The sequence below is a fragment of the Aquila chrysaetos genome, chromosome 13, assembly GCF_900496995.4.
Source record: "Aquila chrysaetos chrysaetos chromosome 13, bAquChr1.4, whole genome shotgun sequence".
NCBI classification, from domain to species: domain Eukaryota; kingdom Metazoa; phylum Chordata; class Aves; order Accipitriformes; family Accipitridae; genus Aquila; species Aquila chrysaetos.
In genome coordinates, this window is record NC_044016.1 from 37450101 (window position 1) to 37503472 (window position 53372).

Consider the following 53372-nt stretch of genomic DNA (forward strand, 5'->3'; position numbering starts at 1 on the left):
CAGGGCTGGTTTTGCTTCAGCTCCCTGCATGACTTTGCAGCAGTCACTGTGCAGAAGTATGTACTTTAATTTTCTCTCCTGTTTCTAAGCATATTTTCTATTATTTTCTGTCTTGTCTATGCAAGACAGAACTCAGGATAGATTTAGATACCTGCATTCTGTGACTGTACATTTCCTAGTGCCATGGGACACTGATTTCATTTGGATTTCTAATTTATTTCACAATACTGTGGAATAATTAGAATTATTAAAGCCAAAATGTTCTTTGCTGCCTGTTTCTATTAGGCAAAGCAGCTCAGACTGTCAGGTCTTTGGGGAGGGAGGAGAAGGTTTGTTTTTTACCACCTTCCAATCTTTTGTCCTTCATGACCTTTACTTCTTTTGCTAAAATTAACATTCATGCAAAAAAACAGAGGTGGAAAATTGGTCCCTCTTCCCATTGCACCAAACATTCCTGCAGAGGAAAGGTTACTCTTTTCATAGCTGTGCTATAGGGCATATCGGATGATGTGATCTGCCCTTTCTCAGGCTAAATCATGAGCTCTAATATGTTTTCCTTCCTTCATTATTACTGTCCTCTCCTTGGAACATGAGTGCTTTCCATGTTGACTGTAACATTACTGTCTCTGGTGGTAGCAGATGGAAAGCCAAGCTGGAGGTACGAGTCATGTTACCCTTAAGAGCCAGCAGTGAAATGTAGTGGTTTCTAATGTAACCCTTCAAGTCATTGACAGAGCTGTTTCTCAAAAAAAAAAGAAAAAAAAGAAAAAACCCCAACAACCCTGAGGCACAGCTAAGTGTACCGGTAAAATCCTGTCTTTAAGATGTTGAGAGTTTTACAACTGGCTTTGATGGAATGGGAATTTTTAGCTTTTTATTGGAATAAATCAATCAATCAAGTGAGAGCTTTCCTGGGGATAAGCAAGAAAGAATTCCCGTACTATGAAATCAAGCAGCCGTATTTTCAAAAGGAGGACTATTCCTGAGAATCTAATTTGAAACATCAGTTTGGGGTCTAATCAGCTGAAGCAAATCAGGCCCACATAATCTTGAGTGCATGCAATGAAAATCAGAATTTCTATCTACTGGGAAGAGCCAATGTGCCTGCATTTGTTCTAAGAAAATGAACAATTTAGAAATGGCAAAACATTTTGTTGCAGTTTGTTAACTTAAATTGTTCATTTTGGGTTGACCCAGTGCAATTTCCCCCCCCGCCCCGCCGATGACATTTTTCATTTCATAATGAGCTAAAGGTTCCTATGCAGATATGAAGCTCACACGTGGAGTCCAGAGGAGGGCCACGAAGATGATCAGAGGGCTGGAGCACCTCTCCTATGAAGACGGGCTGAGGGAGTTGGGGTTGTTCAGCCTGGAGAAGAGAAGGCTCTGGGGAGACCTGAGAGCAGCCCCCCAGTACCTAAAGGGGCCTACAAGAAAGCCGGAGGGGGACTTTTTACAGGGGCATGTAGTGATAGGACAAGGGGTAATGGCTTTAAACTGAAAGAGGGGAGATTTAGATTAGAAGAAGGAAGAAGTTCTTCACAGTGAGGGTGGTGAGGCCCTGGAACAGGTTGTCCAGGGAGGTTGTGGCTGCCCCATCCCTGGCAGTGTCCAAGGCCAGGTTGGATGGGGCTTTGAGCAACCTGGTCTGGTGGAAGGTGTCCCATGGCAGGGGGTTGGAACTAGATGATCTTTAAGGTCCCTTCCAACCCCAACCATTCTATGATTCTGGTCTCAGTTGGGCTGGTTTCATGCTGGTGCTGAGATATTGACTTCAGGGGCGTCCTGCTTGTTACCTTGCATAAGCAATGCAAAGATCGTAGCTGGATCATTCTTATTTAGGGAGGGTGGTTAAAGTATCCTGCTAGAGATCCGGACTGCTTTGTTCAAAATGGGCACTAGAGGCACGTCTCCCCCGACACAGCTGTAAAAGGCAGCTGGCCGTCTGGGTTAGGGAGTGCTGGAAAGGCTGAATGTGAACGGGAGCCATGCCACTCTCCTGGATCTTTTGATATTAAAGTTAATATCCCTTAACTGTTGACTTGCCAAGGCCTCTACAAGCTTTCTAGAGCATCACTGCTGGGGTCATTCTCGCTCAGTTGGGAGATACTTTCCTCCCTCACTTTCTGACCTTGTACAGCCAGCTGCTGTTAGAGAGCAAACCCTGAACTCAGAAGGAAAGAGAGGAGCTGGTTTTGATTCATTTCACTTGCAAATTTAGTGCCTTGCCATTGTAACATCTTCAGGAGCCCTATAGCCAGTATGGGATTTAAAAAGCTCTCTGTATTAGCCGTCTCTCCCTTGTCCCATTCCCTGCTCCCCCCCGCCTCCTCATTCCCTATTCAAGGAGCTGTGGTGAGCCTTTGTGCTCCAACCGCCCAGCAGTCACCGTTATGTCTCCATTCATCAACAAAGAGAAACCTTATCTTCTGATGGACACATACAGCACATTCTCTGTGACATTTAAATCTCCCTTTGTAGCCAACTCAGATATTTTTGCTGTTAAAAGAAGACCGTACAGCCGGGTGATTTCATTACTGCAAATGTTATTACAGTGAAAGCCTGTTTAAGACATAATGTCACTGAAGGGAAAATAGGATCTAGCAGCAAGTGTGGCCTGATGGACGATGCTGGGATTCATCACAGGCTGAAAGAAACCTCTCAAACATCAGACCTGCTAATGGAGCAGCTTTTTTCTTCATCAAATCAAACCAGCCACTTCCTCAAAGCCCTAAGGCTAGGAATTAGAAAGAAGATTGAAAGGAATTAGGCACCCAACTCTCACTGACTTTATATTTGAGCTCCTAAGCTGTTCTTGCTGCTTTAGAAATTATAGCTGGGCTGCTGGGATTCTTAGTACCGTAGACACAGTGAATAGAAATGCATTGTGTTAACAGCAGCCACAGGCCTCAAAAAGACACTGCTGCTGTGTGTCCATGTTCATAATGATTAGTTCTTGGTCCAAGAACACTCAAGAAGAGAAATAATCACAGACAGGTCCCAGCCTCCCTGAAGTCAGTGTGAATTTGCTAGGGACCTGGCCCCAATTTCCACCCTGACGCAGATATAATTCCTTTTTTCTCCAAAGCAGATTTCCCTAAGGATTTTGGATTTGCAGGAGTAAAATTTGAGCTTCTAGAGTCAGAGGTGTCACGCAGACTGATCAGCACTCAGCTCTGGGAGCGTGTGGCTTTGCACGCGTGGGTTTGAGCTGCGTTGTGCAGATGTGGTGGTTAGTTACAGAGCAGAGCCATCCAAACGGACCTACACCAGCTCCCAACCCTCTGCCTTTGAGGTGCTAGTTTCTAGTGTTGATTGGCTCTGTTTTGAAGATCGCTTTGCTATGCAAGATAGATGTGACCTTCATCTTAGCCTTTAAAAAGTGCGAGTGGCTCACGCTCCTTGCTAATGGGGATCATGAATGTCTCAGCTATACTCCCTTCCAGGGGGTGTGGGTCGTTCTCTTCCATTTGACATCTTTCCGAGCGTTGAAACACAATGAGTATCAGGTCAACAGCAAACCTCTCACCAGCTTCAAGAAGGTTTGGACTGTGCCCCAGCCTACTCTGCTAACAAGATGTGACAAGCTGAAGTGAACAGTTAGACAGAAAGCATCAGGATTTCACAGCATATTTTGCCAGCAAGTTACTGTTTTTTTCAGCTGTTTTTTTCTTTGATTTTTTTTCCTCCTTGCACTGTAGCAACTCAAATCTGTCCCAGGCTGCTTCTGACATTAACAAGACAGTGGATGACAGGCAAAATGCGTCCACGAGCAATTCAGAGTGTCCCTGCTAAGTAATCATAAACACTGCAAGTTTGCAACAAAGCAAGCAGCTGTCTTCCTCCCTCTGGACAAGGACTGCTTCCTCACAAATTCAGGCTCGGCAGGTTTTACAGCTGTCGGACAATGACTCTGGTGCCTGTTATTTCCTCTTCCTTTTTTTCCTTTTTCTTTCTTTTCATGGAAAATATCTCAGCATTGCCAGAACTCAAGTAGCCCCCTCCAGCAGTGAATCAATACAGCCAAGTGACAAGGCTTTAACTTTCTGGCTGACTCTACTGGAATGGGCACAGAGGGGTTGTGTTACTTGCACATCCTTTCTTCCAAGGGTTTATTACCTTCGATCACATTTCTTACAGGGAAGCAGATATTTATCTGGAGGCTGGGAGAGGATTCAACAGCACACAACTTCTGTTGCAGAGATGCTGAGGGTGAATAGGCTAGGAAGGGTGGCGTGGATTTGGGGAGAGCCCCGGGGAAGGTGGTCGCCTTGAGCTTTGCAATTTCTTTCCAGACTGCTAGAGCACATATGGAGCCCCAAAAGAAATCTTTATCCCTGATCTAAATGTAGGCAAGTAGAGAGTGAAGATTACTCTTTATTACTTCATTACTTTGACAGAGAGTTGACCCTACCCTGGATTGCCTGGCCACATGACCTTAGCCTTTTCAGATAAATTTTCTATGCTATATTCTGAGGCAGCCTGCAGAGGACTCCACCTCTACAGTGCTTCGTCCATGGTGCAGTTAGAGAAGAGCCTGTGCCACCGTGCGAGTGGTGGATTTACCTCCCACAGCTGGTAGTTATTGCCCCCTCAGCTGAGCGCACAATTCCTCCTGGGCAGTTTCAGTGCCAAGTAAATCACAGTTGTTGAAACCCCTTTCAGTATGTGGCTGTAATGCTGCTCTGCCATCCTGCACTACCCTTTTCAACAATGCCACCTTCCTACCCTGACTGTTAACTTAGAGTAGGCTAAATTTTACCTTGTTATGCTACAGCTGTCTGTGCCCTCTGCACTCCCTCCGTTTGCCACCCTCCTCTGCAGTGGGTCTATCAAGTAGCACATGTTGGATGAAATACATATATTCTTTCTGTTTATGATTGAGTATAATAAAGTCTGGCTCTTGTGCCTTCCAGGTGGCTTTTGGACATCCAGCATTTAGTGCGTGAAGTGGCTGATCTCTGATCTTTAAAATAGAGCTGTGAAGACCATGGTGAATTTGCATGCATGGGGAGTACAAAGCCAGGAAACAGCAGCTCTGAAACTCTAACCGCTACCCTTTATTTCCTTGTGATGAGTTTTCCATGTCTGACAATGCACACGGTGGTGATTTATGTATAACCAGAGCAGCCTCCAGTGGTTGGATCTGTGAATTTTCCCAAGCAGCCTTTCATCTTAGCTCACTTGTGGGTTTTGCAGACCCCAGCCCTGATTCTTCCCTGCTCCAAGCTCAGCCTGGGGGAAGGGGGAAGAGCTGGGTGCAGCGGGTGCTCTGCTTATTCTACTGGCAGCCGATTTCATCCCTAATTGAGCTGAAAACAGCTGCTCCATCCTCACTGCCGCAGGCCTGCTCTGCACAGCAGTTTTTGACAATAGCTGAGATATAGGGATATCACAGCTGCCTGTGCCAGCATCCCACCCCTGGTGTAACAGCAGCACCCCCACAGCAGGCAAGTCTGCCAGTCAGAGGATTTAGGAAATCTCTGCCAGTGCTATCCTTAAACTATCCAGCCCTTTAGGTACTCTCTGCGGTGGTACCCGTGTCTGGGGGAAGCCAGACCCTACCTCTCTGTGTGTCTGTAGCTGTGCTCCCACATTTTCTTTATCTGCCAAGGACCAGATGATCCTTCTCAGTTAGTGGGCTCAGGCATCAGGGAGTGATAAAACTTGCAGTGAAGTGAGGTTGCAGGACACCTTTGTGTGCTGTCCTGCAGCTGGATGCTTCCCAGAGGGAACAGCTTTGAGAGAATCGCTGCCAGGAGGAGAGGGAGTTTTGGGGTTTGTCTTTTAAATTCTCTCCATGTGCCTTGGTGATTAGTTCTCAGAGTGGCTTTTGCTTCTTGGGGCCCTTCAGGGCAAAACTGGTGAGAGACAGGACTCTGACATGGGGTAATTAGAAGGAGGTGGGGAAACTGAGGAAGATGTATGTGAAAGTCACAACAAAGCCCAAAACGGTGTTTGTGCCCCTGCTGAGCCTGCAGACCAGTTCCAGTGCCCTGAGTGGCTTCTTGTCTTCAAGGACAGGAGCTTCAGAAGCAACGTACTGAGCTGATAAATCCTTCCAGGGAGCAAGGAGCAGCTCAGTCTCTGCTACAGCACTGATGTTTATGGAAAACAAGGAGAGGAGGTGAGACAAAGAGGTCTGGTTTGTGTCTAAAGAACTTCTCTTATAAAAAGATAGATTGCTGACACTTTTCCTTGATGCAGCTGCCCAGGCATTTCAAAGCATCTGAAATTTCATTATCTAAGAAGCAGTCACTGGCTTTGTTGGGGACTTCTGGCTGCTTTACAAAGCAATTCCAGTATTATTATTGGAATAAAAGCATAACAACTACTAATCCTCTGTTTAAATGACCAGTAAGTTCCCTGCAGGCGATGCTCTGCCAAAACATTTATCCACCTAATTTTATTCCATGTAGTTTTTTTTAAATTCGGATTTAACCTTTTGTGATGGGGGTTGTAGGCACTTCTGTTTAGAAGCACATTTTACAGACTACTGGGTATGTAATTCCTTGGTGCAGGGGAGGGAGAGGGGCTCTGCTTGTCCACGTTAAAGGCATCTCGGAGAGCTGTGAAAGTGCAAATTTCCTTGTAGATCACTCAGCCCCTGCTTTTTGGAGGAGCGCTGCCAGGCAGAAGTGAAACGCTCAACCTTTCTGCAGGGAAGTGGAATCAAACCCCTTGTTCAGGGTACAGGACAGGCTTTTCCCAAGCTGGCAGCATCACACTGCAGGGAAATACTGCTAGCTCAGTGAGGACAGCGAAGCCAGCCCTCACCCAGCACCTCCGGGGGTCTGTCCCTCGCTGTCACCCGTGCGCCCCTGGGAGTCTGGGCATCGAGGAGCTGGAGCAAACCACGGAGGAAGGCGATCAGTCAGGTCTCTGGGTGCTGCTTCTCATGTGTTGCACAGCAGCCAAAGGGTGGGACCAGCAACTGCTCCTCGCTGCCTGTTGCCTTGGAGCAGAGGCAGCTGGCGGCAGGGCAGCATTTCTTGAGGGCAGGAGCTTTTGGAGGCCATGCCAAGAGAGGGGGAGGCTGCTCCTGGCCAGCCCGCGGGGCTGTACCTAGTAGCTTCGCCTCTCTGTGCCTGCAGCTGGTGGCAACGTAGCTACCTGACATGTCACATCTGCTGCCCCAGGGTGGCTGGTGGACATGGAGCCAGCCAGGGCTGGGCACGGTCACCCCGGGGGTGTTCGCACAGCAGAGCTGTTTGATAAGGAGCGTTTGGGATGGATGGAGCTGGAGCCTCTGTTCCCTGAGGATCAGGTGAGTGTAGGTGGCAGGAGGGCTTATGGGGACCCCCTGGATCTGCAGCTCTGAGGGCTTTGTTAGTCTGGCATGTGGGTCTCTGCTGGGACTTGTTAACACAGGGTAAATATTTCTGCAGGTGAAAAGGAACTGGAACAAAGTCCATCATCCCTGGGACCCAGCTCCTACAGTGGCCAGCAGTTCCTGCTTGGGGAAAGCAGTTAAGAGCAGGGCATATCCCAAATGCCTTCCTGAGCATATCCTCCAGCTTCTGGGGCGTTACCAACTTCCTAGGCTGAAGCTGTATCTGGAACTTCATGGGGAAGGCTGACGTCTGAAATCCAGGTGTGTATTCCGAAGTCTTTTTGAACCCACGTATGCTGTTAACCTCCAGTAGAGCTCCTGGCAACGTTGTCATTCAGCTATGCATGATGGGGGGAAAAAACAGGCCTGTGATATACTGAAAGGTGTGTGCTGCTTTGAGGCTGCACTCCTGGCACCTGTGCTGTGCGCAGTGGATGTTGAAAAAGCCCAGCTAAACCTCATTGTGTGTACATACCGCGGTGCAGGTGGGACAGGATGGGTATCTGGTGATGCTGAGCTCAGCCCTGAAGCTTCTGACACTATCCTGGGATAAACACAAGTTCAGCTGAAAACAAAACAGGAAATTTTCCTGGTTTTTAATCAAATAGGAGTGGGGGAGGGAATGCCATAAATCTTCTTAGGACGTGTCGTTTGGCCTGGAACAGCATGTTTCGATTCTTCCTCAGGTTGTTTTTCCCACCACACTCCTACTTTCTGATTTGAGTCAAACTTTTAAATTGAAAGCCAGCACTTCAAAGGGAAAGGGAGAATATTCTGCTTGGAAAATGTTTAACTGAAATATTGCAGCACTTCTGAAATGAATGGTGTCATTTAGAAAATGTCAAAACAAAAAGCTTCAATCTTTTGAGTTTCCTCTTTTTTTCTTTTTTTTTTCCCACGAAAAAAGTATTCCCTGATTTTGACATGAATTTGTAAATAGTTTGCCATCTCACCACATACATCCCGCACCCCCCCCCCGCCCCAGTTTATTTTCTTAGCAAATGAAGAAAATGCCACCAAGCTCTGGCTCCGCCAAAGAGACCCTAGCAAGGGGGGAGGACAAGGTCAACTGTAAAAAAAAATACGAAGAAGCATCCTCTAGAGACGGCTACAGATTTATGATATGGGTAATCATGTCATCAGCACCACTTTATCGGCTTTTTATTCTCTCCTTCTCTGTGCGCCTGTGGCTTTTGGTTTGCTGGAGGAGGAGTGAGAGAAAAGCTGGCAGGAGAATTTTGATATGTTATTGTTGCTTTTGTTTTTGTCTGCGTAGTAGTGGGCACTTATGTGTAGTCTGTGCATGCTTGCATGCAATCTCTGCATTTGTGTCCGTCTCCCTCATTCCTCCCTTATCCATCCATGCACAGCATGATATAAACAAACCTGCCTCTGGACATGTCATGGCTTAAAATAGATGTTCATACATCAGCCTTTCTACAGCAGCGGCGGCAGCAGCAGGAAGACATGGCCGACTGGATCTGACTACAACACTCACTTTGAGCTGAGAAATCACAGCCCTCACAAAGGTAGAGTAACGGGGTGGGCGTCTCCTTCCTCCTGCGTGTCTGTCTGTCTGTCTCTGCGGCGTGTGCGGGGCTGAGCAGCCCGTGCTGGTTCAGCGATGCCTCTTCAGAGCTCGCTCTGTGCATCTAGGCAGGCTCTGGCTGTTTCTCCCCTCCCTCCGAGCGTGGCACGACTGGCAGAGGGGCTCCGGAGGCAGCCGTGAGCGTGCTCGGGGGAGTGGGGAGCAAGCCCCCAAGCTTGGCTGCCAAAAGGGGGGGGGCCACAGCCGATACCTGTGAGGGTTTTGGGTGCCAAGAGTGCTTCGGGGTCTGTTCTGAGGTCTTGGATGCGGGGCAGTTTCTCTTCCCCTGCAGCACTTTGGGGGGCTGGCACGGCGGGGGGTGTGTTGGGGGTGAGATGCTGGAACCCAGCTTTGGGCCTGAGGTTTCCAGAGCTACGTCCCAGGATAGGTATGGATTGCTATTTTCCCAGCCAGCTGTAGCAATAAGAGGGTCTGCTATTTGGCTAGTTACAGCCTTAGACTGATGATTCAGTTGCTTTTTTCGGACTCTTCTGCTGTTTGTTTCTTAACGCTGCCTGGGGCTGGTGGCATGTGGCTGTGCCGCAGCCAAGGTCACACAAGGTTTAAGGGCCCCGGCACACGGCCGTGCCGATTGCCTTTTCCAGGTGGGGTTTGCCAAGTCTGAATTCCCAGCGTGAAGGAGTCCAGAATTCATCAGGGCAGGGGAGATGTGTCAGGGTGAGATCTGGCCGGTACCCCGTGCTGGGGGAGCGTGGTGTGCCCGGTGCCAGGGATGAGCAGGGCAGGCAGGGCTGACCTCTTCTGTGCAGCACCCCAGGATGCCAGGCAGGGTCGGAACTGGTACAAGGAGCGGGGAGGGAGACATCCGTGAGTGTCTCTGGACTCCCTCTGAGCTTCCCCATGCCCTTGCGATGTTTTCCTCCTCTGCACATTGCCAAGAAATGGCTGGAGGCTTCTTCCTTCTGCACCGTTGGCTGCTGGCCGGCGCCTTAGGCAAAATGTCAAAGCAGACAGACATGCTCCGATCCAGCCTGGCCAGCCCAAGGTCGCTGCGTTTCCTTCCCCGAGTCCCAGAGACAACTCGCCAGTGCTGAGCTGCTGCTGGGGGGGGGCTGTGATGGGATGCTCTTTGGACACCTTCCAGGGCAGCTCAGGGGAGCGGCAGTGATGGTGGGAAAGAGAATTGTATTCTCACGTTTGGGGGGTTCTGTCAGTGGGGCAGCAGCAAACGAGCAAAAAAAGGCAGCTCTGACGAACATCTGGCTGCAGGGACTGTTAACTGCTCCGTGTGGGTAAGGCTGTCCAGGGAGGTTTCTTGCAGATGTGTGACAAGTATCGGCATGATCTAAAGGTTTGAGAGCAGAGCTTCGTCCTAGAGGATCCGCTCTGTAAAATGAGCTTTCTCATTCCCTGAAATTAACTCTTCCCACCCCAACCCAGTCCTCGATGTTCAAATGCAGCGGCAGGACTGGTGTACTTGGAGGGGTTAATCCTGCCACTCCCTCTCCACAGGCTTTTGTGCCTGGTCCGTAGGAGTCTGGGTCCTGGCCAGACTCTGCGTGGTACCATATGGAATCCTCCACCTGTTTGGGGGTTTTTCCTCCCCAGTCCTGGTGGCTTGCCCAGACCTGGCCGCCTTTCATTGCTGCTGATCACAGGTTGGCAGCATCAGTTCTCGAGCTGGCATTGTCCCGCTGGCAGGCAAAGCCCCAGAGCCAGCTCAGAAGGAAGGTGGTCCTGTGTAGAACATCTCTTGCCAATGTGGCCTCAACCCAAAGTCGTGGGGCTGGAGCAAAACCTCAGCCTGTGGAGACTCAGCAATCTGGCTGCTTCTCTGGCTTCCCTCACCAGCCCTGGCATCACAAACTTCTCCCCAGCAGTATTGCCTCTTGGAAGGGAGTGTAGGTGATACTGTCTCACACTGGGAACCACTGCGTAGCTGACTCAACACAGCCCTCTCATCGGCAAGGTGAGAATTGGCTGCTTTGGGCCAGTATTTCTACAAAAGGGGTGGAGTGAGACCTCCCCAGTTCTTCTAATGGCACCTCCGCTGCTTCCTCGACAGGACCGTGGGTGGCAGCAGCAGCAGAAGCAACCTCCGGGCCACTCTCCGGCCTTCACGAACCCATAGGTATGCCTTGTGGGTCTCGGCAGCTCCAATGGCTTTCCTGTCCAGATTCTCAAGGAATGGCACCAGGTCACCGAGCCGGGGCTCACGGGAAGAGCGCAACAACCACCCCATCCTCAGCGTCTTCGAGCTTGAAAGGTTGCTGTACACGGGAAAGACAGCCTGTAATCACGCTGATGAGGTCTGGCCAGGACTCTACCTGGGCGATCAGTATGTATCGGAAGGGGGCAAGAACTGGGGGGGTTCAGGGCTATTTTTGTGAAATGGGGAAATCTGGGAGGGGGAGGTTGGGAAATGTGAGGGAGAGGAGGACATGATGGGTATGGTACATTGGGACAAAGGAGGAGGAAGGACATAAGCACAGTTGTGCAGAGAGTTCAGAGCACTGCTGTGGTGGGGTAGGTGAAGGTGGAGTGGCTGTGGAGCCAGGGACTGTGAGATTGACTTAAAATTCAAGAATCTTAAGAGTCTGGCAATTTTCCTTTGCATCCAGCTTTCTCAGATGCAAATGTTTGTCCAGGACAGCCCTTACGCTGTCCTTGGAAACTTTTCTTTTAACTAGTCTAAACTTACGTATCTCTGCACGGTTTCTCATTCTTTGCAGAGATATAGCGGCCAACCGGCGTGAGCTGGCTCACCTGCGCATCACCCACATCCTCAACGCCTCGCACAGCAAGTGGAGGGGGGGTGCCGAGTACTACGAGGGCACGGGCATCCGCTACCTGGGCATCGAGGCCCATGACTCGCCTTCCTTCGACATGAGCCCCTACTTTTATCCTGCAGCTGACTTCATCCACCAAGCGCTGAACGAAGGTCAGTGGTAAAGATTTCTGGGAGAGAAGTGGGGAGCAGGAATGGGAAGAAACCGCCCCGGGTAGGTGGGAAGCTAGACTAATATCCTATCGCTAAGCGTCCTAGAAAACAAAGGTATTTCTAACCTGGGATGGTGTCTCCTGCACTGGATCATCTCCTCCAAGGAGAGGACAGGCTAGATGAGGGCACTGGCCCCCCAGGTCACAGCCCCAGCCTGTGTCCTGAGCTGTGGCTGGTCCTATTCAGTCTGTTTTGGGAGATCGCAATACACCGATATCCTTTGCCGAGAGGGGGACCTCAGTGCATCACAGTCATACTATAACCGGGGCCCTACTTCAGGCTGCACACCTGAGCCACTGCTCCAGGACACACCATGGCAAACAGTTAGGTCCTCAGTATTTTTTTAATTGGGATATTTGGTCTGCTGTGACACAGCCCCTGTTTTTTACCCCCAGGAAGGATCCTTGTGCACTGTGCTGTCGGGGTGAGCAGGTCGGCCACCTTGGTCCTCGCCTACCTCATGATCCGCCACCACATGCCCCTTGTAGAAGCCATAAAGACAGTCAAGGACCACCGCGGCATCATCCCCAACCGGGGTTTCTTGCGCCAGCTGGTCGCCCTGGACAATGCCCTGAGGCTGAAGAGGAGCGCGTGAAGGAGGACGAGAGGGGTTGTGCGGTGGGAGCGTTGTGTGTGCGGTGCTCACCTGATCCCGATGCCCGCTGAGTGCCAGAGATAGGGCTTTCCTCACGGTGCAGACGCTTGGCAGCTAATGGGTTACATGCAACTGCTCCCTGGGCCTCCCCCTCAGCTAAGGGGGTCCCCAGGCACGTGAGCTATTCCTAGTGGTAAAGCATAGACCCTCAACCTGCAATCTTGCCACCCAGGTAGGCCTAACGTATAGCCTCCTTCCCAGCCTGCTCGCTCCAAGATGCCTCCGGAGGGACTCAGCCCCACGTTTCAGGTTACTCTATCCCTGTTGGCTCCAGAAACCTTCAAGGCTTCGTTCTCCCACGTGGCAGATGCATTTGCCAAGCCAGTCCTGTCCCTCCCTCCCAAGGTGACTGAAGCTCTGTGTGTTCCTTGTCTTGTTTCCCATTCGTTTTCGGTCTGTTGTAGCAATGTGAATTAGGTCTGGTGCGTGGGCTCAGGCAAACAGGCCTTTTGTCGTAGTGTTTGGATGTCCTCCATGCCTAGTGTTAACCTGTGAAAATAAAGACAGTGCTAAGGAAAAAGTTTGGCCGTCCCTTGCGTGCTTTGGGACAGACTTTATGTGCTCAGGCTGGGATCCGTCCCAGGAGTCGGTGGGAGAGCATCACCCTGAGTGCTGTGGGTTGAGATGGACCCGAGTCCTTCCAGATCCTTGGTCCAGGGGCTGAACCTGTCAGACCCCACCGGTGCCCAGTGCCTGTGCTGGGCCTCCCCACTCTTTTTTTTCCAGCAGTGGGGACAGAAAGGGGCGGTTCCTGGTGGAAAACAGAGCCCGGCTGGCAGTCACCAGGGTCACCATCGCATCACGAGGTGGCGATGTCGGTCTCCCAAAGGCTGGCACCAAGCTCTCCACCCAGCCTTGCAGAGGGGCCAGCTGTCCACCGGGACTTGCGAAAAACACCTTCGCCGCTCGCAGAGAGGATGGGCGAGCCGAGCCCCAGGATGGTGGCCAAGGCCAGGAGCGAGTGCCCTGGTGGTGGCACCGGCCACATGGGTGCTGGGTGGCCCCATGGGTGCTGGGCTGCCCCTGCACGCTGCCAGCGCTCATTGTCCGCCAGCTCTTATTATAGCCCCATTCTTCCTCCGCTTCCTGAGAGCGCATGAAGCACCGCTCGGCTCCCGGCTATACGTTGTTCTGAGATCACGTAAATACATAGCGAGAGGAGCCCGACGGCCATGCAGAGTGAGCCGCCTGGCGTGGGGCACACCGAGGGGTGCCGTAGCACCCCATCCCTGCTAACTGGTGGCCCTAAGCGATCCTGCTCCGGGGAACGCCTGCCTTTAGCTCAAGTGCAATAGGGAGAAAAAACTTTAGTTTGCAGAAGCTGTGGTGTCCTCTGTGTGTGTTGTACAGCTCTTGGGCTGGGGACTCTGCTTTTACAGGCCCCTGAGGTGCCCCGGGGTGCTCGGGGCATGGCACCATCCCAGAAAGGCACTGGCAGAGAGGAGAGATCGACTGCTGGCAGCGGGGCCAAGGTTACCCCGAGCAAGGGCTGCAGACGCTGCGGCAAGGAGGAACTGGTGTTGGGCAATGCGCAGGGGCTGGTCATGCTCTGCAGCGACGCTGGGTGCTGCTGGGACCGTTGGACATGCCAGAAGCTTCAGTGGGGGGGAGATTGCAGCTCGGCAAGGTCCTGGGGGGTATAAAACGCCTCCTGTCTGATTGTGCAATTCTGCTTTGTGTTCCTTGCTGCTGCGAAGCTCCCTTTGTGCAGCCTGCTGCTAATCGTCCCCCGAATGCAGAGCGTGGCTGTTGTTGGACAAAGCTGGGATCAGGGAGGCTCCGAGCACGAGGGGAGATTGTGTTTGGAGGATCAGCAAACTAATCCAGAGAGCGAAATCACTGGCAGAGCCTGCGGTGTGCTGTACCTTACTGTGTACTTGCAGCGGCCAGGCACCCGCGTTGGGAGATCAAAACGTAGCGTGGGAAAGTGCCCTGATTTCAGGAGGGCTGTCAGCCACCGGCGGCAGAAAACTGCCTGATCCTTGGAGCTATCGGCGGCGGATACGGCCATCCCTGACAACGGGGCACGTTGGGGCACGCGGAGCCATTTCACAGCCCCACGCTGCCAGTCCTGCTGCCCTCGTGGTCACCAGTCACCCGCAGGGTCCACAGTTTGGATGGAGATGCCGATCGTGTCCAAAACCATCCCCTGCCCAAGACTTGAGTGCCACCGGGAGCTCAGCGCGTTCCGGCAAGTTCCCCCAAGGGGAACTTGTGGCACAGACACAAGGTCGGGCTGGGTGAGGCAGGTTTTCCAAACTCGCCTCGCGTGCAGAGCATCTCTGCCGGACGATGGAGCCGTATTTGAGCAAAGCCCCTCGCCCGCCCGCGTTTTGTGGAAACACGCCTGGCAAAAACCTGCATCCGCGGGGATGTGGGTGCCGGGAGCCAGGATCACCAAAACGCGCGTGGTCCGAACCTACAGCATGGAACAGCCTGGATCCCGGGGAGTTTGGCGGGGGGGGGGGAGTTTCTCATTCCCGGGGTGCTCGGCGCTGCGCCTGCCGAGGGGGCGGCTCCGGGTTGGGGGGGGGGGGGGGTCGGGGCCGGGTTGGGGGGGGGGGCGGGGCGGGGTTTGCAGGCAGGGCCGATCCCAGTCCAGCCCAGCCCAGCCCAGCCCAGCCCAGCTCCGCTCCCGGCCATGGCCCGGCACCGCGTACGGCGGAGCCGGCCCGGCCCCGCGGAGCGACTCCCGGATGCCCCCCCTCCAGTGGTGCAACGGTGAGAGCGGGGTCCTGGGGGGGGGGGAGCTATGGGAAAAGAGGGGGGGGCGGTAGGGATGGGGTGCTGCTCCCCTCCTTCCTTCCTTCCCCGGGTTTGGGGGGGGGGGGGGGGGGCTGCGGGGCGTGAGTTTGGGGGGGCAGCGGGTATCCCTATTTCCCCCCCCCCAGCCCCTCCGGTTGCCTCGGTCCTTCCTTCCCTCGGCTCCCGGCTTCCAGCCCCCGGCTGCGGAGCGGTGCGGGCCGCCGCGGGGTCCCCGGGAACACCCCCCACCCCCCACCCCCCCCCGGTGCTGCTCGGACCGGGGATGAGTCGGGGAAAGGAGTTTTACTTCCAGAGCAGCGAGTCCTGCTCAGTTCTCAGGAATAAAGCCAGTTGCTAAATGAATTTGCCATGCTTTCGCTTCGTGTGGTAGTTGCAATGAAAAAAAAAAAAAAAACCACCAAAAAAACCCCACAACCCACCAAAACAACAAACCCTCTTTCATGTGTCTGCAAAAGTGGAATAAACTTATTTTTAACGGACCCCAGACAAGGCCCTGGCTCCTCACTCTCGTGTTCGCTGTAAGAAATTCTCAGGAACGTGGAACTGAGTTTGCACATGTGAGGAGGTTTTGGTTTAAATGAGAAGTGGTTTATTTTTATGACTAAGTAGTTGAGAAGCTGTGCTGGGAATTCCACCATCAAAGCCCTGCCTGAGCAACAAAGGCTGGGTTATTTTAATTTATGAAGGGGTTACAGCCTTTGAAGCTAAATATAATGCAACCGGTGGCTTCCTCTCCTGTAATGCATACCTTGTGTGTTCTTGGGCAATTCGGGGATAAGAAGCCACCGGTCCTGCAGGCAGTTAGCCCGGGACATGTGGTGAGTGCATGGGTTTCCATTAAACAGGGTGCAAGTAAATGCTCCACAGCAGAAAATGCAAACTTGGCAGAGTTAAAGAAACATCATAAGTAGGAGAGACTCTGCTTTTAGAGGCTCCGAGCAGCCACAGCTCTCACCAGCTTCCCAAGGCACGGGCTTTGGGAAACACTGAGAACAGAGCCCACCCTTGTTCAAGGGCCAGGACGTGGGTTTAGGAGACCAGCCGTGGGCATCTGACTCGTACATTTTGGCTTTAAGCCCCGAGCTCGCAAATATTTAAATCAGCGGAGGCCAGCAAAATTGCTTACCTGTGTGCTGTTAAGGACCTTTGCAGAATTGGGGCCATTGGTGTAAATAAGTCTGAGACCCAGTAAAGAAATCACATTTTCAACCTAAATGGGTGTATTCGAAACATCTTAACAGACAGCGTATACTGTGCTGCCTTGGCATTTCAGCTCTTCTTTTGCATCACAATTTTTCCTCCTGTTGCTCAGGTGTAGTCCAGGGGACTTTGCAGTCAGCGGGCACGAGCCAGGTAACTTTATTTGGAGGGGAGCTGGTTATCCCCCATGGAGAACTGCTTGGCTTAGGGGCAACTTTTGCAGGAAGCCTGTTCCAGCATCACAGCAAAAATTATATGGAAGCTGCATTCAATTTTCTGATGCAAAGCTCACAGCTTTTGTGTGGGAGTAGAAAGAATGGTTTTATTTAATGACCTGCTGAGTTTTCCGTTTGTTTTATTGAACAAGAATTGGGGTGAGGGAGAAGCTCTGCTCAGCAAAAACCCCGTGCCTGCGCAGTACAGGCAGAAACTTGTGTCTGTCCTGCCTTGAAATACTGCAAAATACTGCAAACTGTTGTGTCCAGAGGGCCAAACCACACGGGTCGCTGGAGCACGAGGGTCTGCTTTTGCAGAGGTGTCGGCCAGGCTGTTTAGTGGGGTTGTGACGGTCAAAGTCGTGCTGTAGGGTTTGGGGTGGAGGCGGGGAGCAGGGCTGGGGTCACCCCGTTAGCCAGCTGAACCGGAGGCACTGGGTGTCCTCACCACAGCTTGCAGCAGGGGTATTTAGGCCAGCTCAGCACTTAAATCTGCCAGAGAGCCGTGTGGGTCGGAGGAGGAGGAGTTGCAAACCACAGCCCTGGCAGGTCAAACTGCATCTTTGCTGCTTCTGCTTACAAAGGGGAGGTTTTGCAGTTTGCATGAAAAACACTTTGCTGGTGAAACGAACCACCTTTCTGAGCATCCTTCTTGTAGTGAGGAGGGTCCAGAAAGTCAGCGCATGTCTGTAGGTACTTTCACAGATGTCTAGTGATCCCTCATCTCTCATTTTTCAACTAAATGATTGTTCCAGCGTGCTGGCTTCAGGGATTCTGGTTTCAGATACAAAACTGGTAGGCCTAAGCTGGTGAAATGGGTTGTTTCGGGTTGGGTTTGGTGCCCATCGGTTCTTCATTTCATGTTGGTTAAAACCAGATTTGATCCGTTCCCCTTGAACTAAAAATATGAACGCCTTTGTCAGGCAAAGGGGTTTGCGCTAATCAAAACCATTGCTCAGCCAACGCGCCCACCATGTCGATGAGCTCTCGTGGGGAGGAGCGGGAGGGGAAGGGGCTGGCCGGGTTTGGGAGGACCTCACTTTTCGGGAAAGCTGGGCTCAGCGGCTGCGTTGCCTCGCTGAGACCCGCTGCTCAAGGGCTTGTCCCGGCAGGACCTTCTCATCTCAGCCGAGCCGATGGCTGCTCCCCAACCAGGAAAGGGCACTTCCCCGGAACCATGCTCGCTTTTCGGCACCGCAGCCTGGAGCTCCTGAATTCTTGAAAGCCTATTTAACAGGAATGAGCCTTGCTAAGCTGGTGAGTCTAAAATTAGCCTTGCCAGCTGTGTTGCGGCTGGCAGGGACATGTTAGACCGGCTCGTCTCTGCTTCCTTCGGTACGGGGTTGCAAGTTACAGCATCTCTCGTTCCACCTCCGTTTTTCCCTCCTGCGGCTGGTTTGACTGCCCCTTTCTCATCACCCATGTGGCTTTTACAGAAAGCTGTTGTCACCTGTGGGGAATTTGGGCATCTAACATGGAGCAGTCCTCAGTCAGCAGCTTGCGGGGTCAGGGAATACAATTTCTGCTCCACGGGATGGGGCGCAGCTGGGCAGAGTGCGGGGACCGTAGGGACAACCCTGTGCAGAGGAGCGATGTCTGGGTGTGATGTTCAGGAGTTTGTACGCTGGGTTTTGAGCCCCTTAAGACGAGCGCAGAGGGATGCGCTGGGGAGGTTAGTGTGGGATTGGCAGGGTTTGTCTCCCTCGGGGTTCTCCTTCCCAGCCCACCCCGTGCTTCTCCTGGAAAACCTCTGGGACGCACATCCCAGCCTTTCCCTGCTCTCTGCAGAGCTGATTCTCCTCCCGCTGTCCCCAGACAAGGGATTTTCCATCTCATCACGGGTGGCCACACAGCTGCCCACGGAGCAGGTCCAGGTCATCCCTCGCCGGCCGGCAGGGAGCTGCGGCTCGAGCAGAGCAAGCGCTCGCTGTGGGCAGCGGCAGCCCTGCGGACCCCTCTCCCCTCGCCTCTCACGAGGCTGTAACTCGGGTTTGGGCTGTTTCTGTCGCCACGGCTCTCGTGGCATGGAGGGGAACGGCTGGTGCCTTTCAGCAGATTTTTGGAATAGCTCTCAGTTTGAAATACATGTAGCAAGCGTTATTGTTTCACTTGTGACCCATTATTGTTACCACAACCCGCTGCTTTCTGTTTGGCCAGCTTCGAATGAGGTTTCCTCCGTCCATCAACAGCTGCTCTGCAGCCTGTGTCTCACCACCAGTGAGCACGTGTGCGCCACCATTACCTCATTTAGTTGCTCAGTGTTTTCTTTCAGAGCTGATATACTTTTTTTTTTCTTTTTTTTTTAGCATTTCTCAATCATTTCCAGCAGGGAAATGGAAAAAAACCCCACCTTTCCTATTGTCTTTTCCTGCACCTGGTGGTCTCAAGAGCAGAAGGCTGGGAGAGGAGGACCCGACAAACAAATCCTCCCTTTCTCGTTCTGTAGATGAGGTGGCTGATGAATTGTCTCTGGCAATTGCAAGAGGCAAAGATTGGCAAGAGGCTCTGCCCTCTGCAGCAGGAAAACCCCATTTCTTATGGTCCAGGCTCTCGTCTGGTGCCTGCTTGGGCTGCGCAGCGACAAACTGTGGTCCCCAGAGCCGAATGCCCCCCTGGCCACGGCGGCTTTGGCCATTGCATCAACGGGGCACGTGCATTCAAAGCGCACCGCAAAAGCAGATACCGGGGAACAGCTGGAAATCGAGCGTCCCAGGGCAGGATTTCACCCCTGGGGTGCCACCTGCCCGTCCTGCTCGGGCTCCCCTTGCTATTCAGACATCCCAGGCCTCTCTCGAGCGGCTCTAACGGAGCCCACGCCGCTGCCTTCTCTCCCCATCGCAGCGGGGAGGAAACCAGAGAGACCGAACTTGGGACCTCGCCGCTTGTGCAGAGGTTTCTGCCGCCCGCTCTCTTCCTGTCTCTGCCTTCCGTGGCGGAGAGCAAATTTCATCCTCTCATGAGAAACAGGCGGAGGATTTTAGTGGGCTGTAATTAAACCCAGAAGTGTTTCTGCAGGAGCTTTTTGATGAGATGGCGCAGCGCAGGAGCGGAGGGTGCTGAGCGGAAGGGGCGGGGGGAGATGCTCCGCGGAGCACAGATGGGGCTCGGGGGCTGCTCTCCTTTAAAGTCCCATCTGAGCGAGATCTGATGAGAAATCAAAGCTCCAGCTCTTGTGGGGTCAGCGTGATCTCGAGACATAAAAAGCGGTGCTTATTTAGTGCCGGAGCCTGACTTCGCACCAGCTCCCAGCAGAGGCAGCTGCAGTGGGTTTAATATTTCTGTGCCTTTCCCCTCCGTTAGCTGGGGACCCTCCTGGGGTGGCCGCGCTGTCACCGGCTCTGCGTGACGCCCTCCTCTGCGTTTCCCCCACGGTGCCAGACTTGCAGCGAGACGTGGTGGCCCAGGCAGCGGCATGCGGCTGGTGCGTGCCGGCGCCCACGTTTTCGTTCAGAAAGGGGATTCGGTCAGCGTGGTGCTGAACGTGCTCCCGCACAGCCCCGGCACTTCTCCCAGCACCGAGAATGAACCAGCCACTTGCCGTTTCTGGCTCCTGCGGAGCAATGACAGACGCCAACTGTTCTTGTTTTTCAAGCTATATTTTTGCTCTGTCCTTCCCTAAATCCCCTTCCAGCCTCCATGTATTTCTCTGGAGATGAAAGCACAGGGCCTCCTTGTCTCCCAGACGCCTGGATTCTGCCTGGGGTACGTTTGTGCTGCTGGAGAAGGGTTTCGTGACTGCCGAACGCAGCGGTGTCTGCTGCCTGCGCTGCACCGAGCTGCTCTAAGGGGCTGCTGCTCTTCCTGGGGAGATCTCCAGTTCACAGGCCACGAGACGATGCCTTGGTGTTGGTTTCTGCCCACTTTGCAAACTCCGGAGGGGACAGAGTCAGCCCAGGCTCTCTCCTCCCTCACAGCACATCTTCTTCACCTCTTTTTCCCCTTCTTCCATCCTAAACACTGACTTTTCTCTTCCCCCTGCAAAGGGTGCTCCTGCAGTCTGGGGCTGATTTATACCAGTAAACCCTGCACGATGCCTCCCATCACGTTCCAGGACCTGCCACTGAACATCTACATGGTCATTTTCGGCACGGGCATCTTTGTCTTCGTGCTCAGCCTCATCTTCTGCTGCTACTTCATCAGGTGAGCTGGGGGGGCTGCGGCGGTGGGTCGGCATCCCGGGGGCGTCCCCGGCCCTTCCCAGCGCCCCGTCGTTTTGTCCCAGAACACGGGAACCGCTCGCCGTAAGGATCTGCCCTGCGATCGTGGTCCCCGCGGTCCCCCGCGGCCGGAGCAGGGCAGGAAACGCAGGAAGGGGCTCTTGTTTTTCAGGGGACCGCGCGGAGGGGACGCATTGTGTCGGGGAGGGAAGGAGCAGAGCTGAACGGCAGAGGATGTGTCTTTATGTTACGCTCCCTGTTCAGGGAGGGCTATTTTTAAACCCAAAGCCGAGGCAGCAGCTGGCGTTTCTGCAGGGCCCCGGGTGGCTCAGTCCTTCCCTGTGGATTGCCCTGGCTCCGCCGATGTCCCGTGCATCTCTCAGCCATTTTTGGGACTGCGGAAGCACGTCTTGGTGCCTCGGTTGGAGGAGAAGCTCCGCTGCGAGCGGTCCCTTTCTCCCCACGTCTTGCCGGGTTTCTTTGCCGGGTGGTTTTCCCCAGTGCCCGTGCCCCGGCCAAGGTCACAGCGGGGCTGGGAGCTGCCGGCGGGCCAGCACTGGAAATACAGCGCTTCCTGCACCACGAACGACTTCCTAAGGCAAACAATTGGGGCTGCCGGCTCTTATCGCTCCCCGCTGCCGATTCCTGCCGGCGCTGGAGGCGGCACGGGGCCCTGCGGTGCTGCGGGAGCAGGTCTGCCCAGGGTACGGCTTCGGGCTGGTCCTGCCCACGGCCACGCTGCTCCGACAGACACGAGTGCAGCCTCAGAGCTGCTTATCCCCAAATCCTGCTCGGGGGGGAGGGTGCATTCCCCTGATTTCAGGTGCCTCCTGAATATTTCTGGCCGCACGGTTCAGACGCGACCCTTGAGGATGCTGTAAAACTCACAGTGCCTTTTTCTCCCCCTCTCCAGCAAACTGCGGCACCAGGCTCAGAGCGAGCGGTTCGGGTACAAGGAGGTAAAGTCGATGGTTGTTTTCTGCACGTACCCGCAGCGGTTCGGGGCCGAGCGGGAGGTGGGTGCAGGCGCGCGGGGACCGATGCTGCTTATCTGGGCGCATTCAAAAGCGGCGTGACGGGACACGCTGCCCGCTGCGCCCGGGCTCGACCTGTCCCTGCCTGGCTCAGTTTGGCTCAGCTCCCACTGGGGCTCCTGGTAAAATCCCTCCTGATGTTAATCCTCTGCCTCCTTTTCTCCCTCAGGTGGTTTTGAAAGGCGATGCCCGGAGGCTGAACGTGCACGGGGTGAGCGGTTCCCGTCTCTGGGTCGGGATGGAGTTGGGGCTAACAGGGATGATGCTCTGGAGCACATCCCCTCTGCTCCGTGGGGTCGAAGGTGGCTCGCAGGCAGAGTGAGGCCGGCAACGCGTGGCTGGGGAGCGACTGCGCTGGGCTGGGAATCGGGAGGGAAACCCCCTTACTGGGGGCGGTTTGGGAACTGGGCTGAAATCCCAGCTGGAAATACCTGGGAAGAAGCACCGCAGCAGCGGGATTTCCCCGGCCACAGCATTTCTGGTGGGAGCGAGGCCAGGCGTGGGCATCGCGCTGGGTCGCACGTCTCGGCACTCGCCCTCACCCTCCGTCTCGCCTCCCACAGCAGACCTGTGCCGTCTGTCTGGAAGATTTTAAGGTGAAGGAGGAACTGGGGGTGCTGCCATGCCAGCACGCCTTCCACAGAAAGTGAGTATGGCCACGGCGGCCGGCGGAGGGGCGCGGGGAAGGCAGGGGGGAAGTCTCCCCACTGGGGACGTGCATCCACCCGTGTTTCTGCCCCGCAGGTGCCTGGTGAAGTGGCTGGAGGTTCGCTGCGTTTGTCCCATGTGCAACAAGCCCATGGCGGGTCCGGCACAGCCCCGCGCCGGCATCGGCACCCTCCTGGATGAGTTGGTGTGAGCAGCCCCGCTCCTCGCCGGCCGGATCCCGCCGGGGTCGTCGTGGGACCGCGGCTCCCCCGGGGCTGCCCACGTACGGCATCACCCGGCCCCGCACGTGCCGGGGGATCGAACAGTTCGTCTCGAAGGATTCGGGATTTCTGAGTTGGGATTTTGTAACTCGCAGGTCGTTGCTTTGTTTGGGGGGGTGGGGGGGTGGTTTGGTTTTTTTGGTTTTGTTTTGGGGTTTTTTGGGTTTTTTTTTTTTTTTTTACGTCGCCCCGGTTGTGCTCCACGGGGATCACGTGGAGCCGGGAACCGCCTGGGGTTGCCCGTGGCGAGCAGAGCCCCACGGCGCAGGGCGAGGGGTCTGCGTCCCCCCGCTCCCCTCCACGCCGCACAGAGTATTTTTGTACCTGATTCCCACCGCCCCCCCCACCCCGGACTCTCAGGCTCCCCGCACGCCCGCGGGGTGGGGTGGGGGGGTGTACAGTTTTGTGTAAAACAATGATTAAACGGACAATTTCTCAGCCGGTCTGAGCTGTGAGCGCTCGCGGGGGCCGGCAGCGTTTCGGGATGGGGGGGCTCAGAGAAACCCGCTGCGGTGCAGGGAACCGGGGGGAGGCCGGGACACCCCCCCCCCCCCCCCAGCGCCGGGGTGAACACAGCATCAGCACGCAGCGCCCGCCCTTTTTTGGCGGGGAAAATTTGCCTAAAACGCCCGAAATAGCCTCAAAACGGACGAATTCCACCCCGAACGCACTTTCATGGTCCCCCATGCTCTTTTAAACTAATTTTTTTACGTACGCAAAAGAAAGTGACGCCGTCAGCGGCGGCGCCGCCGACCCCCCCGGCGCTCAGAAGGGACTGTGCTACGTCGTAACGCAGGGCGCACACATCACGCAACCGCGTGCCACTCCCATTCATCATATGCTATGAACCGGAAGGATCAAACAGATGAATGCCCGCGCCCGACCCCACCGCCGCGCCCCTCACCTCGAGATCAGGGCGAGATGGCGGGACTGACACCGTTGTTCCCCGCCTGCCGGTGCAGACTCCTCCGCACTAAGCGGTCGCGCTCTCACGGCCTCCTCCAGCCCTCCTGAGGGCCGCAACCGCCTCGCTTCCCCGCATTCCGGTGATAATTACCCATGCTAATTTATTCACAGATCGCCACGCCCTCCCTTGCCAGCGCCTTTACGGCAAGGGTGGGATTTTGCGACAGCGGCGCGGTTTGCGGCGTCTGTGGGAGGAGGCGGTAGCCCTCTGCTCTGAGGGGTCCTGGGGGTGCTGCCGGGGGTCTCCCCTCGCAGAGCGCTGCTGCCTGCGGTCGGTACAGGGAAGTGTAATTAATGGGGGGTGTGGGGGTGTATTTAAAGGGGTTTTAGAGCGGGGCAGGTCACGCTGGGTGGCGGGAAGCGGCCGTGGGGTGTGGGTCCGGCCTGGTCCTAGTCGAGCTATGGAGCTCAGCGGCCTGGTGCGAGCCCTGAGGCTGGAGGGGCCGCGGGATGGGGGGCAGCCGGAGCAGCCGCCCCCCGCTGTCCCGCCGGCCGAGCAAGTCCTCTTCCAGATCGGGCTGCTCTTCTCCGAGGGGGCCGGCGGTGCCCCCAAGGCCGGTGTGCTCAAAGACCTGGGTGCACTCGTCGAGGCTGCGGACTGCCGGTGGCTTTTTGGAGGCATGAGCCCTGCAACGCTGGGCGAGTTGGTGGCCGCGCTGAATGGCTACGCAGCACCCCCAGAGCAGGAGCAAGATGCTCCGGATCTCCCCGGTAAGGACAGCACGTACGCTGCCACAGCTGAGAGAGCGGCCGATGTTGGCTCAGTGTTTCTACACCTCCTGGTGAAGCTGGAAGCTGCCAAGACCCAGGAGTCTCTGGGTGTCCCCATGGTGGGTCCAATCCTGTGCCGTGTGATGGAACCCCTCTACATCTTTGCCGCAACACATATTGCGGAGAGGCCCTGGACAAACGCGAGGTCTCAGTCAGTGGCACAGGAGCTGCTGGCTTTGCTGGTTCGGGCTACGGGCTGCGGGTCAGTGGCTGAATTCCTTCGGGGAAAGAACGAAGATGAGGAAGGAAGATTTGGAGCAGTGATGGGGCTCCTGAAACAGGAGCTGACCAAGTGAGTAGGAAGCAGGGGGCAGCGGTGGAGAGGGTGGCGTGTTTGGCTGGTCTCTATGTAGGAAGTACTGGAAACTTTTGGAAAACTGTGTAAGCTCAGGCATTAAAAGACACTAGATGATAAATATGGGGCCAAGAGCTTTACAAATACCCCAGTAATGGAAGGTGAGGAGGGAATCGGTCAGAGCTTGCTGTCAGCTGAGAGGCCCAGATGCATAGGAAATGAACATTCATTAGTTCCAGTGTTCACTGAGCTTATGTTTGTATTTCCAGAGACACTTGGAAGCGTAACCCTGCCACAAAGTTCGTGTTCTCCTGGACACTGCCTCAGGTCACCCGGCCCTGGCTTAGCCATTACCTGGAGCGTGTCCTCCCGCCGTCGCTGCTCATTTCGGACGACTACCGGGAGGAGAATAAAATCCTGGGTGTGCGCTGCCTGCATCATATCGTTCTCAACGTGGTAAGGGATTTGAGCTGGGTGGTGTTTGAAGGAAGGGTGGGTCAGATGCCTATTAAGATTCCTAACTTGTAATCCTGGTTCTGCTGTTAACCTAGCAATTCTGCTCCATCTTCCATACTGTCCCCGTGTGTTTAAATATGTGTAGTTCTTATATCTGTTACACTAAGTGAAGAATCGCTTTGCCACCTTTTAAACTCAGCTGATTAACATATCAACCTGACAAGTTTGCAGTGGAACTGCAAAAGAGCAGCTGGGGAGGCGAAGGAAAGTGGCTGCTCCTGTGCATGGCAGGGTTTAACTTGCATTTTCTTGCAGCATCTGCTCCCGCTTTCTTGTAAGCAGTGTTCCTGATGTGCAGTATGTGCGAGGGTTTGTGAAGGCTGTTGTCTTGTATTAGGTTAAGCGGGTGTTGATTGTGATGCACGGGAATAATGTTCTGTTCTCTGTTGTTGCAGCCAGCTGCTGATCTGTGCCAGTTCAACAGGGCTCAGGTTGTGTACCATGCCCTTTACAACCATCTCTATTCACGAGGGGCCCCTCTCATCCAGGTAGGACAGCAGAACCTCATTTTAATCTGCCTTGCAGTATTGCGTATCCGTACCACGAAGGATAGCCAGCTTAAGGCATGAGGAGGCAGAGACTGCTTCTTCGCAGGCAGTCCAGTCAGGCTGTTACTAGCTGATGCCTGTGGCCGAGAGACAAAGTAACTCAGTAGATTTCAGGAAAATACCAAAGTAGAGGGAAGACCTCTTGCCTCCTGTCCCCTTCCAAGTGGCGGCCTTGCTGAAGAGGGCCGGTCACAGGTAGTAGAAGTAGTTGGGTCTGTCAGGTAAACTGCAGCAGCTGTGGGTGGTCAGGGGGGTTGGAAGTTACTGGTGCTTTGGGGAGGATATCAGAGGCACTGCCCAGATTTCCTGTCTCGCACCAAACCAGGCAGTACTGCTGTGCCTGCTGGACTTGCTGCCGATCCTGGAGAGAGCCCAGCGGCAGCAGAAGCAGACCAGACCAACCACCGCCTGTGATGAGGTGCTGCAGCTGGTTCTGACCCACATGGAGGCAGAGCATCGCCTTGCGCTGCGGCGGGTGTACGCCAGGACTCTGCCTGCCTTTGTGCAGAGGTGAGAGCAGCAATTGCAGCCCTGCGGGGACTTGCTTTGGCCTTGGCATATATCTCCTTCCTCAGTGCCTGTTTCTTGGTGTCGGCAGACTTGGCATCCTGATAGCGCGGCACCTGAAGAGGCTGGAGCGAGTTATCCTGGGGTATCTGGAAGTCTGTGATGGCCCCGAGGAAGAAGCCCGACTGGGAATCCTGGAGACACTGCAATGCACCATCGAGCATGCTTGGCCCAGGTACTGGTCTGGGGATGAAAGACACTGTAGAAAGCATATCCTGAATGCTGTCCCTCTTTCAGAGCCAAAGTTACCGTTGCTTGAGAAAAAGGCCCTGAAGTCTTAAGGGAGAATCTGTCACAGGGAGCGATCACTGGCATTACTGCTTTGCTGAAAAACCTGGCCCCAAAATTAAGCTGGGTCCTCATTTTGATCTGACTTCTGCCTGTTCTAGAAGCATCAACTTGGCTAATGTGGTGGGTTGACCCTGGCTGGGTGCCAGGTGCCCACCAAAGCCGCTCTATCACTCCCCCTTCTTAGCTGGACAGGGGGGAGAAAATATAACAAAAGGCTCGTGGGTCAAGATAAGGACAGTTTAATAAAATGAAAGCAAAGGTCGCGCGCGAAAGCAAAGAAAAACAAATGATATTATTCTCTACTTCCCATCAGCAGGCGATGTCTGGCCACTTCCTGGGAAGCAGGGCTTCAGTACGCGTGGTGGTTGCTCGGGAAGACAAAAAATGCCTTCCCTTCCGCCTCCCTTTACTTAGCTTTTATATCTGGGCTGACGTCATATGGTATGGAATATCTGTTTGGTTAGTTTAGGTCAGCTGTCCTGGTTATGTCCCCTCCCAAGATCTTGCCCTGCCCCAGCCTGCCATTGAGGGAGGGGGCAAAAATGTTGGGGAGACAGCCTTGATGCTGTGCCAGTGCTGCTCAGCAGTAGCCAAAACACTGGTGTGTTATCAACACCTCTCTAGCTACTAATGCAGAGCACAGTTCTATGAGGGCTGCTATGGGGACTATTAACTCCATCTCAGCCAGACCCAATACAATCTCCACCCCTTATTCCATACCATTTGCGTCATGCTCAGGTCCCACATAATTTAATACAGATGTCTTCTAACCATGCCATTGTATTTAATTCTCATTACTGAAATCCCTTCTTACCAACACTTACAACTGTAACTACATACTTAAACCACTTTTATACCCAACATACAGATTTATACATTCTTATTAATTACTATCCCCTGTCCTTTAAGAGATAGATCTTCCACTCCTCCAGATGTTCACACACAGGTTATGACTTGGGCCCCATCCATCAAGATGAGTGGTCAGGGCAGGAGAAGCAGTATGTTCGATCGTTGGGCACCAACACCGGCTTGGTTTGGGTCACCGATGCACTTGTCTGGTTCCTTGCGAAGTTCACTCCTTTGCAGTTCAGGTCATTCCTGCTACATTACTTCCTACAACATACAACTCACATCACAGATTATTTTTCCCTCAAGGTTAAATGTCCTTGAGGCACACATTGGGTCTCCCCATCCTTCCGCATTACCCACCAAGTACACCCAGGTCCCTGAGCAAAGACAATCCCACGAATGGGTTTGCCTTTTCCCATGGGAGGAGAAATCCACACTGCCTTCCCCAGCCACTTCCCCATGTGCACTACAGGGACCTTATCTCCTCCCACAGTATGTAGGGGTTTTGTTTGGGCAGGACCAGGACGGTTAGCAGATCCTCTGGTGTTAACTAGCCAAGTGGCTTCTGCTAAATTTGTATCCCAATGCTTCCATGTCCCATTGCCTAGCGCTCTCAACATAGTCTTCAACAGTCCATTATATCTCTCAATTTTTCCAGATGCTTGCGGGTGATAGGGTATGTGGTACACCCGCTCAATGCCATGTTTCTTTGCCCAGGAGCTTATGAGGTTATTTCGGAAATGAGTCCCATTGTCTGATTCAATTCTTTCTGGGGTACCATGTCGCCATAAAATTTGCCTTTCGAGGCCTAAGATGGTGTTTCGGGCAGTGGCATGGTTTACAGGGTACGTTTCTAGCCAACCAGTAGTTGCTTCCACCATCGTGAGTATGTAGCGCTTGCCTTGGCGTGTTCGTGGCAGTGGTCCAATGTAGTCAATTTGCCAGGCCTCACCATATCGAAAACCCAGCCAGCGCCCTCTGTTCCAGGGAGACTTTACTCTGGTGGCTCGTTTGATTGCAGCACATGTTTCACATTCATGAGTGACCTGTGTGATGGCTTCCATGGTCAGGTCCACCCCTCGATCACGAGCCCACCTATATGTTGCATCTCTCCCTAGATGTCCCGATGTCTCATGGGCCCATCGAGCTACAAATAGCTCACCCTTACGCTCCCAGTCCAGGTCCACCTGAGCTACTTCTATTTTGGCAGCCTTGTCTACCTGTTCATTATTTCGATGTTCTTCAGTGGCACGGCTTTTGGGCATGTGAGCATCTACATGACGTACCTTTAAAGTCATGTGTTCTACACGGGCAGCAATGTCCTGCCACAATGCTGCTGCCCAGATGGGTTTACCCCTGCGTTGCCAATTGGTCTTCTTCCATTGCTGTAGCCACCCCCATAGGGCATTAGCCACCATCCAAGAGTCGGTATAGAGGTAGAGTACTGGCCACTTTTCTCGTTCAGCAATGTCTAGGGCTAGTTGGATGGCTTTCACTTCTGCAAACTGACTTGACTCGCCTTCTCCTTCAGTGGCCTCAACAACTTGTCGTGTGGGACTCCACACAGCAGCTTTCCACTTTCGATGGTTCCCTACCACACGACAGGATCCATCAGTAAACAAAGCATAACGCCTTTCGTTTTCTGATAACTCATTATATGGTGGTGCCTCTTGGGCACGAGGTACCTCCTCAGGCGTTGCTCCAAAATCTCTGCCTTCTGGCCAGTCCATGATCTCTTCCAGAATTCCTGGGCGGTTAGATTTTCCCAGTCGAGCCCGTTGCGTAATCAATGCTATCCACTTACTCCATGTAGCGCTGGTTGCATGATGTGCAGAGGGGATGTTTCCTTTGAACATCCAGTGTAGCACAGGCAATCGTGGTGCCAAGAGGAGATATGCTTCTGTACCAACAACTTCGGAAGCGGCTCGAACCCCCTCGTATGCTGCTAGTATTTCTTTTTCAGTCGGGGTGTAGTGGGCTTCTGATCCTCGGTACCCCCGGCTCCAAAACCCTAATGGTCGACCTCGGGTTTCTCCTGGAGTTTTCTGCCAGAGGCTCCAGTTGAGACCATGCTCCCCAGCTGCAGTGTAGAGTACATTTTGTACATCTGGTCCTGTCCGGACAGGCCCAAGAGCTACTGCACGAGCTATTTCCTGTCTGATATGCTCAAAGGCTTGTTGTTGTTCAGGGCCCCATTCAAAATAGTTCTTTTTCCGCGTTACTCGATAGAGAGGGCTCACAAGCTGACTATAACCTGGAATATGCATTCTCCAGAACCCCACAAGGCCTAGGAAAGCTTGTGTTTCCTTCTTGTTAGCTGGTGGAGACATAGTTGCTATCTTGTTGACCACATCCATAGGGACATGACGGCGTCCATCCTGCCATTTTATTCCCAAGAACTGAATCTCCTGTGCAGGTCCCTTGACCTTGCTTTTCTTTATGGCGAAACCAGCTTTCAGAAGAATCTGAATTATTCTTTTTCCCTTCTCAAACACTTCTTCTGCCTCGTTGCCCCACACGATGATGTCATCTATGTATTGTAAATGTTCAGGGGCATCGCCTTGTTCCAGTGCCGTTTGGATTAGTCCGTGACAAATGGTAGGGCTGTGCTTCCACCCCTGGGGCAGTCGATTCCAGGTGTATTGGACACCTCTCCACGTGAAAGCAAACTGTGGCCTGCACTCTGCTGCCAAAGGAATGGAGAAAAATGCATTGGCAATATCAATTGTAGCATACCACGTGGCTGCCTTTGATGCCAGTTCATATTGGAGCTCTAACATGTCTGGTACAGCAGCACTCAGTGGCGGTGTCACTTCATTCAGGCCGCGATAATCTACTGTTAACCTCCACCCTCCATCAGACTTTTGCACTGGCCATATAGGACTATTAAAAGGTGAATGAGTCTTGCTGATGACTCCTTGGCTCTCTAGTTGATGAATCAGCTCATGGATGGGAGCCAGGGAGTCTCGGTTTGTCCGATATTGCCGGCGGTGCACCGTCCTGGTAGCGATTGGCACCTGCTGTTCTTCAACTCGCAGCAATCCCACAATGAAGGGATCTTCCGAGAGGCCAGGCAGGGTAGATAGCTGTTTGATCTTCTCTGTGTTTACAGTGGCTACACCAAAAGCCCATCGGTACCCCTTTGGGTCCTTGAAGTACCCTCTCTTGAGGTAGTCTATGCCAAGGATACAAGGGGCCTCTGGGCCGGTCACAATGGGGTGCTTTTCCCACTTGTCCCCTGTCAAGCTCACTTCAGCCTCCAATACAGTCAATTCTTGGCATCCCCCTGTCACTCCAGAGATCCAGATGGGTTCTGTGCCCCTGTACCCTGATGGCACCAGCGTACACTGTGCACCAGTGTCTACCAAAGCCTTATACTTCTGTGGGTCTGATGTGCCAGGCCATCGAATCCACACAGTCCAGTATATCCGGTCATCCCTTTCCTCCTCCTGGCCGAAGGCAGGGACCCTCTATTGCTGTTCCTCATCAGAGTATTCACTGTCTGACCCTTGCGGTGCCAGACCAGAAGTCCCCTCACCAGAATCAAGGGAGGTGGTTTCAGTTCTTTTATGCCTGGAGGATCGCTGATTGCTTTCTTGGGCCTCTACAGCAACAACACTGACAGCCTTCTTCTTGGGCGACCCCTTCTTAACAGCTGTCTTCCCTCTCAGTTCACGTACGCGGGCTTCCAACTTAAAGGTGGGTTCACCATCCCACTTCCTCATGTCCTCCCCTTGGTCACGCAGGAAGAACCAGAGCATACCACGTGGCATACGCCCTGGGCTCCCTTTCCCTCTGACCGGAGCAGGAGAGGACTGATTTCTTGGAGCATCCCTAACAGCCAAGGCACTGTCCTGTAGGGATGAGGAGACACAGAGATTTTCTTCAAAGTTTTGGAGCCAAGATGACACTTTCTCCACAGTTGGTGTTTCCATATCTGGGCAATACATTGCTGCCAAGCTGTTAGAATACGACGCTGGGGCACCTTGAATCACCTTTCTCCACATGGCCCGTGTGCACAGGACATCCTCTGGATCTTTTGAGACTTCCTCATCATCTAGATCACTGTAGATGACTTCCACCACTGCTAACTCTCTCAGGTACTGGATGCCTTCATCTGCGGTAGTCCACTTTTCTGAGGAATTCACAAGATCTTCCTTGAATGGATATCTTGCCCTCACACTTGAGAGAAGCCGGCTCCAGAGACTGCAAATTGCTCCTTCTTTTCCAATTCCTCTTTCAATTCCCCGGTTTCTAGCGAGGGATCCCAGCTGTTGGGCTTCCTTGCCTTCCAGTAGCTGACTGTCGGCCCCATTATCCCAGCATCGGAGCAGCCAAGCAGGGATCCGCTCACCTGGCTGGCGGCTGTAGTCTTTCCGCAAGTCCCGAAGTTCTGAGGACGTCAGGGACCGGGTAGTTTCCGCTTCCTGTTTAAGTTCCTTCACTCCTTCCTCCAATTTCTTTATTGAAGGACCAGGTTCTAAATTAAGGCTTTCCTCTTCTTCTTCTTCCCTTACTAATCGATGGTATGGACCTGTTGATCTCCTTATCCATTGTTTCCTTTTCACTACTGGGGCAATTACTGTGGTGGTTGTTGTTGTTTGGGTCCCTATCTCAAGCATGGTGTCCTCAGATGCAGTCTGGGTCCCTGCCTCAACCATGGTCCTCTGAGAGTGTTGAACTATGGCTCGGTAGGCATAGGCCAAGCCCCAGTACAGTGCCAGAAGCTGCTGGTTTTCATTGGGATAGGCAAGGCACCCTTCTATCAGGTGGCGCGCCAGTTTGCCAGGGTTACTTGCCTGTTCAGGTGTAAAGTCCCAGATTATGGGAGGTGATAACCGTCCTAGGAATCTGCCCAAATCCTTCCATATACCCTGCCACCCAGGGACCGGTCGCTTGAGGGCACATTTCAGTATTGCCTCACCCGAAACTTGTCTTCTCTTATACCAGGATGAGACCAGATTCCACAATACCCATAATACACCACCAGTATTAATTATTAATATTGAACAACTCACATAAGGGTGAACAAGGACCTCAGGAGCCTGCATAATAAAACCATTCACATCAATGCCTGGTAGGGAGAGGGAGATGTGTTCCCTCATCTCCTCCACAAGATAGCTTCCACAATACAGCAAAGCCATCAGTGCCAGGACAAAGCACATAGATATTATTTGTATTAGCATGTTCCCGAGTTCCTTCATTCTCCCCACAAGATAGCTCCCCGCAGCACAAAAAAACCATCAGTGCCAAGGCAAAGCACACAGCCATTATTTGCATTACCATGTTCCCAAACTCAGCAAGATAGAGATAAGCAAGCAGCCAACAAGCTCCGTGACCTGCACAGGAGCTTGCCACTTAATAACTAGCTAAGGCACGCTTAATGCAAAACTGCCGTTGTCTTGCCCCACGTTGGGCGCCAAAAAGGACTGTGGTGGGTTGACCCTGGCTGGGTGCCAGGTGCCCACCAAAGCCGCTCTATCACTCCCCCTTCTTAGCTGGACAGGGGGGAGAAAATATAACAAAAGGCTCGTGGGTCAAGATAAGGACAGTTTAATAAAATGAAAGCAAAGGTCGCGCGCGAAAGCAAAGAAAAACAAATGATATTATTCTCTACTTCCCATCAGCAGGCGATGTCTGGCCACTTCCTGGGAAGCAGGGCTTCAGTACGCGTGGTGGTTGCTCGGGAAGACAAAAAATGCCTTCCCTTCCGCCTCCCTTTACTTAGCTTTTATATCTGGGCTGACGTCATATGGTATGGAATATCTGTTTGGTTAGTTTAGGTCAGCTGTCCTGGTTATGTCCCCTCCCAAGATCTTGCCCTGCCCCAGCCTGCCATTGAGGGAGGGGGCAAAAATGTTGGGGAGACAGCCTTGATGCTGTGCCAGTGCTGCTCAGCAGTAGCCAAAACACTGGTGTGTTATCAACACCTCTCTAGCTACTAATGCAGAGCACAGTTCTATGAGGGCTGCTATGGGGACTATTAACTCCATCTCAGCCAGACCCAATACAGCTAAAAACTAAATCTATGTGCTCTGCGTGGCAGAACTGTGGAGTTAAGCCCTGTGCGGTGAATGAGGCTGCCCAATGACAGGCATTCCTGATGCACCATCCTAAGGTTACTTCTGTGTTCAGGGTCTGGATCCTACCTCTGGTGGGTGTACTGAATGAGGCAGCTTCTTCAGCCTCGTCGCTGAAGCAGTTGCTAATCTTAGGCCAGCTACAGTCCTGCTCCACACGTAAATGGCAACTAGCAGCTCCTGCGTGAAGTGTCTAGGAACTGCTAAGCAAGGCTGTGCTTTCCCCTGCCTTGCAAAGAGGATTTAGAATAAGGCGCAGTTGCCGTTTCCCGTTGCAGAATGCCATGCAGACTCCCCGTGCTCCTCAAAGCCCTGCTGAAGATGATCTGGGACGTACACACTGACCAAGGTTCAATGCCAGAGCTGGTAAAAGCTGCCTTGCTCCAGGGGGCCACCAAATGCCTCATCCTGCTGGATCGCTGCTCTGAAGGGCAAGTGAAGGTGAGCAGGGGACCCAGGACTGCTTCATCTCTGATCCCTTCCCCCTTAGAAGGAAGGGGCAGCATGGTGCATGCAAAAGCCCGCTTGCTTCCTCAGTCCAACAGTATTTTGAAAGCATCGGTTTCCACCCACCACAACATTAGTACTTGACTTCATCGATAAGTGACTCGATGCATATCGACAGGTACCTATATATGTATAATTCTCTTCCAACAGATAGCTGGGGGAGGGTTGATACCACCACAAACCTGAGTGTGCCAAAGCACTGGAAATTGATGCTTTTCTTGTTTCAGGTCCTGCTGGAAGGCGTGTACAGCAGCTGTGAGGAAAACCGCATACGGGAATGCATCAGAAAAGTGCAAGAGAACACGTGAGGCGTGGCTGATCAATGTTCACCCTGCTTTTTGTACAGTAAAGTTTTTTTATTTATTTAAAATGACTGTCTTTCTCATCCCACCCTTGTTAGCCCCATACCTCTCCCAAACAAGATACACCTGGGTGCTCGCCTAGCCACTTGCGGGCTTCTCCAGCTTTAGAACAAAGCAGCAGTCCAAGGTGAGCCTTGTGGGGTTGTAGAGGTGGGGAGTCTTCTTCCTTAAAACTGCGCTTCATGCAGGAGTTGTACAAACTTGCTGCAATTGCCAGGGGTTGGGATAGAAACCCTTCTTTTCTTAAAGAAAATTGTTAGTCTAGAATATGGAAAAAAAAGGAGTAATTTTTGAGGGTCCTGCACAGAGTGGCAAAGTTCTAGTGACAGATCTGGAGTCCTGTCATTCAGTACAAAATGTGGGTTCAGGAAGGAGTCAGGCTGCTTTTGTTTTGGTGGTTGGCTCTGTTTCTTTTTCATACTCTATTTCAATGTAGGGACGTTTTCTTCTGGCTGGTCCTTTCAGGGGAGTTTTCCCTTTAGATTTGGAGTGAGAGGCTTTCTTCTCTACTTCTTCCTCCTCTTCCGGCTCCTCTTCACTACTTGTCTCCAACTTATCCATGTCCTGAGAAAGACAGACAAGAGTGACATCAAAGGATGCTGTGTAACTAAACCTCCTCTTTCTGCAAAATTATCTCAGGCTTCCGTTTTATAATTCCTGGCTGCCAGCTGTCTAGCCAGAGGAGTTGGGCTGTAGTGGATACAGTGCAGTCTGACTGTATCATGTCCCACAAATCTGATTTTGCTGGATCTTATCCTGTCACTAGAGACACCAAGAGGGTGGGGGTTACTTTCAAACAGCGTAGCCTGACAGTTTGTACCTGGTGCTTCACCTACCTCAAAGTCACTGAGGTCACTGTCATCTGCTTCCACAAACTCTCTTTTATCCATGTCCTGTAAGAAATAAAAGTCAGAAGCTAGTACATGCACACTGAGCAAAATACATTGTCATGGCTCGCAGTGGAGGAGCCATCAAGGCCACCGCTTGCACACACACGCTTTTTCCGAGTTCATCTCTCCTAACCTCCTCTTCTCCCCCCGACATCCAAACTAGGATGCCCAGCATGCAGGTGAATCTGAGGTGCTGCACCAGGTCAGGGAAGGATTAACTGTGGTGCTGTGGCTGAAAGCATTACCTCATCATCATCTTCTTCCTTCTCTGCATCGGACTCGCTCTCGCTTTCTGCATCTTGCTGTTGTAGAGCTTTGTCAAAGGCGTGAATGGGGAAGTTGTAAATGTCTCCATACTGAAAAGGAAAATGTGGATTTTCTGTAAGTCACAGGAGGAAGACAGCCATTGGTGGTAGGGTCATCTAAAGCCTATGGCCTGCACGGAGGCAATACCAAACTAGGCTGAACTTGTGGCTCAGCCCCTTCCCTAATTCTGAAGTATGCACTGCTGTACAGAAAATGAGGGGCTCTGCGTTTTGGGGAAGCAAGTCCTCCAGCCTGTTATAAAGTCACTCAAGGGCACCATGCCGTCATCCCCTACTCCTCCTATGTGGGCGATGCTTCTCTTTCATACCAACGCCCGTCTCCCTCCCTGGAGAACCAGCTGGACAGAGAGCAGTAGGAGCAGTTTTCCTGCTGGGCTCTGAAGGCAGTGATCCTTACTGTATCCTGTTTCAGTCTTTCCAGTAATTCCTTCTCAATGGCGTTATCCAGCTGAGCGGCAATCAAGGCTTTCTCCTAATAGAGCAAAGAGGAGCTGTGTCAGTTGTTTGAAAGACATGTGGAACAGAAGCGACAGATGGGAGATTCCATGAAAGAGCGGCATTACCTCTCTTCTCTTCTCTCGCCTTTCAATCTTTCTGCGTAAAGGAACGAGCTTCCTCCTACAGGGAATGACAAGCGCTAGTTAGTGAATCTGTCAGCCTCTCGTGTAGCAGACGAGCAAATGCTCATTCAGGGCAACAACCAGCAGTTACATGGTTAGAAATGTGCCTGCAACTAGTTTAAGTGCATTTATATAGGCAGACTACACTGCAATTAAATCCGTTTCTGCCAGGTTCATTCACAAGCCTGCCGAAGCCTCAGGAAAACAGCTAGGTGCCCTCGGGCTCTGCTACAGCCAGCGACCGTGGCTCTGTGGACGGGCAGCGGCTTGATAAGCCAAACCAACGTGATCGCTCTTAGTTGTGTCACTTACTGTCGCTTGAGCGTCAGCTTCCGGATGCGGATGAGGTACTGCGTGATCTTAGTAAATCGCTGCTTGCATTTGTGTCGGATGAACCGTGGCCAGTAGATGAGGTTCTCGTCTATCTCTTCCAGTGCTTTCTCATAGTTCTTGCTTAGCAGGACCTGGGGCGGGCGAGAGGGAAGGAGTTGAAGTGTGGAGCAACAACAAAGCGGGGTCATACCTGCTTTTGGGAGGAATCCCATCGCTCCCTGCCCTCCATCGCCTCTCGGTAAATTATATTAGAGCACGCTCGGTTAGCGGTCTGCTCTCGTTAACTCACCCGCTCCCAGAGTCGGCGGGGAAAAGCTGCCCGCTCTATCGTCTTCATGTACAGGTAACACCGACCTGAAGAAAAGGGGAACGTGATCCCGGGGGGAAGGCTGAGCGTGTCCCCGACACTGGGAGAGTGCTCAGAGCCGGGGTGCCCTCAGGCAGGGGCTATTTGCCCCCTCCCCACCCAAGGGATTGTTCCTTGCAGCTGCCGAACTCTCACCTTTCTCCTCCCTGACGGTGGCATACTGACTGTTCGCCAGCGGGCAGGAGGAGCGGTTGCACAGACCAGTCAGGTTATACTCATTGCGGCAAAAATTCTGGGTTTTTGTCCTGAAAAGAAGAGAGGCGAGGTAAAGGGGAAAGGCTGGAGTACCCCGCTGCGGGCCCTGCCCCTCGCCGCCGCCAACCCCACGGCCGTGGTGGCACAAGGACAAGGGGAACGCCCCGGGGCCTGAGGGGCACCCAAATTCGTCCCTCCCGCTCCCCTCCCTGCTGAAGCACCCTGCGGCCCACCCCCCCCCCCAAAAAAAAAAAAACAAAAACCCTCTCACTCACGTTATCTTGTAGGAGCAGAACTGCCTGTTCCCCAGCGTGTCCCAGACAACCTGCCAGGACAAACAGCGGGTGACACTTCGCCCACCACCTCCCTGCAGACCCCCCGGCGAGGGTCTAACGGGGCGGGGGGGGGGGGACGACAACGGACACCCCGCAAAGATGGGGGTCCCCTCTCTGCACCCCGCTGGCGGGGAGGGTGCGGAGCCACAAGAGGCGCCGGGACAGCACCTCTGCTGCTGCCACAGTCCCTTTTAACGCCCCCCCCCCCCCCCCCCCCCAAATAAAAAAGCACCCCCAGGGCTGGGGACACCACCCCCCCCCCACTCCCGCCACGTGGTGGTTGGGGCCGGGGGGGGGGGGGGGGGGGTGGGAGAGCCCCGGGCGGGCGCTGATTGGCTGAGACGCGGCTGCCTGACGGCGGGCGGACGGGACCGACTCAACCGGCGGACTCACGTCATCCGAGTGCATGGTGCTGCCGCCGCCGGCCCGCGCGGCCTACCGCGCCGCCATCGCCGGAAGGGGCGGGGCGCGGCGAGGTCTCGCGAGAGCGGAGGTGGCGGAGGGAAGGGGAGGGGCCGGGCTGTCATGGAGGCGGCGCAGGGCCGCAGCGGGAAATAAACCTGTGGCTCATAAACCTGAGAGGTTATCGTGGCCCGTTGCCGGTGCCCGCCGCTAAAGGAGCTCTGTCAAAGTGCGTTGGGCCTGGGCGGCCGCGTCGAGGCCTGTTGTTTTGCTTGAGGCAACAGGGTGGTGGCAGAGGGGAGGGCCCGGCCTCAGGCCCCGTCTGTCATTCCTCCTCCCTGCTTTTCGCAGTAGGAAATGGCAGCTGCCTCGGTGAGGGAGGGGGCGGCCCGTACTGTCAGCACCCCCGTGCAGACCCATGCTGTTTAATTTTGCGCTGCAGAAGCTGCGAGGGAAATGTTTATTTGCAGGCTCTGGGCCCAAAGGGGGAAAACTCTTTCCTTCACAGCTACCAAGACACCTCATTTGTGTCCCCCAGCAGCAGAGCTAGCGGTACCTATTCATGTTGCTGCTAATGTGCTCAAGAAGATGAATTTTTCCAGCAGGATGGGTGAAAATACCAGGTCATTTGATGCAAAGATGACGACCTAATTCTTCCCTCGGAGCAGAGAAACTTCATCAATGTTATTGGCACTGCAACTAATTTATTAATTAAAAAAGCCTGAGCTGCCAATGCTGAAGGAAAGAGCCTGACTTGCGTTGCCGATCGATCGGAGCGGCGAAGCGCTGCTGGGTGAGGCGCCTAGGGAGGGCTGGCTGGTGAGGAGCCCGCCTTGCAGGAACCAGAGGCCCGTCTGCCTTCGTGGTGCTTGCAGGGGGTGGATTTGCAGAGCAACCAGCCACGGGGCACGCAGGCTGGATTAGAGGTAATATTTAACAGGGAGGTGCACTGTGGAGGTGTGAATAGATCCCCAAATAGAACAGCTTACTTCTTTTCCTTCCATCACAGAAAGCAAACACATTTTTCCTTTTATTCTTGGCAAAGCAGGGAAACAGGTGGAAGATAAAAATAACCAGTTTTTGAGAACAGGCTTAGCATTAGTCATTTCCAGTCAGCCTAAGAAATATAATTTCATCTTGTATGTGCAAAGCGAGGGGCAATGGGCCCACCGTGGATGTGGGATTGCCTGACAATAGCCATTTATGACCTTTGGTAATGAGTCATAAGGTACCAAATCTTGATGAATTGTTATTATCCTCCTGTTTCCCTGCTGGCAAGTGCATCTGCATTGTGCTGCTGGGGCTCCAGAGCAGTGAATCATCTGTTCTTTCTGGCAAGTGAAATGGCTGTGCATTACACAACTGCTCATTCAAGACAGAAATGAGTTTATATAAACTGCCAACAGTGGAGCCAGAGAAGCTGTAAGTTTGAGGTTTCACTGGAAAAAATGAGATCACGGGAATTTTTCTGATACTTACAAAACTAATTTGGTACCTCTATTACTTCCCTCTTTCTCTTACTTAACCGTAACATACTTTTACAGACCATTATACTCAATAATTATTGTTAACAGCGCAGCTGCTCTCTTTCTAAACTTGTGGCCAGGAAATTGCAAAAGGGCAATTAAATCAATCTATTGTACTTCTCATTGCGATGGGTTAGGATCACAAACACAGCCCGTTGCCCCATCTCAGCTGAGGGGCAGGGATTTTTAAAAATGCTCTATTAGTCACTTATAATCACAAGGGATCTAACTAGCTTTGTTGGCTGAGTCTGTGTCTAAGAGTCTAAAACTGCTTTCAGCCTTATTTCTACCTGAATTTCTTAGAGTTCTTCAAATAATTAATGTAATGGATGGTGGAAGAGACAGACAAGCAGCTGTAAGTAGCACATAAAGAGCACAACACGTAAAGCTATACCGAGACAGCAATGAATGGGGTTTTTTAACTGTCTTCAGAGGAGTGTGGAGCACATTAGCAGTACAGTGACATCTTTATTGACGGACTGGCAGTGACACAGACGGATAGCGCCCTGTTGTTACAGAAAGGTTTCATGCTGGGGATTATAGCAGAATTCTGGAGAAAGAAATCTCTCAAAGCTGATGCCGCTGATTTAGTTTTCATTTTCTCCAGTGCTTTTCTTTCAAGAACAGTAAGCGCTTTAAAGACATTGACAAATGCCACAGGACTCATCTGAGAGATGTTGGTGTTATCCCCTACTGCATGAGGAGGCTGTGCCCAAGACAATATTGTCCTGCAGGAAAGGTTGATATGATTCTCCTCATCTTTGTACCTTTTTTCTACAGATGAGATGTAGTGAGTTTGGGTAACTTGCCTAGAAGTCACACAGCAAATGAGTGGCTTAACTAAATGGATAGAGCCTCTAAATCCTGGGTCTCTGCTCCCTGCTGTGGATTGCATGGCCGAGAGAACGGGTCAGCAATACAGCCTGTGTCCATCCTGTGTCCACAAGTCTTGGGGGAGGCTGGGTTATTCTTGGGTGCTAATACGTCCATGTTTTGTAAGCATAATATTAGCTTCAAAACAGGGCACGCATCCTTGCACTTGCTATTCCTCATTTTCTGCCTCCACATCACTGTCATCTGTGAGAGGGAAATCGCGCAGGGTTTTCTGAGTGGTGTAGCTTTTGGCTTGCATGGGGCATTCCTGGCTTAAGATTGCCTGGGTAAAGGAGAGAAGAAATCATGCTTTAGTAAAAATGGTGATTAATTTGAATAGTTAACAGGAGCATTACCACTTTTAGAGAAAGCCAAAGCAGCCAACAACTTTTGCCCAGGAAATACAAACTGTGAGTTAGGAAAAGGACCATAGCTCTAACATTTTCTTTATTGTCTGAGGTTTTTGTCCCTTTGTTGAGGGCAGAGTGGAGCCCAAGAGGGAAGACATAATCCCTGGCAAATTTATTGTAATTCTCCCCCCCCCCCCCAAATATCTGGATTATTAATCCCTTATACTTTAAGGAAATAAGGTATACTTAAACTCACAATCTTCTCCTCTTTAGCGGGAGGGTTGCGCAGGTACCAACAGAGAGGAGCGTAAGCAATATTGATAACTCCAATGATGATCATTAGCCAGGGAAACCCAATAGCTCGTACAATCGCACCACCTGTGGATGGACCTGCAAATTTAAAAATTAAAAAAGGCTAAGATGACAGGCAGCAAAAGGTTCCTTTCCAGTTTGGAGGAGGTCTGTGAATCTACGGTGACTGGGTTGCAGACTCTGTGCAGTGAACGCTGGGTGGAGGAAAGGGAGCGATAAACTGAGTGAGATACACACTGAGTACGTCATCCCACGAGTAAGAGTTCCTCCATACCGATCGCAAAGCCCATGCAGAAGGCGACGTCAGCTATGGCATAGACATTGCCGTAGACAGAGGTGTGGCGAAGATCCACGAGGTAACCCATGGTAGGCATCATGGAGGAGTCCACCATTCCTGCCCAAAGCAAGAAGGACCTGATCAGTCATCGCCTTCTCCGAGGGCAGCGGAGAGAGCTGTGTTTGATCTGTGTTGCACAGCCTGAACACCAACAGCTTACCTATGGCAAAGCCAAGCCCACCATTTGGGCCAATCAGCCCGTAAATGTTTTTGGCCAGAGGTACCTTTGAGAGGGGAGAGAGAGAGTGTATATGAATAAGGTGAGAAGAGCTTGCTGAGCTGTGCAGGCATAACGTAGATCTGCAAAACGGATACACACGCGCAACCACTGATCATCTACTGACTGCTGGGCACGTAACCTGGTTTCAGTACTCTTGCCCACACCGCCCCTGCTGATCCCTCTACAGAAAGGTCTTGAAATTGTCTTGGGCTACTTACACAGAGGAGACTAACTCCCACCACAGCCATGCCGATCAGGGAGCACAGCCACCTGCAACGAGGCCACAGTTAGGAGAGGGCAGATGTTCTCGGTATGTACAGTACCACGAGCATAATTCATGCTGAAAGCGCAGGTCTGGGCTGGGTTGAGCCGAAATCTTTTATGTTCCACTTACCGTCCCATTTTGTTAGCCAGAATCCCGAAGAGATTGGTGCCGATGAGGTAGGATATACTGGCAGGGAGGAAGGCCATCCCTGAGAGACAGAGAAAGAGTAAAAAAGAGTGTGTCATCCCCAAGCAAATACAGGGGATCTGCAAAAATGTTCACTTCTCTAGCTGCCTCTCTCATTCAGAGAATATCATGAGCCAAGCAAGGCAAGCCAACGTCCAGCGCCCACTCTGTGGGTGCCCATCTGTGCAGCGGTACTTCTCCGTGTCCTCCACTGTCATTGCTCCGTGTCACGGCTGCACTGGCTGCCCCCTTCCTCCATCCCCTGTAGAAGGGTGGGGGTCCCGCTATGAAGACAGAGGGAGGCATAGAAAATGTGTTTGCTTTTGATGGGGTGGGAAACTGAGGCACGCAGAGGTGTAGTGATTCACTCACAAGATCTGTGAGACAACTAGAAGCTAAATGCAGAACTTTTTTGTCCCCACTGTTTTAATAAGCTCATCCTTCTCTCCTGTCGTAGTTTCTTCCTTTTCCACCTTTCTCCCCTTGCCTTCTGCTTTTCACTTACTAAATAAAGAGGAATAAAATAACTGCTTAAGTAAAAAGCTTGGGGATCATTATGTAGTCAAAATTAAATATTTGCACTGTTTGCTGATTTACCAGTTGTTTATTTTTAATATACTCTCCTGCCAACTCTAAATAAAACCGAACAGCTCCATTTCACTAAGACAACTTCCTTATTGAAACACACTGATTTGTGTTTGATTTTCTTTCCTCTCTTTAACAGCTACAGAACATGGTTAATCCTGCAGGTTTAGTCCAAGCTCTTCTGGTGGTTTTGGTTTTTTTCTAGAATTATGGGAGTGGGCAAACCGAGCATACAAACAAAGAAGCCCCTTGAGTTCATAATAGTTTGAGAGATGGGTGGCTTGCAGTTGAACTGTGTCTAAATCCAAACTGCTCTCAAATCTCAGGTACCCGAAAATCCAGTGAATATATTTGGGATTTTCTTTGATGTCTACTGACCTCTGGGTCCTGCTAAGTCACCTCAGAGGTTCCCCTTGAGTTCAGTGGTGACGGGGGCAGCCCTGAGTGCTTTTCTCAGCCTGTGACGCTTGTGGTTACCAGGCAGATACACTGTCCCTTCTCCCCACTGCCAGAATACTTGGGACGCTGCTTTAGCCTTGTCCATCCTTGCTCAATCACTTGTTCATGAGAAGCATCATAGGCTCTTATCAGGATGGATGCTCCTGCCTGACCAGAGGATAACTTGATTAGAAGCGCTCTTAGCTCTCCTGCTCCCAGGCTGCAATTCAATTTGGGATCTAAGTGTAGCCTGGGGCACCCACCGGTCATTCCTCAGCCAATTGGGTTTTATAACAATTAGTTTTTATTTTCGCAGCAAACACAGACAATGTTATCTCCATATCACATTTTCTAGGCAGCTGGTAATTAGCACGTACCATCCTGTCCTGCCTGGGACTCTCTAAATGACCTTGTTTTACTCAGAGCTGCCTCTGCAAAACCCATCTGGCTGCCACGATTTCAGCCCAGCACGATACCATTATCTGCCCTGCAGAAGACGGGATTCGACAGGCTTCCCATGCATGCAACAGCCTTTCTTCCACCGTTATTGCTCTTGTGGGGAGTCTGATTCCATACAATTTTTTCAATAATAGAGAAAAGCACATTGTATAGCTACCACTAAGGACATTTCCAGCTGAAATTGGAGCAACGCGCAGCCTGGGATCACTCACTCTGTGCGGGTGAGGGCATATGTTTTCATCTTTTTTAGAATGATATAAGAGATTATTCAATCCATCTCGCAGTGCCAAAGCAGGACCAGTTCTAGCTAAATTATATCAAGCAGCTGTTCAGGAGTGGAGGCTGCAAAGCACAACACCTACCTAGCTGCCATTTCGGGGAGCACATGGTTTGCATCATCCAGATGGGCAAGGTGGGCTCGAGCATGGCCACCCCCATGTTGGAGAAGCAGAGGGCTCCTGATGGGGAGAAAAGGGAGAAATGCTTTGTTTTAGCCACCTTTTGCTGCTGTTTCAAGCAGGCACGAGTGAATCTGTTTAATCAGGAGACGCAGGTGCACAAAGAGGAGCGCGGTGCATGCTGACGTCCGCCTTTACCTGCAGCGATCAGGATGTAGGGGTCTCGCAGGAGGGTGGACACCGGCGTGCCTTTGCTGCTCTGCAGGATGGCAAAGGGGGGGATTATGTCGGCTGAGAACCACGTGTGCGTTCGCACCCATCCTCGGCTGGGTGCCTGCACAGCCCTCGTCCCCGGGGAGCGCGCGCCCGCTTCGTTCACACTGCATGGCACCGGCTCACGTATGCACACACGTCTGTACTCACCTCCGGGGAGATCTTAGAGGGCTGCAGTATGCAGAGCTGCAAAGCTGGGAAGAAAACACTGATGTTAGCTTACTTCTGGAGGCAGCATCCCTTCAATCCACATTTCCCTCTGGCTTTTCCTTCAGCCTGACCCCTTTCATCAGCAGAGCCCCCGGGGACCCAGTAACTGTGTTTGGGGCCATCGTTCAAGCGGGCAGGGGGAGAGGTGAGTCCCAGCTCTGCTCCCACAGGAGCGAGCAGCAAAACTCCCTGAAGTGGACTATGTTAGAATTGTTTTGTCAACCCTCGAGGCAGTCGAATATGCAAATGCTCTCTGTCAGGCTGCCAGCTGCCTGCTGCGGAGCCACAACTAGAGCATGACAGAAATTAGATGTGGAAAAGAATAGGATTACAAAAGGAAGTTTCACATGTATGGGACCTACGTTTCATCTTCCAAAAGCTCTTACATGCTTCATTAAAGATGTCTTGCATTACATCTAGGCAAAGATGGTAGCTGTGACTATAATTTAATTAGCTTAATACTTCCCACTAAAAATGCACATTTCTGCTATCTATAACTTTGCCGTTACACTCTGAAGGCTCTCGTGGCCTGCATCTGTAATACAGCTATCGGAGAAAGAACAAGGATCGCCATTTATGCTGGCAAAGTCTAATTCCTTCGTGGCATGGTGAAGAGGCTGCAGACAAGTGTGCCTTTCACAAAGAATTCACAGTTCAAAGAGCTTTACTGAATGTGCTATTTAAGCCATTAAAGCAATCAGGGGGTTTATTAAGTAATGAGGGACTAATTCTTACTATATTGCTATGTCAATCATCTGGTGGTAGAAAACATATGATTTAGCAATAGCTGAGTAACCAGTGCTGATGATATCACCCGTGTTGTATTAATGTGCTTCTTCCTTCACACAAGATTCTCCCCGAAATGTCCGCATTTCAGTCTTTTCCCATGTTATTTTTTTTGGTAGGATTAAACCGTTTGGCTTCTCACCTCCATCCAAGAGGGCGAGGAATGCCAGGACCAGGAAGGGAGACGATTTCCCCACGAATTCGTACATCACGCTCCCAAAGGGGGCCCCGACTGCAAGGGAAAGGCTGGGTCACACAGCGGCAGTGCCACCGTCCCCAGCGCCCGGGCAGCAGCGCTCGGCTCCTGCTGTCGTGGTTTTCCCTGAATCCCCCGGCGGGTGATTGGGGAAGGTGGTGGGAAGGTGTCGGGTCCCGTGGGCAGTGGCCGTGGAGAGTGGGCAGAGGGAGGGAGGAGGACAGGCCAGCCATGCCCGTGGGATGCCAGCGGGGAAGGGGCACAGGCAGGCAGGTAGAAGCCGTAGGTGATGGCCAGCAAAGCTCCGGAGATGCTGTCGATGTAAACTCCATTGGGAGCAAGGTTTTCTTACTCAGCACACCCAAAGCCAAGCCTCCGAGAGCGATCCCCATTGCGTTGCCCCTCTCGAAGTCATCCGTGTACACGCTGGCCAGCATGCCCAAGCCTGGGAGCAGAGAGAAAGCGGAGGCCACGTGAGGCTGGCTGGTGCTGTGGTGGTGGGGCTCCTCTTTGAAAGCAGCCTGGGTTTTGGGGGGGCTTTATCTGCTTGCCAGCTGGGCTGTGGGGGTGCACCCCCTGCACCAGCCAGGCAGGTGCAGCGAGGAGGAGGAGTTTGAAGCCGAGGAAGGCACTCGGTGTGTCTGCGCTGCTGATCATTCCTGAGACAATAACTGAACCCAGACAAGGGGAGCTAACGCAGAGACTAAGGTATAGCTAAAACATTTACCTGCGACTGATGAGAACGATGACCCAATGCCTTGGAGGGCTCGGGCGATGAACAGCAAGGTGTAGGTGCCTGAGAAAGCAAACACTGCGGAGGAAGGAGAGAGACGGCATCAGGCAGAACTGCGGACTGAGCGTTAAAACCCTGCAGAGGGTAAGAGCGGCCTCAGCTTGCACCAGTTTGGGTGCTGGAGGGGGCAGGGGGCCGCTCATCCTTTCTTGTCACCGATTTCTGAGACCGGTTGCTCTGCTCTCACTCCTTTCTCCAGCACAGGGACAGCGATGCAGGCACAGACCAAAGTCTTTTCTCCTGTGCTGCTGTGTATGAAGGGCCGCCGGACGGGCAATACTCACTGACTGTGGAGAGGAACATGATGGTGAATCCGATGAACATGGGGATGTGGTATCCTATCCTGGAAAGGGGAAAAAGAGGCACAATCTCAGGGAGGATTCCTCATTCCAGCTTGAGATTTGGTCTTGCCGCCCAGCCTTTACACACAGATCTCTGTGGGCTGGCAAGCATCTCCTGAACGTGCGGATGTGCCCACGAGTGCTGTTCAAGGAAGCACCCAGTGTCTAAGTGCTCTCAGATAATACTGTAAAGCACACCCAGAGACACGGCTCTGTTTTGCCAACTCATCTGCCCACCCAGACCACGTGGAGATGAGCCCAGCACCCCTCACACGTGTCTGCTAGAGATAAAGGCAAAGAAATACTCAGGGGCAGAAAATCTGAACAACATTATATCCATAGCAGGGTGGGAATCTCTGTTTATTTGATGGTTACTGGTATTAAATAGCATCTGTCTGCACCTGAAGAGAGCATTAGTGAGGCTTAGGTTGTAATATAAACTTGCAAGCCATTTGTAGGCTTTTAGAAAAGGTAAAATTCATGCTTATCTTGATGCATATATTCTCCTCCTTGCTATTCTACGCACCAGCTCCTGTAATTCCATGGTTCAGGAGCTGCCCATCCCTGAAGGGCTTACACCCTGGTACAAACCCAGGTCTCTGACCTACCTGTTGGTCAGGAGACCCACGGATGGGTTGACCACCAGCTGTATGAGAGCCTTGGAGGCAAACAGCAGACCTACGCGGACATTTTCCTTGGCGAGGAACTCCTCGCCCTCCGGGCAGCCGCTCGGCACTGGTGGGCTGCTGGTGGGGGGCTGCGGCAGGCGGCTGCTCTCCGTCCCGTTCACCAGCTCCTCAGCGCTGGCGGAGCCCAAGACAGTCACCGTGGTGTTGTCAAAATAGGAGAACATGGAGGAGAAAAGAGGAGCCTTCAAGGCTGGAGGAGCCGGCTCAGTCCGGGCTGGGGCAACAGAGCCGTTGGTGCCTTCGTATTCTGTTGTATAAAGGAAGGTGGGGATGATCGGTACTGGAAGAAAAGCCAGGGAAGGGATTAGTTAGTGATTTTACTCCATCTTCTGGCTCAGCACACAGCTGAACTGAATGGTGCTGGCCAAATGCCGGTGTCCTGGAAGCTCCCAGCCCTCCCCACGGCTCTCCCTGCGCAGGGACCCTGCGGCATCAACCAGAGACCGACCGAGGAGCTTAAACCCCGAGGCGGCACCCGAAGAGCACAGCGAGAGCCGGACGCCGTACCCACGACTGTCAGCAGCATGTTGTCCAGCAGCAGCGCGACGAACACCACCACCAGCACCAGCCTCCGCGACGCTCTGCCGGCTGCCAGCCAGCGCCAGGGCACGCGTTCGGCAGCCGGAGGCATGGCCGAGAGCCGGGAGCTCCGCCTGGGTCCTGCTGGCTCCTGGTCTTCAGGGCTGAAGGTGTCCTATAACCTTTAAAGAAAACACTCTGCGTTACAACCTCCCACAGCTCATGGCTTCTCCCTCGAGAAAGCAACTCCTGAGGTCACTTAGCGTCTGTGTCCTCCAAGAGCTGGGTGCTGTTCCCTAGGAGCTGGGACCACCAGCTTTGCTGTCAAAGACCGTGGTTTTATCAAGCTTGCATTTAAAGTTGCAGATGGAGTGCGCTCTAACCCATTTCCACTCTCCTGAGACATCTTGTACCTGCCTCAAGGCATCATTTAAGTCTTCTTCCAAAGACTCAAAGCACACATCAAGCCGGTAGCTTATCTGTGGTAATCTCTACATCTTTTACTCCATGTTTGTTCTTTGGAGATTAAATTTGGTCTCAGAGGAAATTCATTTACCTTACACGTCTTTTCATTTGACCTAATTGAAATGTCATGGCAAGATACAGGACTTAAAAGCCTAACATATGTGATTAAGATCAGGGCTTCAGAGGGGCTGAGAGAAGATTGCTTGCTCAGTCACACTGAAAATATCAATCAGAAATTTGCACTAAACCAAACAAACAATTAGCCAAATAGCTCTTAAGCACTTCAGAGAGTAAGTGGCAAAATGAATGGAGCTGAGTCTGAACTATCACTCTTTCCAATAATCCTGTGGTTTCCTAAAATCCCAGGCAATGATATTTATCATTTTTTAATTTAAAAAAGCAAACACTCCAAACCCTCTATCATCAAATATGAGTGCCACACAAGTCACCAAGTTGGGAAACAGGGGTGTTTTCTCACTGTACCTCCAAGTACTAGTAAATACCAAATAATAGAATTAATGCAAGAGAAGATATGTATATATATAAATTAAGAGAGAGAGAGAGAAAGAGGAAGGAAGCATAGACAATAAAGACATGTAGACTAATGTAGCCCTTAGGTCTCAAGCCACAAACCCTGTCCCCTTCTCAATGCAAACCTGTTGCGTGGTGCAGAGGAAAACAAACTCTTACCTTGGAGCCCATCTTGGTGCGAGGAGCCGACTGCTGCTGCGGGAGGCGGTGAGGTCTGCAGCTGCTGCTCCCGGAGGATTTATGATTACCTTTTATCAGAAGAGGATATGAGTGTCCCTCTTCCATGGAGATTTGATTGGAACCTCAAACAAGTTTCATTCAGCCCTGCAGCTCCCTCTGCGTCAGAGCAGGACGATGGGGTGGGCTGAGGGGGACTGGGAGGAGAGAGGCAGGAATGTTTATCTGCAGCAGAGGCACCCTCTCTCCAGGCTTTCATCAACGTTTATCTCTCTCCGAGCACCTTAACTCTTGCCTGGGTCTGAGCACACCGAACGTGCCGCCCCGGGACTGCACAGCCCTCTGCTCTGTGGGGGAAGCCTGCTTTGCCCCGTCGATGGGTGGTTACGAGGGGCAGCGAACGGATTCATCACTGGGAGGCAAGGCTGGCATCGTTAAATGGCCCTAGGAAATGCATTTATAAAATACGTAATAGTCTAGGTCTTGGAATACTCTCCAGTGACTGATGGCCGTTCTCTTGCTGCCTAATGCTGCTTGTCCTTGGTACGGCTGCCCTTGTTCCAACTGTGACTCCACGTGACACATCCTGGAGTAAAACCGGGCAGATTTCACCGACGAGACCTGCAACACCCCAGGGATTTTTGGTTAACTCCAAAACTCAGGGAACACAATTTGGTGAAAGAGGCATATCGCACCAGTCGCTCTTTCCTGCTCCCTCCGCACGTGTTTGCCCGTCGCCGTGGGCCGTACGTCTGTGTTTTTGCCGGGTTGAGCCCACGGACGTTGGCAGCGAGTGCCGGTGCGTGGGCTGGGTGCGTGTCTGTCGCTGCCGCTGCCTGCACCGGGCGGGTGGTGGAGGAGAGGCATCGGCCGGCAAGTGGGGAAGGACTCGCTGCGTGGGTGGGAGAGGCTTCTGCAGGATACACAGCTGAAAAGGCAGCATTGGGGGGGTTGTTAAGGGTCTGTGTGGAGGCTTTGCAGGGAGATCTGCATTGCTTTACGGCCTGCAAAGGGAGGGACAGGAGCTGCATGGCCAACAATTCCCGCAGCAGGCAGTACCAGAGTCGCTGCTTCTCCCACGGGATGCGGTACAAGGAGCTCCCTCCAAAGCATCCCTTCTCAGGCAGGTTTTTTCCTTTACGTGCTGAATGTTTTTAGCATTAGAAGGAAAATAAACTGAAAGAGAGCTCTTCCTCAAAGAGAAATATTTAGGTCACTGAGTCTCATGCTGTGGGCTGGTCCATAGGATGCTGACAAGCTGCCTTTGCCTAGTCCACAACGTAGATCAGCTTTTCAGGATTTCCAAAATTATAAGTGTGATAATAAGCGTTCATAGTGGATGTAGATATTTTTAGGGCCAGAATGCACTGATCTGGCCCATGATTTCTGAGAGGTGTGGGGGAATCTCGCCTCTCCCCTGGGTATCAGCAGGTTATGGTCCCTCCACATCTGAGCTCTGCCCCTGCCTCCTCCCCACAGAAGGATGCTGGCAGTGGGGTGCCTGTCCACAGCCTTTCCCTATGCTGGTATGCTGTCTGCTTTATCTCCAGGGACATGGAGATACTTCCTGGACTAACAAGGCTCATTTCTCATAAGCAACGCTGTATGGAAAATTATATCTTTGCATGGGTGAGATACAGCAAATGCCATTTACAATGTGATCTGTTTTCTTCCATCATTTCTGTTTTCTTAAACTTTTGACACTTTGCTCCATGATTTCTTTTTTAAACCAAAACCGATACCATCATTCATTCAGGATACAGAGATTTACCACAGAGAAAGAAAATAAATCCTAAACATATTCACCTTTTCTCTCTTGGCGCATAAATCTGCCATTGAGGCCATTTTTCTGGCTTCTGCATGGCCAAAAACTATTGCCAATAACGTGAGATGAGTACATCCTACCAAGGAATTCCCTGGGTGTGCATTAGAGCAGAAGTTGAAGCCTTTAAATATATTTCATGAGCTGAGAATTGAATGTCTAGGCCTGGAAATTGCCTTCTAAATATCTGCAAAGTAGACAGAGGATGAGCAGTGCAGCACTACCATCTACTGAGGGAGCTCAGAATTGCTCAGCTGTACCTTGGGCTCTGGGTAGAAAACAATTCAGATTCTCCTTCAGGTGAGGAGGGGCATGTGGAAACAGTTATTATTATTATTATTATTATTATTATTATTGTTGTTGTTGTTGTTGTTGTTGTTGTTGTTGTTGTTGTTGTTGTTGTCTTTTTCTTTTGTAGGCCCCAAGGACATATAGGACACCATCTCATTTGGCAGCTGAAGGAGATTGCAGTGTTGTGTCACTTGTTTTGCAGAGATGATGGGAAAGCTTACTCAGATGTGCTTTGGAAGCATTTCCATGTGTCTATCAGATTTTTCCAGGCAGTTCTCTTTGATATTTTTTTTTTTTAGCCATTATAAATGTTTGCCATGAATTTTTCTTTCAATAACCCTACGGAAAAAAAATGACTACAATTTCCTTCCTGGCCAGACTGAGGTAGTAAAGTATAGTGAATATTTCTTATGTAATGAAAAGTATAAGAGAATTTATGGGCTGTCTCGAGGCCCAGCATAGGATGTGGGCCTGAAAAATCGCTGATAGCAGACCTCACGCCAGCTCTGCAGGTTGATTGCAATTCTGGTGAATTCGGTTGACAGCAGGCTTCGCTCGGCGAGATTGCTGTCTGCTGCTGACTCACCTCAGAGGTGCAGTGAAATACATCTGCTGTGCAGCGAGGGCTCCTGAGTACCAGCACAAAGCAGCATTTTACAAACCAGCGTGAGACAAATGGCTTATAGATGTAATACCACCAGCCCTGGGTCGGGTGAACACGACAGCGTAAACAGAAATTGGAACAGGCACCCATAAAACCATACTTTGCTTTAAAGTCACTCTCTGCTAATATTTCCTTTTACCAGAAGGTTTCTATTACCCAGCACTGGAACTGCTGCCTGTTGCCTTATGCTCTCCTGTGGGCGAATTTGCATCGTTCTCTCAAATGCTATGAACTGAATAAAAATATTTAGAACACAAAAAAAGGTCTGTTTTGAGCAGTTGGAGTTTGCATCCCTGGGCCACCTTTTAGCCAGGCTTTGAATGCAGGTGGAAGCGGTTTGCGAAGTGGTGCCGGTTGAAGTAACCCTTGAGGCTGCCATTTAGCGAGTCCTGCTGGTTTGTGTTTTGTTAAGTCCTTTTGAATATTAACAAACGCGAGAGCTCGGTAATGTGCGCAAGGTCACGTTGCATTAGAAGGAGAGCTGAAACCCGGCCAAAGCCTTCTAGTTTTGTGTTTAATCCACTCAACGGCGTTGTCCCGTTGTCTGGGGATTATTTATTGTGTTTACTCCCTCCTTAGTCAAACAGTTTCTTGTGCGATTGTTTGTTTTTTTCCCATCAGTCTCACCAGTCCTTGGTACTTTGTTGCTCCTCCAAACAAGCACAGAATTGCCAATATACCTTTGAAAATGTATTCCCCCAAAATATTTCTAGTTTCAGCGTAAAAGGAGATAGAATATTGTTTTATAACATCAAATAATTCTATCTCACTGCTAAGCATGGGGGGGGGGAGAACAAACAGCAACTATTAAAATTTAACATGTATGAAGAGATACATAAGCCATAAGGAAATAGAAGGTTGACAGACTAATGGTTTCCTGGAAAAAGGTGTTTACAAATAACCCACTGTTTTTTTTATTAAATTAAAGGTTTAGAGGGGTAATGCAGCTCTCATTCTGTCCTTTAAGCAATTGTACCAGTCAGCCCTTGATGTTTGAGTACGCGGCATCAGTGCAAGCGGGGTGTTTCCATTGACAGCCCTGTCTCATTGCCAGTTCGTACTTTATTTCTCATCTATCTCCTATCTCCCCTAAGCAGCTACTGTTACGCTCTTAGATCAAAGCGCTGGTTTTAGATGAAGCATATCCATGAGAACACGGCTGAGGTGTAAGGACACATGTGAAGCTTGTGGGACACCAAACCCCATTGCCGGAGCAGTGCCGAGCCGAGGCAGCGGGGCAGAGAGGGCCGGGGCAGGAGGCCAGGGCTCTGCTTTTTGTTTACAGCAGAATAACTCCTTTTCTTGTCATCTCAGCCATTAAACCTTCTGCCAATTCATAAATTTATTAGCTTGTTTTTTCTTTCTCTCTCTTTCTTTCTTTCCTTCCTTCCTTCCCCCCTTTTTCCTCCTTTTCCTTCTTCTCTTTTTCTATTTTCATCTTTCCTTTTCTTTTTCTTCTCTTTCCTTTTCCCTTTCCCCCTTTTCCTTTTTTCCTTTTCCTCTTCCCTTTTCTTATCTTTTTCCCTTCCCCCCCTTCCCATTCCCTTTTTCCCTTTTCCTTTTCCCCTTTTCATCTTCCTTTTTACTTATCTTTTTCCCTTCCCTCC

General features: G+C 51.9%; 5 protein-coding genes and 1 non-coding gene across 10 annotated transcripts; 3 read left to right on the forward strand and 3 right to left on the reverse strand.

Annotated features, from left to right (window-relative positions):
- Positions 1–8542: 8542 nt before the first annotated feature.
- DUSP26 (dual specificity phosphatase 26) lies at positions 8543–13058 on the forward strand. The gene is given in 5 exon segments (XM_030036005.2): positions 8543–8835; positions 8838–8862; positions 10948–11220; positions 11615–11823; positions 12279–13058. Coding segments are annotated over 5 exon segments (792 nt in total). The 5' UTR covers positions 8543–8750; the 3' UTR covers positions 12479–13058.
- Positions 13059–15142: 2084 nt separating this feature from the next.
- RNF122 (ring finger protein 122) lies at positions 15143–23324 on the forward strand. 4 transcript variants are annotated; one of them, XM_030035188.2, is made up of 6 exons: positions 15143–15259; positions 20703–20859; positions 21790–21835; positions 22080–22121; positions 22477–22556; positions 22655–23324. In XM_030035188.2, exons 1-6 carry the CDS (start codon positions 15235–15237, stop codon positions 22767–22769), a joined length of 465 nt encoding a protein of 154 aa, XP_029891048.1. In that variant the 5' UTR covers positions 15143–15234; the 3' UTR covers positions 22770–23324. The 4 variants fall into 4 exon arrangements, with proteins under 4 accessions (XP_029891048.1, XP_029891047.1, XP_029891046.1 ...); XM_030035187.2 differs by having other exon boundaries at positions 22474–22556; positions 22655–23321; XM_041128471.1 differs by lacking the exon at positions 15143–15259 and adding an exon at positions 17777–17976 and having other exon boundaries at positions 22474–22556; positions 22655–23322.
- A 278-nt stretch (positions 23325–23602) lies between these two features.
- On the reverse strand, positions 23603–23697 carry LOC115350533. Its single transcript, XR_003926484.1, has one exon. It is a non-coding gene; the product is annotated as a small nucleolar RNA U13 (small nucleolar RNA).
- Positions 23698–23977: 280 nt separating this feature from the next.
- TTI2 (TELO2 interacting protein 2) lies at positions 23978–34599 on the forward strand. Of its 2 annotated transcripts, XM_030035184.2 has the most exons (8): positions 23978–24868; positions 25141–25327; positions 25783–25875; positions 26261–26445; positions 26534–26677; positions 34001–34163; positions 34260–34347; positions 34457–34599. In XM_030035184.2, exons 1-7 carry the CDS (start codon positions 24207–24209, stop codon positions 34311–34313), a joined length of 1488 nt encoding a protein of 495 aa, XP_029891044.1. In that variant the 5' UTR covers positions 23978–24206; the 3' UTR covers positions 34314–34347; positions 34457–34599. The 2 variants fall into 2 exon arrangements, with proteins under 2 accessions (XP_029891044.1, XP_029891043.1); XM_030035183.2 differs by lacking the exon at positions 34260–34347 and having other exon boundaries at positions 23979–24868.
- Positions 34549–38151, reverse strand: MAK16 (MAK16 homolog). Its single transcript, XM_030035191.2, has 10 exons — positions 38051–38151; positions 37598–37647; positions 37263–37372; positions 37050–37114; positions 36740–36891; positions 36371–36425; positions 36205–36279; positions 35727–35837; positions 35428–35484; positions 34549–35155 (listed from the first exon to the last, which is right to left on the reverse strand). Exons 1-10 carry the CDS (start codon positions 38063–38065, stop codon positions 34967–34969), a joined length of 879 nt encoding a protein of 292 aa, XP_029891051.1. The 5' UTR covers positions 38066–38151; the 3' UTR covers positions 34549–34966.
- Positions 38152–40166: 2015 nt separating this feature from the next.
- On the reverse strand, positions 40167–49693 carry SLC18A1 (solute carrier family 18 member A1). Its single transcript, XM_030035182.2, has 16 exons — positions 48971–49693; positions 47804–47997; positions 47216–47576; positions 46551–46609; positions 46201–46284; positions 45826–45918; positions 45420–45509; positions 44432–44475; positions 44207–44267; positions 43973–44068; positions 42072–42150; positions 41896–41947; positions 41618–41681; positions 41395–41514; positions 41065–41198; positions 40167–40741 (listed from the first exon to the last, which is right to left on the reverse strand). The coding sequence occupies exons 2-16, from the start codon at positions 47925–47927 to the stop codon at positions 40628–40630; spliced, it is 1575 nt and encodes a 524-aa protein (XP_029891042.1). The 5' UTR covers positions 47928–47997; positions 48971–49693; the 3' UTR covers positions 40167–40627.
- Positions 49694–53372: the final 3679 nt, after the last annotated feature.

What these genes read in the sequence shown, in the direction of transcription:
- SLC18A1 (XM_030035182.2), bottom strand. Translation starts at nt 47,927, where the DNA reads ATGCCTCCGGCTGCCGAACGCGTGCCCTGGCGCTGGCTGGCAGCCGGC. An exon ending in CTACATCCTGATCGCTGCAG is followed by an intron (nt 44,069 to 44,206) that starts GTAAAGGCGGAC and finishes TCTCCCCATCAG; the next exon opens with GAGCCCTCTGCTTCTCCAAC. An exon ending in CTGGCTAACAAAATGGGACG is followed by an intron (nt 41,948 to 42,071) that starts GTAAGTGGAACA and finishes GCCTCGTTGCAG; the next exon opens with GTGGCTGTGCTCCCTGATCG.
- MAK16 (XM_030035191.2), bottom strand. An exon ending in TTCTGCTCCTACAAGATAAC is followed by an intron (nt 37,373 to 37,597) that starts GTGAGTGAGAGG and finishes TCTTCTTTTCAG; the next exon opens with GACAAAAACCCAGAATTTTT. An exon ending in GTGACCTCAGTGACTTTGAG is followed by an intron (nt 35,156 to 35,427) that starts GTAGGTGAAGCA and finishes TGTCTTTCTCAG; the next exon opens with GACATGGATAAGTTGGAGAC.
- RNF122 (XM_030035186.1), top strand. Translation starts at nt 18,024, where the DNA reads ATGTTAGACCGGCTCGTCTCTGCTTCCTTCGGTACGGGGTTGCAAGTT.
- TTI2 (XM_030035183.2), top strand. Translation starts at nt 24,207, where the DNA reads ATGGAGCTCAGCGGCCTGGTGCGAGCCCTGAGGCTGGAGGGGCCGCGG. An exon ending in GAGGGGCCCCTCTCATCCAG is followed by an intron (nt 25,876 to 26,260) that starts GTAGGACAGCAG and finishes GCACCAAACCAG; the next exon opens with GCAGTACTGCTGTGCCTGCT. An exon ending in CTGCCTGCCTTTGTGCAGAG is followed by an intron (nt 26,446 to 26,533) that starts GTGAGAGCAGCA and finishes TGGTGTCGGCAG; the next exon opens with ACTTGGCATCCTGATAGCGC.